Source organism: Scleropages formosus, chromosome 21 (assembly GCF_900964775.1).
Source record: "Scleropages formosus chromosome 21, fSclFor1.1, whole genome shotgun sequence".
NCBI lineage: Eukaryota > Metazoa > Chordata > Actinopteri > Osteoglossiformes > Osteoglossidae > Scleropages > Scleropages formosus.
In genome coordinates this window covers 5,287,930-5,360,018 of record NC_041826.1, presented here as the reverse complement: position 1 = coordinate 5,360,018, position 72,089 = coordinate 5,287,930, and the positions used below count along the sequence as shown (strand labels likewise).

Genomic DNA, 72,089 nt, shown 5'->3' with positions numbered 1-72,089 from the left:
TTCCAGAGCGTCCGTTTTAGTTTGGTACTTTAGAGCCATTGGGAGATTCTACAAAGTACCAGAACATTCTGGAAAGTATAAGATCCGAAAAGGTACTGGAGTATTCGGTGCTTGGAACCCGGTACCAAAATTCGCCAAAATTAGGAAATGTCCAGAGTGTGGAATATTTCCAGAAATGAATACAGAGTTACAAACTTATGCCAAAGTATGTTTAACCTAACAAAACTGAATGGAAAATGCAAAAAAAAACTATATAGAATTTCTGTGACAGTGTGTTACTTACTCATTTATACAGCTGGGCACATACACACACACACACTTTCTGAACCGCTCATCCCATACAGGGTCGCAGGGAACCAGAGCCTAACCTGACAACTTAGGGCATAGGGCCAGAGGGGACACACCCAGGAGGAGGACACCAGTCCATCCCAAGGTAGCCCAAGCGGGACTCAAACCCCAGACCCACCCGAGAGCAGGACCCGCTCCAACCCACTGCGCCACCACATCCCCTATTACAGCTAGGCAATTTTGGGTAAAGACTTTACTCAAGGGTACTACAGCTAGAGATGGGATTCAAACCCGCGCCTTTTGGGTGCAAACACCGCAGCTCCAGCCACTACACTACCAGAAGCTCCGCGACGACTCTCTATGCTGCAGACGAGGCGGACGGCTGACGCCCTTGCAGGTAAAGCGCGGGCGACGCGTAGGCGATGTCGAAACGCCAGGTGCTGGACCCGATCACGTTCAATTTCCTATTCAGATGTGGCCGCCGAGAGAGGAAATTGAAAGGTAATTGAACGTATCCTTCATCGCGGCGCTCGGCAGCTGAAGACTTCGGGGGGAATTGGGGGGAGACGCCGCTGTCAGTGTTTTCCCCTCTTTCTCTCCGCTCATCGTTCCGCTGGTAAAGACCCTTAATGTGGTACACGTGCGAGCGGCCAGGGCCACGGGGACCTAATCGAGAGGGGTCCCCGGCAGGCAACGCTGGCCATCGCTCCGCTTGATTAAAACCGATGGGCTGCGGCGAACGGGACACCGACACCCCCCCCCGCTGCTGACAGTGTCCCCTCACCCCCCCACCCCACCCCAGCACCTCGTTTTGCCCCAATCTTGGGTTCCATTATTCAATTTGGGGCCCCTAAGTGCCAGTAACACACTGGAATTATTCTGCCAGGACTGATCTCAGAGCAGCGCAACTGGGAATCCGGCTAAACTACTAACTGCCGTGTCACCTATTGTGGCCGTTTACAAAAGACTGACGCTTGAGCGTTTCTGAGACTCCAACAAGGAACCATGGCCTTCATGACACTGACCATCAACCATCCCTCCGCATGGTTCATCGATGTTATATTTACTCATTTAGCTGAGATTTTTTCCAAAGCAACTTACAGCATTAACCTACCGACTCATATTTACCCATTTAAACAGCATGGTCAGTTTTTTTTTTTATTTTTTTTTTACTGCAGCAATTTTAAGGTAAGTACTTTGCTCAAGGGGACTACAACTGAAGGGGGATTTGAACCCGTGACCTTTGGATGCAAAGGTAGCAGCACTAACCACTACACTACCAACTTCCCAGTTAACGCACCCTAAAAGCTGCATTCCGGATTATTCCCTTTGTCAGAAAACATGGAAACAAGCATCTAAGTAGCAGAAAGTTTCTGAAGTGGGGGGGAAATAAAAAAGAAGAGAGAATCAGGGTATTTAAGGAGCCCCAAGCTGACCTTTGCACATTTTTGCACGCGAATGACACGGCCGCTGAGCGCGTCCCCCTCGGGGAGGACACGAATAGATTTGCCGGGTGTCATCTGTGCCGCGCGGGAAATGCGTCGGCAGGACGGCGGGGCAGCGGGGGCTGTCGCCGGGACAAGGTCGCGTCAAATTGTCACGGGCGCCGCGTCGCTGTCAACGAGCGGCGACAACCCGAGCGGAGCGCTCCGATCCGGAATAGCTCCGCCGGGCCTTCTGGAACAAAAGAACGGAAGCGGGAGCATCTTCAGAAGATCCGCGGCGAGCACAAAGGGTCGCCCGGGGCCAGGGGAAGGGGCGGGGTGGGCGGACGGACAAGGGGAACGCCGGAGCCGGCCGATGTGGGTCACTCACGCCGCTGTAGCTGAACTAATAAAAGTCATTTAGCTGCCCGCCGCTTCAAGGACGCTTAAAGCCTACTGCTGCTTCCCCGTCTCCAGCAGAACCTGTAAAATCTTTATGACAGCTCTAATTTGCGACGCAGCCCCCTCCCCCCACGTGGCACAGCAGGGGCGGTGCGGGGGTGCGACGCGAGGGGGGCCACGGAAAAGCTGTGCCGATTCCGCGCTCCACGCGGCCCCGGCGGCTCCGCGGCGGCACGTTGGGCAACGACGGACGAGAAAGCGACCGACGCCGACCATCGCCTCGCTCCGAGCGCGGCGGTACATTGGGTGGGGGGGATCCGTTTCATTGTCATCTTAATTGTGCTCTGAACTCAAGTGAGAACAAAGAATGGAAGGTCAAGCAAAGGTTCAATTAAGGGCACATCCCTCACCGTGAAAGCGAGGGGGGGGGGGGCGGCTACGTTCCCCGGGCACCGTCTCAGGGTTCGGGCAAGAAAGGGGTGGATAGGTGGCTGCCCCCCCTCCCCCCAGCACCATTCTCCCCGCATCGCTGCCCCTCGGCTCAGAACAGATGAGTATCGCTGTATTGCACATTCAAGGCCGGGACAGGAGCGCCGATATCCCGGCAAGCGGGTGAGCCGGTGTGATGGGCGGCCGCGGGGATGGGGGTGGCAAATTTCACACCCTCTGCTTCTGGGATTACCAGGCCCTGCGGTAATGTTGACGGACAGGCGAGGGCGGTGGGGCGCGAGGGGGGCTCGCGCCTGGAAGGTCAGCGGGAGATAAGCTGGGGCCGCTGGCGAATTTATCGCGGCGGGCAGGTCCCGGCGGCGCTATCGGCCCGGCCCATCGGCGAGGGGAGCGGCGGCACGAAACGGCGGCTCGCGGTTCCTCGCAACGCCTCGCGGGGCCCGCGTCCCGTCGGCCTCTCCTCTCCAGTGGCGTAAAGCCCCCTAGGGCCCGGCGCGGCCCCCCCCTCCCTCACGCTAGGAGCCCATCCTCGGCGGCCGGAGCGCCAGGTCACCTTATCTACCTGGAGCACGGGGTGCGTCCTCTGGAAATGGACTTCCAGCGCAGGACTTACCTCTCCTCTCGGATTACTGCCGCATTTAATAAGTTCCGAGGAGCGGGTAAGGTGGGGTTGGGGGGACGGGGGGACGGGGGGGACGGGCTCCCGGCGCGCAAATGAAGATGACGAATTTGCATTTAAATATGCGAGCGAGCGCTCCATCCAAAATATTAGAAGGCCCTGACAATTGCGCGCGCGTGCCAATGGAGCGTGGCTCCCGAAAAATGACTTGAGCCTAATACATTAGAGAGGAGCTCCGGGGGGGGGCGGGTGGGGGGAGGGAGGGGGTCCGATCCATCCCGGAGAACACACTCGACCGCTGCTCCACCACAATGGTCCCTCTGTCATTCGGCGCGGGCCGCTTTGTGCGCGCTCTTAATCGTCCCTATTAATATATTTACAATTGGCGGAGGCCATGATTCGGGAGTAATTTATTACCGCGCTGCGCTCCCTCCCTCTCGTTGCTTCCCCGGGCGCGCAGATTACGGGTGCGAACGAAAGGAATTATCATCACCGGTGAAGTGTCGTATCCTGTAAGGAGGCCGCGGACGCGCCGGAGCTCTTTGTGACGCGACGCAGATCTCCGACCGACGCCGGACCGCACGGCACGTCCCGTGAACGTCCACGAGAGAGTAACGGCGAAGGAGGCGCGGTACGGCCGGCGCTGGCGCTCGGGAAACGGCGCCCAAGTACAGCTCAAGAGATTCGAACGCGCAAATCTCCGAACCCATTTGGCTGCGCACCACTCGGAGGGGGGGATTTCTTCTTCGGCGACAGCCACAGTCTGCTAAATGGAGACTCTGTGGGTGGTCCGCGAGACAGCTGCTGTGCAGCCCCTACCCCACCCCACCCCACCCCACCCCACCCCACCCCAAGCAAATGAAAGCAGATCTGTGTGCGGCTGCAGAACTCAATTACTTCAACGAAATTATTATGTATTAGCGGCGTTATTTTTACTCTGGGATACTCCTTATCAGTAAGCGAGTCACACAACAATTGCTGACGAAAGGTCATATGAAAGATAACGGTAATTAATGTGCGTCTCACAGCCGGGAAGGAACCGGAACACCGCTTTAAAAAAAAAAAATTCTATAAAAATAAAATAAAACAAAATGCTTTTCATCAGTAGATCAGGAGTTTACGCTATGTTTATATCCATATCCATCACCTTTGAGTAGTACGCAGGAAGAATTTTTGTAAAAATCAGTGTCACCCTACACACAAATGTGTGCCACATGCACATTTATTACTATTATATTTTCAGTTTCTTTGATTTTGTACAGGGGGGTGCAGCGGCGCAGCAGCACAGCAGCGCAGCGGGTTGGACCGGGTCCTGCTCTCCAGTGGGTCTGGGGTTCGAGTCCCGCTTGGGGTGCCTTGTGGCAGACTGGCATCCCGTCCTGGGTGTGTCCCCTCCCCCTCCAGCCTTACACCCTGTGTTGCTGGGTTAGGCTCCCACGACCCTGTATGGGACAAGTGGTTCAGAAAATGTGTGTGTATACACATCTGGTACAACTTGATTTTTAATAACGGATAAGCTGGAACACTGGCTTAGTGTGCGGGGAGTAAAGCACCCCCGGAGGTAACGTTGTACCTCACCCTGCTGTCAGTAGAGGGACAGCATCCATCCAACAGCGTCCTCTCAGACTGAGCGGGACACCCGTCCGCCACGCCGGTCCCTGCGTGTGGACCCGGGACTCTCCTACACGCTCGCGTTGAGGATGATGCGAAAACATTACGGACAGAACTGACACATCTTGAGGGACGGAGAACAAACCGCGTGCCAGACGGGAACATCTTTCCAGCCCTTTCTGCGCTCCTTTTCAACGGCACTGGTGTGTGGAATCCTCACACCCTGCTCACATGTCACTGCCCTAAACACACTTACACACACTGATTCATTTAGCAGACGCTTTTCTCCAAAGCGACGCGCAACTCAGAGGCAGGAGGAGAGAACTGGATGCGGACACGTGATTCTAGAGTACAGTACACTTGTCACATACCGTACCACCATATGAACCAGTGTACATCACACGAGTAGCTGCGTGTAGGTTTTTCCATAATTAAAGATGTTATTAAAACAAACATTTACACATTAACATACGCTGAAGAGATCGCCGGAAAACTGAGTCCGAAAAAGGTGAGTTTTGAGACCCGTCTTAAGCGTAGGGAAGGATTCAGCAGCTCTGAGTGAGGGGGGAGGTCGCTGCACCACATCGGGGACAGAACTGAAAACCTTTGTGCCTTTGATTTTGGACCTTTTGCGGACGGGACCACCAAGCAGGCAGAGGTGGAGCAGCTCCAGAAGTACGCTGATCAAATCAACAGGTTTGTTTGTGTTTTTATATAATATATACGCACACACACACAGTATATAAAAGAACAGATTAATTCCATCCACCCACATCCTCTGGTGAACAAGCACAAACCACAAAGGGCCTGGAGTTCTGGTACTGTCCAGCCCCGTGGCGTCGGGGTCTCATCCTGTCCCGAGGGCTGAGTTCATCAAGGTCCTCTCTCTGGAGCGCTAACCGTTCTCCTCATCCGCCCCGCAGTCACACGCGCACACACGTAAGCACATGGCGCATGAGCGTTAGCAAAATGAACCGTTACAGCGAGTTAAGATCCATTTCCTCGCGCTCGCAGCTCTCCGCTTAAACGCGCCTTCACATTCTGAGTGGAGTTACAGCAGAGCGTAGCGCGCGATCGCAGGGGGTTTTCGGCACGCCCGCCGTCCACGGGCGTCCCGGGGCGGACGGCAACGTTCAATTGCGTTCGATTCATTAATTTCCACCGTGAAGCGGTGGGATCATTGTTTCTGGGGGCGGCGGTCAAGATAGCAACGGCGGCACCTCCGGATCCACCTTCTCGAAGAGGAGGGCTGGCGCACCCTCTAACACACACACGCCGCTGATGTGGTCTGTTTCCTCAGGTCCCGCTCAGGCTACACACACTCCCGCACACTGATGGGGGCACCTTAGTGACGCGAGGATGCCCCCGAAACGGTTTGAGACCACCTGCCCGCAGCGAGTCCCCGAGTGATACAGCGCCGAGGGCCGTGTAGTATTTAGTTCAAACCTCTTCATCTAATGTGATCCAGTGTTAAACAGACTACGGTATACCACCTACAATCATTAACACATCTATACACCAAAGCAACACACACACAGAGTTAATCTGAAACACATCTTTGGACTGTGTGAGGAAACCAGAGCACCTGGAGGAAACCCACGCAGACACAGGGAGAACATGTAATAAACTCCACGCAGACTGAGCGGGGATCGAACCCACATCCTTTCAGACTTTCCCGTGACACATCAGGGGTACTTGCTGCACTACTGTACTGCCCAAACAGATAGATACTTTATGGATCCCGACGGAAAGCGCAGCAGCGTAGGGCACCGTATTGTACATACAACAAAGCAGTGAGAAAAGTCACTTGAATTAAAAAAAAAAACCACTTTGAAACTAGTGGGAAAACAAAAACTGCGTAAATAGAAACATCGGGGGGGTTGACAGCCAGTGTCCACAACAACCAATGCAAGACATCTAATATCCACGTTGTCTTCGCTGTCATCATTAACCATCCATCCGTCCACTTTCAATAAGTGCTTTGCCGTGATCGCGGCGATCCGGAGCCTATCCCGGAACCACGGGCTACGAGGCTGGGGGTCGGGGGTCACTCTGGACGGGACATCACACACACGTACACTCACACTCAAGGCAATTTAGAGTCACTTATCCATCTAAATTGCATGTCTTTGGGCTGTGGGAGGAAACCAGAGCACCAACACAGACACGGGGGAGCAGGCAAACTCCAGACTTACATTAACCATTTACTATCAATTCAGGGGGAGTACCTCGATCGAAGGTGCCACAACGGGAGGTGGGATTTGAACCCGGGTCCTTTGGATGGCCACCACACTCGCAAGCGGCACAATCTGCACCGAACCTGAGTAAACTAGGCACGACAGCCGGCCTGCGGGGTGTCTTTCACAAAGTGTTGAGACAACGAGGCGCCTCTCCAACGGACCGACAGCAGCTCGGCTCAGCCGTACGCAGCGCGGGGGTGCGATTTGGGTGCGTGTGTGTCCGTCTCATCAGGGCCTCCCTCCGTGTGTGTGTTGAACTATCATCACGGCGCCCCTGCCCCCAGCATCACCCGCCTATCCCCGCCAGAACAGCTGTTCTCCTCCTGACCCTTCCAGACACACACACACACACACACACACACACCTGGCATACACACCACGTGCGGCAGAAGCAGCGCACCACCAGAACACCCCCGGCACCGCGGCGTGACACCGCTCAAGAGGTCCTGGAGCGCAACTGGACCGAACCGGAGCGCGTCACAACTGTTCCCCACGCGGCACTGGGCTCGACGGGACGCGGACCGCGTTCTCGTGCTAGGTGCGTCGAGAGGGACGGCGCGTCCCCGGTGCTGGAACTCGGCTACCTTTGCGCTCCGAGCGTTTCTTGCGCCTCCTCTTGAAGCGCCTGCGGATGAGGCAGTAGTAGGCCCCCCCGGGGCCCGGGGCTCCGTCTGCCAGCAGGGCCATGGCGCCGCTCCTCTGCGTCCCCGCGAGCAACCTGTCTCCTGCTCGCTCTCAGCGGCTGTGTGTAAAGGCTCGCGCTCGCGCCTCCCCCTCTCCTTCCCGCCGTTCGTTCTTTCCTTCGTTTGTTCGTTCGTTCGTTCGTTCGCTCGCACGCGCTGGGGAGAGAGAGAGAGCCGGAGAGAGCCGGAGAGAGCGGGACGCTTAACCCCTCGGTGAGCGAGCGCGCACCCGGTCCTGTTCCTGCTCCCCCGAGCCCTGCGCCGCGTCGCAATATCAACACAGCGACGCGTCACGCTGCCGCCAGCCAATCCTGGACTCCCCTGCTGTCTGACACGCTGTCCACACTGTCCTGACCGAGCGCGCACAGACACACACACGCGTGCACATGTGTCACGCCGCCGCCAGCCAATAGCGGATTTCATTCCCCAACGCCGTAACCAGCTTCTCATCATCACACACCCACACACACACACACTTCACCTGCACGGTGGCTGCAGGCCAGCTGCGTCGTGCGTTCGTGTCCACGTGACCAAAGGGTCACGACCCCAACGTGGGCAAAACCCCTCCGAGAGCGGAAAGGTGAGACTTGAGTGCTGCATGCAGAGGGACACGCACCCGCCCCCGAGCTGGTGTGTAACCCGTGGGCTGAGGACAGCGCGCTCCAACCCCCCCGGCTCTCAAAGCACCAGCATCGTTGTCCATCGTCTCCAAGTGCTCAGCGAGTCTTCTCACATCAGCGTCCACACACTGTTACACGCTGCACGCAGAGCATCAGAAATGCCGACACACATCATCAGCACGTTGCTTTCTCCGCGTCCCCCCATCTCTCGCCTTTCATTACCGAGGTAAATGATGGACGACGATGATCAGCCTCAGATCAGCCTGGAGCTGCCGGCTGAGTGGCGCTATTGTCCCAGCAGGATGGGGTGTGTACGTGGACGATGCTGCACCAGCAAATGCGACCTCATACTGGACAGTTCTCACCTCTGTGTGTGTGTGGGGCTGGGCTCGTGACATGATGCACCAAATTCAGACCGGTCCTGACGGTGCTGATGTCCCACCTAGAGCCCGAGGACGTACGCAGCGAGGTCTGAGGAGCAGCTTCAGCAGAACTTAAACCACCAGGTCTCTGACTCGTCATCAAAGAGAGCAGGCTGGTCCACGTCGGCAACGCCGGGCAACCCGAGCGCCCCGGTCCGGCTTGACCGGACCGTTAGGAAAAGGGGCCCTCGGACTGCAGGGAAACAAAGCGGGTGGCGGGACTGAGCACCGGTGGCGAAAACCCACTGGGAATCCCGGTTGAGCTCAACCAACGTGAGCGTTTATTCACCGAGCTCCGGCCCGCGGGTGGTGCCGGCAGGGGACGCAGCGCGACCCCCAGAGCCAGAGAGAGCATCTCACAGCTCACGCTCCCCACGCGAGGCGAGACGACAGACAAACGACGGCGCAGCGCCAGATAAAGCGAGACGTCACACTGGACGAAAACGATTTCCTCCATCAAGGCGCGACCATCCCGTCGCTCTGCTCGTTTGCACAGCACAAGCGAACGAAGCCCATCTGAGGAGGAGACCACCTTTGCGGCTCAACGCTCCTCTCTCTTCCGGGCCGAGGCAGCATTTATCCACTTAGGCTTGAAGAGCGGCGGCGGGTCGAGCAGAAAATCAGTGTCAGCGCGGGTGGCGCCGTCTCCTTGATCAGAGCCCCGCTTGGAGAGGGATCGAGGGCCGGCGTCACGCCAGGTTTATCTACACGGCAGGCTCGCCGCCGCCGACGACTCGTTTCGTGCGGCGTGACGGCTAACAAGCCGTTCGGCCGGAGCCGGGGACGCGGGTCCAGGAAACAGCGGGTGGCTGCGCTCGTGAGCAGGAGGATCCACCTCTCACCCGGCTCAGTTCCATCAGTACTTACACACTTGGCACACGCAGCTTTTCAGGGTGACGCACCATGTCATTTGACCTCATTCGTGTGCTGAAACATCTATACGTAGAGCAATCAAAACACACCGTTTGAGAGTGCAACCGCCGAACAGCTTGCAGCCTGAAAGTACCATTAATTGATCGACAAAGTAAGAAAATACACATCATCTGAACCGCTTGTCCCATACGGGGTCGCGGGGAGCCGGAGCCTAACCTGGCAACTCAGGGCGTAAGGGACACACCCAGGATGGGACGCCAGTCCATCGCAAGGCACCCCAAGCGGGACTTGAACCCCAGACCCACCAGAGAGCAGGACCTGATCCAACCCACTGCGCCCCCCTCGAAATAAGAACACTTGACTATAATGGGTAAAACATAGTAAATCGGATTATCTAACATTTTAACGTGCCCAGATAAAATGTCATATAAACAGACCAACAGACAGATAGATAGATAGATAGATAGATAGATTCCAAAAGAAGCTGCAACCAATAAAAATGTAGTATCTACTGCCCCCTGCTGACAATACCTGTCACTGCCATGAGAAAAAGCAGCCAACTAACTGTTCGGTGGCCAAACAGGGACATCTGAGGAAGTGTGTTCCTTCACACACTCAATATTTCACAGCTGCCACCACAGGTATTAGCAGAGACATCAGCCGGTTGTTAGCTGATTAACAACCTTGTGAGCAGTTTTGATTCGTACAGCCGATCACCAGCCGTCTTGGACAAATAGGTCAGCTAAACTATTATTACTAGTAGTAATAATAACAATAATAATAATAATAATAATAATAAAAATAATAATGATAATTAGTGCAACAGGGGGTCGCGGCAGGTTTGGCCAGTGTCCGCTGTGTGGCAGGTCTGGGGTTCGAGTCCCGCTTGGGGTGCCTTGTGACGGACTGGTGTCCCATCCTGGGTGTGTCCCCTCCCCCTCTGGCCCTGCGCCCTGTGTTTCTAGGATAGGCTTCGGTTCACCGCGACCCCGCCTGGGAGTTGTTCACCTTGGTTGGTTGGTTGGTAGTGCAACAGGTGACAAATATATAGCTTTATGACTATATTGTAAACTTTCTTTATATACCATAAACAAATAAGAATAAAAATAAAGGAATAATAAAGGAGCTAATAAATAGTGCAATGGGTGACACTCTTAATATATATTTATGAATAAACCTTAAACTTTTCTTAATCTTTATATAGTATATTACCGGTACAGAGTCTTATCTTCACCTTTCGACAAAGGTACTGAGTGCTCTAGGGAGACAAATTTTCCACACTACAGAAAGTAAAGTGAGAATTAGTGACAGCAGTTAGAACTGCTGCCTTTGGGCCCAAAAGTTGCAGGTTCAAATCCCCCCTCCAGCTGTAGTACCTTTTACTTACCCTAAACTGCTCTGGTAAAATTACCCAGCTGTATAAACTGGTAAATAATTAACACTCTAAGGATCAAAAAATTGAATAAATAGCAGTACTTATAGAAAGAACGCTTCTGAAAGTTTCTCAAACTGCATTCAGAACCAAAAGCCCTTCAAACACCAGAAGATTCCGGCAAAAATCTTTTGAAGCTGCCTCCGCCAGTCCCGCCGCAGTCTGGCCAATCACAAGGCACGCCTTACAGGTCATGTGACCTGTGCACCCAATAGCATGAGGCAGCTGCATGTGCTCTTAAAGGCACACTGCCCCTAGTGGAGCTGTACCGGTACTGCCTCCTGAAACACCCAAGTCAAGTGCTTTTCTCTTCAACTGCTTTCAAGGAGCAACATGTGCTGCGAAGAATCTCGAGGATGAAGAAGGGGTGGGAAGAATGTGTGGGACAAGCTGAAAGGCTGCTTTTACACACTTGTAAGGCAACACCGCGTTTGTGCAGAGCCGTCTCGAGTGCCCTTGATGTTGAATAAGTGCACTATAATTGTGTAAGCATACACGTCCCGCGTACAGTAACATCGGTGATGTCGTCGTGCTGAAGGGGCGTTGTGCCAAAAGCATTTTGAACGGACCGATTCTATAAAAGTACACATACGTGCATTAAAGGACATGTTCGAGCCTCTTGTTTACGCTACAGCTGCTCTCCTGTGTAGCGTCGATCAACGTGAGACGTCCCACCGCCGTTCCCCGTCCCAGCGGCCCAATCGGGGGGGCTCAAAAAGGACCACCCTTAGACGGTAAGTCCATCTACAGCCTATTTTGTGACTCACGTACACCCATGTGGAGTAAGCTAATGTGTGTGAAGCAAATGCGCGGCCACACACGCAATGCAGGCAGCGGTGCGTATGGGAGGGGGAGGGACGGGGAGCTCTGACGGTGACCCACAAACCTGCTTTTCTTGCACCGTCCTTCCCGGAGAGCAGTGTGTGGATCCCGCGACCTGGGGGGGGGAAATAAGACACCAGTGAAGCCATCTGGAACGTGCAGTGCGGATGCCCTCTGATGACCGCTGTTCGCCTTCACAGCCCTGGAACACGGTCTGGTTTCCGACGGCAACATCCAGCTCGGGGTCACTCGGACGACGGGCCCACTGGCCCTTTGCTTTTATTTCCTCACGACGGACAGGTTTTCTCGAGCGGTCTACAAGCTCCACCGTCCATCTTCATTCGCCAAAGCAGCAAGGGCCAGTACCACGTTCCAGCGAACCACAGCGCTTGAGGCACGGCAAACTCAAATTACAATAACACTCAATCTGCCAAACACGTGAAACGTACAAATATCCACATCTGCGGGTAACCAACCGTACTTGGTCCTCGGGCCCGAACCCTGAAGGACACGGTCCGGGCTGTGCCACGCAACCAGGGGCTGCTGTCTCCTGTCTTAAGGAAGGAGGCCCTCGCAGCATCTGGTACTGACCACCAGAGGACGCTGCAGAGCACCACCGCACAACCCCAGCACACAATCAGCAGGGACACGAGATTTTCAGCTGTCCCAGGTCCGTCCGCTTGGACGGTCCGAGTCCGACACCAGGACACTCAGCACACATCATTTCATCAATGACCTCATACTACAAGGCGAACAATGATACTTGCCTTTACCCTGTTTGCAGGTATTAACTGTAACTGTAGAACCTAAAACCATCAGCACGCAAAGGATCCGGGTTCAAATCCCCTGTCCTGCTCCTTGATCAAGGTACTTGCCCTGAACGGATCAGCAAATCATAGTAATTGCACTAGTGTACAAACCCAGCAGCGTGAATTGATTTGGAACCAAAACTTAATAATAATAATAATAATAATAATAATAATAATAATAATAATAATAATAAAATCAATACAATTATAAATATAACAATAATTATATAAATGTAATGATACTTTCTGTGGTTCATCAGCTTGTTCAATAAAACATTTTTCCATTTATCTGACACCTTTGTCCAAAACTATTATTGAAAACACAGAAGCGCAAAAGATGAAACTAATTTTGGTCTTAAGACTACAGACGGTTTTCAGCCAAAACACTTCAGCCAATAAAAAAAGTGCAGCTGCAGCCAAAGAGCAGGAATTTCAAAGTGATTCATTCATGGCCCGTTACTAATAACCACTAACCCGCGGCAGGGCCTGGTGGTCCGGAGCCTAACCTGGAAGCAAGAGGCGTGGGGAAATCACACACACACACACACACACACACACACACACACACAACTACAGTTTGGAGTGTGATCCCCACCGTGGTGTGTCCTCAGTAAGCACTCGTACCCCAGCAACACAAGAGGGCACCGTTGCGCCACACTCTGTACAAGACACTTGATCCCAAGTTTTCCTCTCCATCACATCTCTTCCAGTTCTCACAGACACCCCCCCGACCCCCCTACGGACCCCCGGTTCACCAACACACTGATGATATTTACACTCATTTCTGGGCTCATCCATCCCTGAGCTTCTTTCTCTCCACGCGGCTGTGCTGACGAAACGCCTTGTTCAACGGTGCTCCGACTGCAGGAGAGCGACCAGGCCGGGGGTCCGGACATGACCGGGGGGGGTCGACGTGCACCACATGCATGAAACCAGGGAGACGACGTGTGCCATGTGGACAGGCAAACCCAGCACAGGGCTGCAGAGCTGGGAAGGGAACTACGGCAGACGATCTCTCTGCTCGACGGGGAATTTTTTACTGTAAAAAGCTCCGGGGCGATGCAGGGAAGCGCTGGAGCACCTTTCTCACGCCGGGGCTGTGAGCGCGGGGACCGGTGGCCCGCGGCAGCTCCGTTCCTTGTGTCCCTTCTCGTCGGAGGAGCCCATTCTAGCAGCTCCATGCACTCCTACAAATATTGTTGGTAAAGGTGTTATCATCCACGGCATCGCTGGGCCTCTCTCTCGTTCCATGACGTCACGCCCGGACAGGTGGGCGGGCAGGTGGGGCACCGCAGTGCCGACACCTCATCTCACCGACCGTCCCGGATCCGAGAGCCCAGTCATCGGTAACTCTGCAGACGGCAGACGGGCGCCTGTCGCACGAGCACCGACTTGTGTTATGGTGTGCGGAGCCCAGAGAGCCGATGGTGTAAACACAGCATCCTCACCCTTTCAAACACTGCGCTCCGCATTTCATAAACGGGTGAATAAATCAGGCTTTCATAAATAATGGAGAGCATCTGTGAAGAGGCGGCTGGCCTCGCCGACAGAGGACTCGAGAGGGGGGGTTTTCGCAGCACAAGCGGGGAGGAGAGCTGCGGCGCCACATGCGGACTCTAGGGGGCGGTAGTGAGCCGGCCTTACCCACAGTCACCCAGGAAGGGAGGGGGGGCAGGGGTGCAAGATGCCCCATGCTGCCAGAGGATGCCACTTGTGTTGGGGGACAAAGGCGTGGACACACTGAGGGAAGGAGGGAGGGGACACGGTGCACATGGGAGACCTGCGACAAGGGCATGGCTTCTTCTTCCAATTGATGTTCCAGCACCTGTTTCCCCGACACCAGCGCAGCCTGGACAGGGTAACGCCGGGGGCTATACGCTCGGGCCGCAAGGCCCCTTTGTTGCAGCGCGAATGCGGAGATTTAAATATTTATCGCTGGGAAGAGACGAAGGCAAGGAGCGAACACGTGGCACACCAGCGCAGCACAGGTGGTGCCCTCCACGGAGAGGGGCGGGAGGCGGAGAACACACAGAGCGCCCTGCAAAGTGGGATCGGCCCACCTGGCTCTGGGTTCGCAAAGGCCACGTGAGAAACCACAGCTCTGTGTGTTTCTGTGTGTGTGTGTGTGTGTGTGTGTGTGTGTGTGTGTGTGTGTGTGTCGCAGGAGCTCCACAGCAATTCTTACCGATCACCCCGACCCTAACTGCCCTCCTCAGCGCCTCCTCATGATGCACTGGGGCTGTTTCCCTGCCCCCCGCAGCTCAGCTCAACGTCGACTGTCTTACTCTCTGACACACACACACACACACACACACACACACACACACAGGTGTAGAGCACAAAGAAAACCAGTTGTGGAGTGACGCAAATGGGCCTGGTGCCACACACCCCACAGCAAACAGGGCTCACACACAAACACACACGACAGTGAACAGCAGGCAGCATTCCTCACAGTTGCGATGACACCCCTGGTGCTCGTGGGTGGGGGGGGGGGGGGGCTCTGGGGAGCTTCCACGGCCTGAGGGAGAGCACCAGCTGGACCTCGCGGGCCGGCGCCACCAAGTGACATGCGGTGCGGCACGCAAGAGGGTGGACACTGGCGCTGTCCACTGCAGACAGAGACAGACATGGTGGTACCCCAGGGGACCTGGGCTCCAGTTACCATAACAACTGGAGCCAGAGGAGAGTGTGTTCTCCCTGATGGGCTCCCAAATGCTGGCAGTGCATTGAGACCCTCCGCATGCCTCTGCGTGTGTGTGAGCCTCTGTTCCTCTCTACTAAAAAAAAACCTGTCCCCAGCACTTCCTGTCTAATGGCTTTGCGGGTGGGGAAGTGCCGTCTCTCTAGCATGTATGAATGGCCCCTGTGTTCTCCCTGCTGGCGGGGCAGGGCAGAGGAAATAGTGGAGCGCACCTGCTGGCCCATGTTCCACCCCCCTCCCTCCCGTGATTGCCCCCCAGGAAAGCCCTGGGCAACATCCCGAATCGTAGAGAGCGCGGCAGAAAGGACACGCAAAGACAACACGCAGAGCACTGGGGCCACACACACACAACACACGCACAGCAAGAGCGAACAGCAAACAGGATCCAGGGGACGGACCCGAAGACCACGCGGCGCTGTTGCTCGGAGCGGAGCCGCAGACGGGCGCCCAGCGGCCGCGCTGCACCCAGCATGCCTTGTGCTCGGCCCCTCCACGGGCAGGCGCGTTCCAACCCAAACAGAGCCCTTTCCGCTCGGCACCGAAAGCAGGTCCAGCTCCGACTTCCTGAATAATAAAAACGCCAGGGGGAGGGTGGTGGGGTGAGGCCCCAGTGGCGAACAGTGCTGGGATCAGGGAGCTGAATGGCACACAGAGTCTCCACCAACATCAACACTGCGACACTTATCTGCCTTGCTTCGTCTACGAACAGCACGAACAGCACGAACAGCACCCCCCCCACACCCCGTCGAGGGGCGACACTGGCAGGGGCAACGTGTGCGTGGGGCTGCGGAGCGTCCGAGCTTGCTCTCCCCGAGCCATCGAAACACTCTTTATGTGGTCGCCGCTGTCTGGGACAACCCCCCAGCCAGGCCTCCCCACAATGTTGTGTGCAGCTGGTCGCGTATTGGTTAGCGCTGCTGCTGTTGGACCCAGAGGTTGCAGGTTCAAATCCCATCTCCAGTTGTAGTATGCTTGAGCAAGGTACTTAACCCTAAATTGCTGCAGTAAGATTACCCAGCTGTATAACTGTAGGTAGATTAATACTGTAAATCACTTTGGAGCAAAGGTGTGTGTGTCTCTCCTGCTCCTTCATTGCCGTTGTTGGTATTTTTTTACTACATCGGCAGAGCAGGAGCCCACATACGGTGCCGGGGCAGTGACATAAACACACTGGGCCTGTGCTCCTTCTGAACGCGCAGCTTCGTAACAGCAGTCAGAGAGCTGCTACGGCAAGAAGGGAAGAGTCGGCCAAAGACTCCGACACCCGTAGCTCATCCCCATCCCTCGGACCGCGACTCGCTCCTCGTAAAGAGCACACGGCCACCTGGGGACCTCCCGGGAGGCGTGGGGGAGGTGGCGGCAGTGGCGGCGGCAGCAGAACCGGGGACAAGGACGCCCCCCCGTTCCCTCCGCTCCTCAGCATGATTTTCGTGGAGGCCATTGCCGCCCCATTTGTTGGAGCGCAGCGCACACGTCACAGCGGTCGTCACATCTCTAAGCGCTGCGGCTCCCAGGTGGGAAGAAGAGGTGTAGTCCAGGAGGTCAGTCATTAGCAGGAAGAGACACTTAGATGCAGATGTTTGACTCTTAAATGCAGTTTGTTACTTTCCACCATATGAACCAATGTTTATCACACAAGTATGTGCATAAAACTTTATCCAAATATCGACGATTCCTAATAATTTTAATTTTTTGATATAAACATTTACGTTACAGTGGGGGGTGTGGTGGCACAGCGGGTTTGGCCCGTGCCTGCTCTCTGGTGGGTTTGGGGTTCGAGCCCTGCTTGGGGTGCCTTGCGGCGGACTGGCGTCCTGGGTGCGTCCCCTTCCCCTCCAGCCTTGTGCCCTGTGTTGCCGGGATAGGCTGTGGCTCGCCGTGACCCCACTTGGGAAAAAAGCGGCTTCATCCAGTGTGTGTGTGTGCGTGTGCGCGCATTTACGTTACATTACAGGAGTAGCTGTGTAAAGGATTGATCCGGGCAACATCTTAAAGTTATACTGCATGAACATTTATACACCTTACATTAACTTAAGAGATCATGGGAGAAGTGAATCTGGAAGAGGTGAGTTTTAAAGACCCTTTTTAAATGTGGACAGGGATTCAGCAGTTCTGAGTGCAAGGGGGAGGTCATTCCACCACAACGGAGCAAGAACCGAGAACCTCCGTGCTTCACCTTTTGTGTGCGGGACCACCAAGCAGGCAGATGTGGAAGAGCGTAGCGGTCTGGTTGGGGTGTAGCGGTTGTTCAAGTCTTGTAGACATCTGGGAGCAGTTCTATTGATGCATTCGTAGGCCATAAACAGGGTCTTCAAATTAATCCCGGCAGCTACTGGAAGCCAGTGCAGAGAAATGAAGAGGGGAGATACATGGGAACACAATGGGAGGTCAAACACGACTCGTGGAGCAGTGTTCTGTATCAGCTGTAGATGTTTGATGGCAGTAGCGGGAAGGCCATGAGAGAGAGATGCAGTATCCAGACAGGATGTCACCATGGCCTGGACAAGTAGTTGTGCAGAGTCCGTTGTGAGGTAGGGACGGATGCGGATTTTACGCAGGATGAATCCGCAGGTCCGACTTGAGGCTTCGATGCGCTGAGAGAAAGACAGACTCGAGTCGATCATCGCTCCCAGACCCTTAGCCGAGGAGGTAGGTAAAATGAGTGAGTTGTCCAGTTTGATCAAGAGATCACGACAGGAAGACAGGCCAGCTGGGAGGTGTAGGATCTCTGTTTTGGAGAGTTCGAGTTGTAGGTGGTGATCAGACATCCAGGCAGAGATGTCCTATAGCCATGCAGCAATGCGCAAGGAAATGTCTCATACTCCAGGTGGAAAGGAGAGGAAAACTGGGTATCATCAGCGTAGCAGTGGTACTTGAATCCAAGGGATGCAATGACAGGGCCGAGGGAGGAGGTGGAGATTGAGCAGTAGCTCTAACCACTACGCCCCCAGCTGTCCAACAGTAACACAATAAAAGCAGTAAAATTTAATTGTTAGATCAATACTTGGCCAGCAGAAGTAGAGGGTTTGTGAGATGGCTGTGGGATCTAAAGGAGGAAGGGGTGTTCAGGACAGGTATCCTCACCCACCCCCGGGGTCGAAGGCTCTCCGGTCAAAAGAGACTCCAGGAAGTCATAGCGAAGCTGCTGAGAACCCATCCCCCAGGATAAAACAAGGGTACGAGAACCTTGGGGGCCGCTCACAGTTCACAGACCCCCACATGGTGCGAAGTGGGAGGACAAAGGACTCCAGTACAGGGGCAGAACTCATGACATCATTCTTTACCAGTACGACTTACTGAGGTGACACTTCTGTCCAAAGCGACCAACAGGATGAGAGAGAACAGGGAGCCGACAACACCGGCCAATCAGGGAACAGGGATGATACCAGCCAATCGGGGAACAGCATCAGGAGGTCATTTACATTTCTTGAACTTCGATGGACGTTAATATTACACATGTGACACTGCTACGGGAGGGTTCAGGAAACGATGAGCCTTGGGGAGACGGGGGGGGGTGCAGGAATCGGGGGAGTGAAGACGGTCAGTTAAAAATCCCAGAGCAGTAAGCAAACAAAGTGCAGAGAGCAGTGAACTACCTTTGGAAGTGGGGATAAAGTGGAAAAAACCGGGAGAAAGAGGAATATTTCCCAGAGACGGACGACACCTGGACCGTTTCCCCCCGCGGCCCATCCCAACTTCGGAGCACTTGGAAAGTCGTGGTATCTTACCTCGTTTTTACTGGAAAGGACAACAGTCATCGAGTCGGTGGAGGATGGAAAGGTAATCATAACACTCGGTGGGGGGGGGCAGCTCGGAAAAACAAGGGAACGTAGAGCGCAGAGAGACGCTCCGAAATCCTGCTGCGGACACCCTGCGGAGCGCCGATCGCACACAGCCGCCCGCCTCGGCGGCATCCAGCAACCGGTGGAAAAGGGGAACGGGAGCGAGCGTGACCTGCGGAGGTCATCGTGTCAGGTTACAGGTGATTAGCGGTACTAAATTGCAGTTTAATTCCACCGAATGGTTTGTCTTCACTTGGGCTTCACTGTAGGACTTCATCGTTATATAACAATACAAAATTATACTGCAATATGGCTAGGGAAGAGCTATAAAAACAGAGCAGGACTGACCCGTTTGTGCCTCCAGAAACGGCCGCCCTGCCAGGACGATGAGGACAGCAGCTCGACGTTGGAGACGATGGAAACGTTGGAGTGGTTGGGGGGGGGGGGGGGGGGGGGGGCGTGAAGAGCCGCAGCTCCTGCTGTCACATAAATAGACAATGAGCTCATGTTCCTGGGCTTTATTAGTCAGCGGGGGCCTCGAGTCCCGGTCCGCAGGCTTTGGCTCACGGTCCAACTGACCCCCAGGCAGAGGCTGGGAGCAGGTAAACTGTGCACATAGGGAAAAAAAGGACAGGTGGGGGGTGGTGCAGCCTGAGGAACAGTCCCTACCGCAACCGCCATGTCTGACACGCCACGTCTCTCCCAGCATGCACTGCGGCACGTGACTCCAACGTGAAGGGTGGGGCACAGATACGCTCATCTGGACCCGCATCGGAATAAGCTGCAGAGCCGGGCCCTCTGGCTCTCGTCACCGCTCATCCTAATAGCTGCTGAGTGTATAAGAGAAGCCAATTATGTCCCATTACTGAGTTGGCTAGAGACAAACAGGGTTCGAAGAAGCACGAGAGCGTAATGAGGCCCTGTGCACAAGGGGCAAAGCGTTCGCTTTCACCGGAGATCATTACGGCGAAGTGTACGTCCAATTAGCGCGAGCAGGAGACGAGCTCAAGCGGACTTCGAAGAGTTAAATGAGACGTGGCGCAGCGCGGTTCTTGTCCTTTTCACCATTATTTCCGCACCCTTGTGCGGATAAAAGAGCACCCAGAGGGCAAGATCCCGAGTCCAGAAGGACGGCAAACACGTAAACGGCCTGTCGTCAGAAACATCCAGCAGGGAGCTTCAGAAAGGAGAGGACAAAAAATGGCATCGTGAGGACAACTTATTACGAGGAAAATTAAATAATATTCCATAACGCAACCGATCATCCTTAACCGCTTAGTTTGTGGCGGTCTACAGCGTATCCAGGCAACATGGTGTGTGAGGCGGGGTACGCCTTCAACGGGGCAACACGCACTAACACACACAGACACAAAGGGGAAATTCAGAGTCACCACTTTGCCTGACATACATCTTTGGACTGTGAGAGGAAACCAGAGCATCAGAGGGAAACCCACACAGAGAGAGGGAGGACATGCAAAGAGCAAGGTGTGTTCATTCCATCCCCATCCCTCAAAAGGGTCCACAGCCACACACACCACCTTTGGTCACCGCGTGTGCACTACACCCCCATCCAGCCACCCCTCTGCACAGCACACACACCCACAGCAGTCCCCAGGACACAGTGGGAAACATACACACACACAAGGGGCCAAACCCACCCAGGTACACACAACCCGGCACTCGTTCCTGTCCAGGACCCTTAGTCACCCTGGGTAACATTTCAGAGTCGCAGCCTCCGCTTCCACCTCCTCAGTACCATGGTCTCTCACCCTGATTCAGAGGCATTTGAAAGGCCAAGACACGGGCTGCGCCGCTCTTCTCCTCGGGCTCCAGACAAGTCTCAGAATAAACACAGTGAGGGGAGAAGAAGGAGAGGAAGGAAAAAAAAAAACACACACCTCCCACATGTTATTTAATAGAGAGCAGGGAGAAATAATGGTCAAATAATACATTATCTGAACATTATTTATCTGCTATTTACTCTCGGAAATGCTTCCGACACAGTGCTGTTCTAATGAACGTATAAAAATCGAGACTTTTTCACAAGAAGACTCGTAAATAAAAAAAATTAAAAATGTCATCCCGCGGGAGCGGCGTGACGAATGCTTCGAGCGTCTAATTGGTTTTAAAACGTGACGGAGCGCATCGGCGCCGTGGGTGAACGCTTCAGACGGAGGGAGAAGGCGACCGTTTTCTGGGACTCGCTCCGTTTCCGTTCGCCCACACTAACGGAGCTTCGCTTTGCCGCGTAGGGAGGCTGAGGCCGGGGCTGGGGTACCCACGAGAGTCCCGCGCTCGCAGCCTCCGTGACGGATCTGTACTTGGCTTGAAAGGGGTGGAGCCTAAAGTGGGTGGAGCACAGAGTCGGAGCCAGCTGAATTGAGCAGCTCCAATCATAATATTTATATTTAAAGAAAAAAACACACACACACACTTGCTGCGTGCAGAATAGCAGAATAACCAAGCGGGACACACAGGGGTGTCTGTGCAGCGGTAGATGCGCCTGCTCCTGTTTTGACCCACTCTTTCATCCCGGACATGGGCTTTAATCCCAGCTGAGCCCATGGCGACGGCGCACTGTTCCATCCTTACGGGCAGGGCGCCGCCGGTGTCCCTTCGAAACGCGACCCTTTGAAGATGCAAACGCAGCTGGCGCAAGGCTGGCACTTGGTTCCTCCTGGAGCGCTGGGCCTGGGAGGAAGCAGGTCCCCCCCCAGCTCAGAGAAGAGACGTTTCGCTCCTGGTCATCAGGAGACACCGTGGTCCTATGGCACACATAGAGACGACCTGGAACATGGACACCCGCGAGGCACCTTCTCATCCTGGCATCATAACCTCCCCTCTGGGGGGGTCATCCCTTATCGAGGTCATCTGTGCCATCGAATCGCAGCTCTGACCTGTCCTCTCTCCCCTTAATTCCACTGGGACACTGCAGGCGTCCAACGAGGAACCTAAACAAAACGGATTACTGGAATAGAGGCAGGGAAAAAGGAGAAAGATAAGTATTCGGGAACAGAAATCAAGTCCCATATTAAATTTCTATCAAATTTCTGTGCCGATGTTTATATGTTAATCCTTCCCAACCTTCCAAGCGACTCTTACAGGGAGTACCCGACTAATCCAATGTCCAGATTACGGACTCACTCTACAGGATATGCAGAGAAACCTCCGAATGGGAAACCATTCCCAAGACAGCCTTTGCTGTCGGAAGATGAATGTTTCACCTTGAAGCCCACAGTATCGATAGCACGTCTCTGTAGGAGCGTATGTACGGTATACCAAGGTAAATAGGTGTATCACCCCCCCAAATAATACATTAACAATACATCGGCACCTGCCGTGGACTCGCCATGCTGTCCGTCGAGTACGAGCGACTGCCCCTCTGCTGAGGTTCAAGATGATCCAGAGTCATTTCTGGACACCAAACTGGCTCAAGTGTTCAGTTACACACACACACACACACACTTATTCATTTACATTCACACAGTAAGAGAGGAGATCCTGGAACTTCAAGGATGACACCGTGGGTCAGTTTCACACAGCACCGATCTCGCGACGTGGAACGGGCACGCGGGCTGTCGGCACAGCCGTCTGGGCCCCGACTCCCACCGAGCTGTCGGGAGGACGCGGATGTTTTCACACGCAGTACGAGAGGGATTCCAGACCTCGGTGCACACGTGACTCAATCCCCGCAACATCGGCACAGACTCGCGACATTTCCATATTTGCACATAATAAAGATTTTAAGTCTTTGTACATTAAGCCTCTTTGGGGTTGCGGTGGGGGGGGGGATAATCCTCCAGCATCAGCAATCAACCCTACAGGGAGATGTCCACTGGTTGTGGGAAAAATCCCTTCCCGTCGCTTCCTCCCAGGAAAGCCTCAGGGTAGCAAGGGGGAGTTCAGTGATACTCCTACAGTGCTGAAAATGACACCATACGGCTGGATCGTGATCACATTTTATATGGCCCATTTTTTTCCTTAAACTAGGAAGCTCACAAGGTGTAAGAGGGCAGGGGGAGGGGGTGGCAGTTCAGTCCTGACACATGGCTCCTGAAACAGGAGCATTTGAGGCCTTCTTTGACAGGCGGCCGTCACTCACTGCCTTCCCTCACCCTGTTCTCACAAACACGGAGGCGTCACTTGAGAGAAATCAACTCGCCGAACATCCTTAATCCACCAGTCACTACCCCCGGCCACTCGCATACTTCATAAAAGCAGAAGGGACGGAAATCATGGGAACATTTCTGTGTTTAAAAGTGAGGGTAACGTCTGGGTAGACACGCGTCCTGGCTGCGCCCACCTGACGGTTGCGGGTCGGAGCTCCTTCCAGATCCACACGTGAAGACATGCAGTTGGGGTTCACTTAGTGAGCACCCAGACTGAGGACCACGCAACCCTTTCAGAGCCGTAGCAGCACAGCCCTCCGCTAGAGAGGTCCTGTCTTCTTCTCTCCACTCACCCTGCAGCGCTTGTCCTTAGCACGCTCTCCCTGAAGCCATCAAAAGCCAGTCCACTGAGGTTCCCTCAGGTACGTTGGAACGACTCTCAAATAAATCACATCCTCTTGCTGCAGAGGTTTGCGGGCCCTCTGGGGAAGAACAACGTCAGGACCGACTCCATCCTTGCAGCCAAGGACGCCCCCTCTTTCCCTCTGACGAGAGGCCCTTCCGAACGTCTCTCACGGATGGTAACCCTGGGTACCGATCTGCTCCACCTGACGGCAGAGGACGATTTCATACTGGAGCTCAAGCGGTGAAATTTGTCATTACCAGGGCAGAAAAACCATTGGAGGAAACCGCAAAACGTGACCAAGCAGCATAGAGATGTGAATGTACCATGAGGCAGAGGCCAAACTGAAGCATCATGCCTGGAAAAAGAGTGCAAGTGCTGCAGCTCTTCACTGCGCTTTCGTGGCCTTTTTATCCAACACCCTTGGGGCTCAAACAGTCACACATCCCAGAGATCGATTGGGATGGGGGTCCTTTGCTACGCTGGTCTGCGTCGCGATCCCTCCCAACTGCTGGCTGGCCACAGCCATCACCCTGAGACTGGGAACAGGAGCCGTACCACAGCACACATCGGGACCAGCGTCCCCTGATACAGGTTGAGACTGATCCAATCACATGGCCTCATCGTCCCAGCGATGCAGGCGCCCTGCGGGACTCGTTCGTTGACACTGCCATAGAGATAGATGTGGTAGAGGAGGACAAGGGTCACTGCATCTGCGGGTTGGGACGAGCCACATACCGAAATGTGCTCCCACCGCTTGCCAGCTCCATGCTCCCGGCTCCGCTGGAGGTCCACGATAAAAGATCGTTCCGGGAGAGGTTGCGGCGCTAGGGATCATTTACTCGCTCACACCGCATTTCCACGGTTCTCACAGTCCGGGACGGGTACTTTGCCAAAGCTGGAGTGGCTTGAATGCAAGTGCTGCATGTTTCAGCATCGTGCCTGGTGTCGGGGCCCAGTCTGCATAAGTGCTAGATAAGCAGCCCGGACATCCCGGGGGCCCCTTAGGTCTCGCAGCTGTACAAACACCACAGCCCAAAAATACACACAGTGAACAGATAGAGGTAACAGCACAGAAAGAATAACACTTGTGCCTTGCAGATCACTTTGGACATGTGTGTCTTTCAACATTAGATTCCCTCTTCGGGGGCTAGAGGACCCGGACACGGATGAGAGATGCCGAGGGGAGTCGCGACTGCTAGTACCCATCCTTAGTACTGTCCAAAGTCAAAACTATGGCAACGTGCTGCTAGAATGAGCATCCAGTTGTTGTTATGATGACTATCCACTCGAACCCTAAACACTACAGTGTGTTTCCATGCAGCTACCGCGGGCCGCACGGGAAACCCAGCAGGTCCAGATGGCCAGTGGGCATCTTCCAGTCTCCGGGCAATAATTTCCTACACGTCAGAGTGTCCACGGTTACACAGCAGTGGGCCAGTGGAAAAATCAAATTTCAAAACAACTAGCAGCTCGACCGCATGGCGGAGGTGTGAAGGTCAAGAGCTTTAAAAACACAAACCGACAGCGCAGGACATTGCGTTGCACCGAAGTCTGCTGCAGTTACTGCCATCACAGCACCGACAATATCGACACCTGCTAGCCTATTAACTGGCAAATAGTTTGACTGAGCCCATGTCAAAGCACAACAAACGTTGCTTTGCTAACGGGAAATGCAGTAATGCATTATTAAATCCCGAATAATTTATTCCAATGGAAAACTCACGTTTCTGGCTGCCTGTGTGGTTTAGGCAACTATTTCCACCGTAGAATGAGAATGAGGGGTGCAAAGCATTGTGGGTAACCCTGCAGCAAAAATGAGCAGGAAGGACGTCCGTACCTGGTGTGGGGCGGAAGAGCTGTGCGTTAATCCTGTATCACCTGTAGGCCCGGCGGAGTTCACCCCAACGCTGAAAGAGAAAGACACAGGGCGTAAGCTGTGGCGAAGCAGCCCACCGCGGCATCTAATGGTGACCACGGCAACAAGACAGCGGGAAGAGCTTTCAAGGGTCACAACGGAGCGGCGCGGCTCAGCGTGAACGGAGGGCAAGATAAAAAGCCCGAAAACTCTATAAGAGCCGCGAGGAGCAAGACACGGCTGCGCTCGCAAACATAAATCACGGCGGGAGGAATCCATTATAACTGCTCTCCTGTTTCTACGAGGAAATTGATTCATAAACGAATCTTTACTGGCTTGCGAGGCAGACCTGGAAACAGGGCATGGAAAGAAGCTCATCTCTGTGCTGCGCTAATAAAAACGTCCCCGCTCTGCGCAAAAGTAAACACGGTAAAGCGAGCAGACACAACAGGAGCTCCGCCGCCTCCGATCCCCGGCGGACCGACGGTGCTCGGGAGCGTGAGGATAAAAACAGACGCCGGCACGTGGCGACACATCCCACCGCTGAAGGGAGACGGCGAAGGCGCTCTCTCCACGTATCCCCAGCCCTAATTACATCTTTCAAATTAATCAGCTCAACGTGTAATTACACCACCTCTAACATGTAATCTGATGGGGACGGAAAATCGCGTTCGTTTTCGGCGTCGTGCTCTGGGACGGCACCGCGAGCCGATGCCCTCGTTAAACCGAGAGCTTGGGCTGGAAATATAGAAACGAACGTGGCGCCGCGTGACGTGGCCTCCCACGACGGAGTCCGCGGCTCGGACCCCGCGATGCGCCGGGCAGGCGGATCGAAGACGAGTACCTCCGAGAGCCACGTACCGAGCCTCCCAACGCGGCACTTCGCCAAAGAGCACATGGAAGAGAGGCCCGGATGACAAACCTTGAGACAGTGCACCAACTGCATGTGACTTGTGCGCTTTGAAAACGGAGGCCCTCCAGGCAACGCACCCCCCACCCCACCCCAGTGACTAAGGGTGACCTTTGTAAAAACACCCGCGGGCGGGACCTCGCTCGCATTATCCGAGTCACAATGGTAAGCAAATGGCACGATGCCAACGTATTACAGCTTCTGAAGGACACGCTGACCCCGGGTTCATTAAAAGACCGCCCCTCCCCCGTCCCCCCAGCAGCCGGAGTGACTCAGTGTCCGCGGTCCGTGCTCGTCGGAAGCGCCGTTAGGCCGAGCGTAGGAAACTCGGGCATGGCTGTCTGTCTGTTGGCAGTGACCCGCACAGTGGTTCGGAGGGAGACTTGTCAAGATTTGCACGTATGTGGGTGCGCGCGCGCACGCCTTTCTGAAGCAATCAGTCAAGTAGCTCATCCGCATGGCCCCAACTTTCAGGGCCAGATGAAGATTTAGGGTGCAAACCGGTGGATGTCACAGGCCCCAGAAGCCGGTCACTTGCCGCTGGGACTCGGAAAGTCTGCCGAGGCCCCAGGCAATCAGCGGTTGTCGGGCCCTGCTAGTTTCAAGAGGAGAGGTGAGTCAGCGACCACTTCAGTAGGGGAGGAATTGCACTGACAAGACTGCGCTTGTATGTGAGACACAGGGAAGGTGATGACTGATGGATGCTGCAGGCCTGCCAGTCTCCAGATGTCAAGGGGTCAAGAGGTCACTTGTTAGAGGAGCAGTGCCAACAGGCAAGGGTGGAGACAGCCCTCCCCACAAATCCATCCCGACCAGATGTGAGACTAGAGAAAAGGATTCATATATATGTGTGTATATTTAAAATAAAATAAAAAAAACCTCAACATCCGCATTAAAACATGCGCTTCATAGCAATAAAGCAAAGCCTCTAGATATTCCATGAAAGAGATGATTGCGCTAGAATAAAACAGACTGAACACGCCGCCACACTGCAGGGGAACAAGACACCTAGACAAGCCGACCTGATGTTCGGGAGGCTGCGCTGCTCAGTTTGTCGCGGGAACCGTACCACCGAGGGCACACGCTGCTGCTGCGAAAAGAAAACACAATCTGCCGACAACACTGTCGCCACATGGCAAGAGCTACACGACAACGTGCTTGAGTAGTTCCCCTCCAACTGCGACAGAAGGAGCACAGGCCTCCGAAAGCGAAAGGGCTTGTCGGGGAGGTGGTTGGGGATGCTGCGAGCTCCTGTGCGGGGAAAGGTGCGAGAGCTCAGGAGCCCTCAGCCTGGGTCCGTTTACGGTGACCAAACTGGTACCTTGTAACGTAGTGGTTAGAGCGACTGCCTTTAGGCCTGAAGGTTGTGGGTTTGAGTCCCACCTCTGGCTCAAGTACCCTTGAGCAAGGTACTTACCCTAAATTGCTCCAGTAAAATTACCCAGCTGTATAAATGGGGCAATAAGCATCAGCTGAATGAATAAATGCAAGAGAGGGGATTCAGTCCACAGAGGACTGACTTTGTACCCCCCCCTTAAAAAGTGGTGATGGGGATTTAATGGGAGAGGAGGAAAAAAAATGCTACATAAAACTTGAAGCAGTTGTAGTGACATTGGTATGCAGAGTCAGGACAGGATGGAGATGAGGTGCATGTCAAATATAGGACTGGGTGATGCCAAAACGGGCCTGGCCCGCGTGACATACATCAAAGTGGGCTGAATAATTGGGGATGCGGACGGGCTCCCACAGGCTGGCACGAGGGACAGAAGGGCGCCTGGCAGAGAAATCGAACCGCGCTCCTAGGTTCGAACTGGTTAAACCCCGAAGGGCTTCGTGTCGACGCCTCACGCGAGATGCTCAAGAAGTACTCCAGCTCGTCCTCTGCAAATGTTTACTGTAAACGCTCACTCGAGACATTAAAGGATTTTACGAACACTTAAGATGGATTTTAGCTCAGCTAAATAAGAAAAATAACTTTTCCGAAAGACGTCCCCAATTAGGTGTACTTTCTTTCGCTCTGATGACAAGGCGCTTCGCGGACCGCCGCAGCGCCTGTCGCGTCAACAGCTCGGCAATCCTGACGGGGTGCGGAAACTTCCCGCAAATCGTGCAGACACCTCAGCTTCCGTTGCACTCATCTTCTTCCCGTGCCCCAAATGTGTCAAGTAATGGGAACATTACAGGCCTCAGAATGCATAATACCCCCTTAAAGCCACTCTTTAATCAAAGCATAATTCTAAAATAGGTGTCATCATAATGCAGGATGAGTAATTACCTCTCTAATGAAGCTGCACCTACTTTGCTTCATAAAGTCTATCATATGTTTTCTTCACCCGAGTTTTTAGGTACCCATAGGACCTTCTCCATATGCATGTTTTAACTTCCTGTAATTCCTGGCATCAGGGAAAGCTCACAACCGCGGGAGCCACACGAAACGCCACGAGTCCTCTGCCTGCTCGTTTTGGCTCCGCCCACAATCCCCGTTGCTCCTCCCCTGCCAGTTGACCACATTGGGGCACGCTGTAGACTGGGCTGCTTCTCGCGTTTGATCCAAACGCACAAAAAACGAACGACGAACGAGAGCGGAGAAAGTTTATTGTGAGGAACATGGCCACAGCACATTTTCTGTTCGGTCACTAGTTCTGCTAAAAGTGTAGATCCCACAGACATAGCAGGGGCTGTGTTTTCTTGTGTCCATCAAAAATGTCCATAAAAGCCCTACAAATTTCTACCAAATACAAAAAGGTGTTTTTTTTTGTTTTTTTTTATTCCAGTTTGACATTATAAATGGTATAATGAAAATGTAATATTCGAGCTGAATATTCAGTTTCAAACACGATTTAAACACTGGCAGCTTTCAAAAGATAATAAAATGTTCAGTAACCGGCAGAAAAATTGTTTAGCGCCACTCTTCTGACATCCCCAAAAAGAACATGGGCAAGAATGTAAATAAATGAAAATACTGACAAAGGACATCAATGTGCAACACACACATGCCTTTGCTGCTTTTTATTCATGGCAGGAACTACAGAATATTTTTCACAAAGTGAGAATTATTTTATTAATGATAAACAGAAATTAAAGAGCTAAATATAGACGTTTCACCGCGATGCCTTGGAGAAGAGGCACGATGCATTTGGGGAACGCTGCGGTGTTTTGGAGGGAAACAAGCGCTCACCTCTGAGCTAGCCTGAAGCTATGGAAGCTCCGCCCATCTTTGACCACACCTCTTGGGGGTGTGGCTTAAATGGGGAAAGGGTGGGGCCTCACAGGAGAATTCACTCTATAGGTTTGGCACTTCCATTCGAAAAGGGGCCCTGGGCTTTGGCATTAACGAAGTACTGGCAGGTTCTCTCATGCGGAAGGTTGTAACACGAAGATTTACTTCGTCTGGAGGCGACCGGTGCCAGCATAAAAAAGAAAAAACAGCACGTCACCTTTATTACTTTGCAGCACTACGTTGTGGCTTTGTCGAGAAAGTAATTCATGCGTGAAGAGTGAGGATGCAGCAAAGCAGGGTTCGGTATGACACACACACACTGGAAGGGAGACAAAAGAGGACTTGGGAAGGTAAAAATGGGACGAATACCCTAGATGCACATTCTCTCTGGGCACAGACAGCTGCTCCTGCTGCACGGTACACAAGATGGCTGACGTCTTCGCCAGACAGTTTACTCCTGAGGTATCCGAGGTAATCGCTGGGTAAACACTGGATATACGCTGGGTAAAAGTCACCGTGGCACTGAACAGCAAACATCTCTCCCAACATCACACCGCCGAAGGGCTTTCGTTGTAAAAGGGAACAACTTGGAGAACTACGTTTGCTCCGACTGAAGCGGTACTATGAGATTCCGTTCCAACATCATAAGCTGCAACTCCCTTATACTGTATTACATAAACTATAAAAATGTATAAACAATTAATATGCATGAATGCTACACTGTATAGTAGTTTTCTTCACGTTTTTTCATTCATGTTTTGACACAGTGAGTAAACGCTGTTGTCTCTCAGCATCTGGATGGTGCGATAGGAGGTGGGTTTTGATCCCCACTCAATCTGCGTGGCGTTCGCGTGTTCATGCGGGTTTCCTCCCGCTGTCCGAAGGCTTGATCCGGTCATTCTAAATTGCCGGCAGCGTTTGTGTTCGAGTGTTGCTCTTGCGTACAGAGGAGTGACTCACTGAAGGCACCGTAGCGTACGTAACGCTAAGTGACCTTGCATGAAAAGGTGTCGGCTAAATACTACAAAGTACTAATTGTAAATCACCTTGAAGAAAAGCATCAGCAAAACAAATGTAATTTCACACATTATTCATGGTAAAATATACAATAATAGAGTACAGTATTATATTTCCGCACGGCCCTTATTTTCACTTTTTATTTTCCTTTTCTGCACCACCAGGATCCTTGCGTACTATCCACTGTGAAGAACTTGAATGGGATCACAAAGGAAACATTCTGTAAATAAAACATTTTTGTAAGTAAAACACAACGGCTGACAGACACACCGAGTCAATAATAAATATAGGGGCCTTGGGGCAGAGCTGCCAGCTGATGTCATTCTGGAGCAGATGGAGTGGTCGTCCCTAGACGTTGACAAAACGTTGCGATTCAAATAACGGAATAAGGTCGATGGCACAGCCGTCGTAAGTTACAGGTTTTTTTTAAGGCAAGGTCTGCAACAGAAATGTTTACAGAATACAAAAGGATGTTCTTCAGAGGCCAAACTGCCCTGATGAATAGTGTGCAGCCCTGTGGGAGCCACAGGTTAGAAGCCTCTGTGTGAAACAGGCCTCGAGTTTCAAGCTGAGGTGTATGAATCCAAGGGAGGTAGTACAGTGGTTAGAACTGTTGCCTTTAGGCCCAAAGATGATAGGTTCAAGTCTCATCTCTGGCTGTAGTACCCTTTGTGCAAGGTACATACCTTAATTTGCTCCAGTGAAATTACCCACCTGTATAAATGGGTAAATAATTGTAGACAGGTTCACATTCAAAGTCATTTTGCAAAAAAGCATCAGTGAAATGAATAAATGTCAGCAGCCCAGGTACATCATTGCATCTGCAATCAATGTCAAACTGCGTGGAGCCTAGAAGAGCTACACCAGCCACTGATGGAGGGGATCATGGAGCTGGCCAGTCACTGAAGGAGGACTTGGGAGGTGCCTGGGAATCACAGTTGGTCATGGCACAATAGTGTCCTTAAAGCAGCACTGCCATGGAGATTAGAAGCTGGATGCATCCAAAGGTAGAACCTAAGAGCCCTTGTGGGTTTCATGCTCCTCCTCTAAGAGGTAGTAACACTGCTGGAGAGCTAATGAGTTGAACATCATGCTATTCACCTGACTACATAAAGAAGGTAGAGGGATGGGAGGGGGATCAAGAGGCAGTTCACAACACACCTGGTGGACGCCTGGTACCCTACATGTGCAACCCAGTTAGACATTCTTCTCTGATCTAATCACCCCTCGAGCACTGAACGGGGGAATTAAAGAGGTCGTGATGAAAATCAGCCAGGTCTGCAGGTCACCTAAAATGATTCCCCACACCTCAGTCTTCATTTCATAACAACCGTATTTCCCCAACATCGCCGATGACCCGCACATCACAATTCATGTGTCAAGCCGCGGCCAAATTCCCCCATTTGGAGCACATTCTTGGTGCATCCCACATTAGGAGAAGTGCTCTAAGAGAGAGTGCATTGTGCTCGCCTGATACATGCAAAAAATGAAGGGCTCCTGCTGCGCCAGCCATCCAAAAATAGAGCACGATGGGGACGTGCTGTGCTCCTCTGCAAACCCGGGGGAGCACATCAAATGAGCCAGTGTCTTTGAACCCTCTGCTGGTGCACTTGTGCCATTTACTGTATAACATGGCAGTTAGCTGCCAGTCAGCTGCTAGTAAAGGCTTCATTGCTGAAGTACAGTCATAGATAATGAAAGGCAATATAATACCGAAACATGACTTTTTAATGAAGCGGCATGGGGTGTTCCCTTACAGCACTGGGTGGGCTCCATGTCCTACTCCATAAGCCATGTTGTTTATGACGACACATGTTAATGAACTAGAGGTTCTTTTTCTCAAAGGGCTTACGACGAGGCCTGCTTGACCAAAGAACCGGATGCGACTTCCACTCCGTGACCAATTACAGGCTGAGCATCCAAAGCAGAGATCCCAGGGTCCCAAGGAGCCAAAGGGCTGGTTGGGCAATGTGGTTCAGAGCAATGTTTTACAGGCATCACATCTAGTCTGCAACACAAAGACCCACTCTGGGAACAAGTGGCAAAACCAAAGGATAGAATCAGACAAAGGAAGCAGCAGCCGAACCCATGATCTTGCTCCATTGGAGCCTGTTTACAGAGAGCACATGTGAATAATTAGGGCCCAATAGTACGGTTCCATGGCCCATCCCCACCTACAGCATCGCAAAGGGATGCGTAAACAAGGAACCGCGAAGCACAGCCAAAGCCGTACCAGCTGGAAAAGCTTTGTCTGTGAGCAGAATGCAACTGTCCAAGCGCATTAGTGTGGACCATCTGGGAGGAGTGCACTAGACCTTCTCTGCAGCACATCAGAGCAAACGGACACCCAGCGCAGTGGCTCCCTCCAATCTGGAAGCACAACAGCCACACGGGCAATCCGCAAAACCGGCCGCGGCCAAGGAGGAGCGCAAGACAGGAGACCGAACACGACAACCGCTGCACTGGACCAAGGTTGCCGGCCCGCCAACGACTGCTTATTTACGTAATGGTGGAGAGACGTCCGCTCAGATGAACTGCAAAATCCGTCCAAGCCGAACTAAATGAGAACAACTGTGCGTCATCACAATCGGGGCGCTGCGTCGATTATATCCATCGAGCAGGATGCCTGAGCCCCGAGACATTACTCCTGTCCACCGTGTCAGCAAGACTGTTGAACAGCTCAGACTGATGTAAGGTGCAGATGCTACAAGGAGGAAATGTCAACAGGTGACTGTAAGACAACAAGAGCAGAAGAGATGATGCTAGAATGCCAAAGCCATTTACAGCGCTTGGGAATCTTTCGATTCCAACCTAAAGAATCAAATTGAGCATTAATTAACCCCTCTCTAATGTTATTTAGCTCCACTTGCCATCTGTTGGAAGTTGCTCCTTTAGGTTGGGTGAGAAGGAACAGAACCAGGTAGGAGGGTAGAGGAGAACCTGTATATGGAAAACACACACAAAAAAACTGAGATCAAGCCTTTGCAGACCATCATCCTGTCACATCCCTCGAACCATCACAAGATGTTACCCCTCAACCGGTGCATCGCCACAGGGAAGAATGCCTACGCAGGTTCAGCACAAAGTCCAAACGACGCTCTACACCTTTCGCTCATTTAGTTGACCTCTCCAAATCAAATCCACAGTTGTTCCCCCTCACAAGGTAACTTAGTTTCAGCAAAGCTATGAGAAACGCAAACAAGGCCTGGACAGATCTGCCATTAAAGCTTCCAGACAGACATCAAACAAATAGAGAGAACGTGTCCATCACAATTTCCAGTCTCCTAAGGACATTCAGATACTCTTGCACCTTTGTACATGCAAACACGCAAAACAAGCGCACACGGCCACTCGTCGCAACAAGCAACCTGCCATCCCACGTCCTCGCTCTCACTGGCTACTTGGAGCCGCTCGTCAGATCCATACTCTCAGTCACACGCGCTCGATAACCTCAATACTCGTCAGGAACATGAGACGCTACCGAAGACTTGTGTCGCAAAGGCATACAAAGGCTCAGAAGTGACAGCTACTGGAAAAACGTGGCTCTCTTCGGGGCACGAAAGAGCTCTGGAGATCCCAAAGTCAAGGGCCAGCGATGTAGGTCCTCCTCAATGTCACAATTATGACCTGTAGCTTAAAGCACACAAGGGATCAGGTTAGTGGTGTGGAGACAGCAAGGCGTTCACTCCTATGGCAGCTGTCAGTGAAAGATTCCAGCACAGAGAGACGCTCATTCTCAGCACTGGGTCCAAGTGATTAAGAGCTGGGAAAAGATCAGCTGAGAAGAAAGTGAGATGTTCACACTAGATAGCTCTGACCAATAAGAGTTTACTACTGCCACCCACCATGGACCTGTGCAACCCCTCATCACCCAACAACACAGTGAGCTCCACATTCATCTGCAAAAGATCTGAGGTTAATAAATCATTAGAAGCAGTAATTTGTTTGCAGCATGCTTGTTTGATAAGCACAGTGAACGTGTTGGAACGCGGGTATTAATTCCCAAGAGTACAAAACCCCAGTTACAGAGGCGATGACAACAGGAGTGAAGACACAAATGCGCTTTTTTACTGTACTAAAGCATGGGCTGTGAAAATTAATCTTAAATACACTGCAAATGATCCCGTTATTTGTGTCAACACACAGCACGATATCTCGCTTGAACATAAAGGAGAGCGCTCGTTTCCAGGGGAACATAACACAGCCGTGGTCGCCCGGGGCCCCGGCTTCAGGAACACCACCATTGCACGTCTTTGACATCTGCGAACACGAGCGGAGACGAACACGGGGCAGCAGCCGAAGTCTTCTGCCGCCCCCCGTCGAGCTGGAGGACTTCGTACAGGACTCTGCAGAGGGCCGGTAATACGATGGGACAGCAGACAAATGCACAGCGCAGGGACACTGCTCTCGAACTGCAGGAGCACATGTGTGCAGGCCAAGAAACGTCTTTATGCATGCATGTGTGTGTCAGCAGACACGTACGTACGACAGAACCGTGTGTCCTGTCACTGCAAATCTTTCACTCCAAAAGGAGAAGCTTCCTGGGCCTACGACAAAGCCCGGTGCCCTCGGGCAGGAGACCCCCAACTGGGTGACCCCTACAAAGGGTAACCGTGAAAGCGTCGATCAGCAAGTACCACTAAGAGGAACGAAAACGGATGCTTTCCAAAACTGTCAGACAACCTGGAACTGAGCAGCACAAACTCACGGTGATAAACTCACAGTACTTGTACCTTGAGCTAGACCCAGAACCGAAACCAGAGACCTGCAACTGCAGCTCGGCACACTGGGCTCAACTTTTAGGGGCAGCACAGGATTTCGGCTGGACCGACCTCCTCCGTCAAAAAGGGCGGCATGGTGGCACAGCGAGTAGCGCTGCTGTCTCACAGCACCTGGGTGGTACGAGAGGACATGAGTTTGACCCCCGCCCAGCCTGTGTGGAGTTTGCATGTTCTTCTTGTGTTTGCATGAATTTCTCCCAGTCCAAAAGACATGCTGTTCAGGTGGACTGGTGACTCTAAAGACACCCATAGTGTGTGAGTGTGTTCCACTGATGTATGGATGAATGACCCATTGTAAGTAGTGTATCTAGCAGTGTAAATCACCCTGGTGAATAAGGTGTGTGGGCTCATAACACTACATAGAGTTCATTGGAAGTTGCTTTGGAGAAAAGTGTCTGCAGATGAACTAAACATACTGTAAAAAGACATCAACGCTGCCCCAACACAATCCATTATGTGTAGCTACTGAATGTGGACAAGTGCAGCAGGAGCCCCTCGGATGGATACCTGCTGAACCGCAGGCCATCGCATCACAGGAGTGCATTCTATTTTCACCAGCAGGAAGGGTACGTCTCCTACAATTATTTGCAAAACCCCCTCCAAAACCTCCTTGTCTGTTGGGGAAGAGCGATATCAGCATGGTAAAGCAACAAAAGAATGAGCCTCATCTGTCAATGGAGTGTGAGAGGGAGAGCCAGCCAGTCCAACGGGAGGCGCGTCGGCACACCGGCTGCCGTCTGCAAATAGCAATCTATTCCGTCTGCCCGTATGCGTCTCGCGAAGCTGGAAACGCGTTCACCGTGTGAAAAAAAACCCACTGAAACAGCACACATCGTGCATTCTGTCCAAGCCGCCAGCATCTTCTATTAATCTATTGCTCTAACGGTTTTATTTCACTTGTGTAACACTAAGTAGAGAATGTTATGACAGCACTGAAAAAGATTCCTTTGACAGTTTGTCAAGTGAGCTGTAGAAAACAAACACTGGCATTTTAATCACTGCCAAAGAGCAGCACATGAATGGTGGAGAGATGCTCTTTACCTGTAACCGAGACAGCGCCGAGAGCAAGAAGCAGCCTCGGTGGTGGTGGTTAGTGGGGGCACCTTGAAACCCCAAGGTGTCCAGTCCAAAGCCCAGTCCTGCTCTAGTACCCTCCCACCAGGACACTTGCCCTCAGTCAATACAGGCAGAATACCCTGCTGTTAAAACGGGTAAATCATTGTAAAGTTGATTAACATTCTACGTCTCCTTGGACAACGGTTACAGCTGAATGAATGAAAAATAAACGGAGTAGGAAAGGTGACGAGGAGAGACCAACCTCTCAGCGTTTATACTGTCATCCCCAGGCGGACGATACCCAGGGCCGTGGATGGGCTTGAGTCAACGACAAGCTGTGGAAAGGGGTACCGCACCTCCAGTTCAGCACACTTAACTGATCGTCATGTACAAGCAGAATATTTCTTGATCATATCATTACTCACTGACTTAGATCTGCTCCACTGGAAGCTTTCCAGAGCAAACTTGCAAGAGAACGGAAACGCATTTTTCAACAAGATGCCGTGCAAAACAGTTTGTGACGAGCAACCTGTTAGTCAAAATAAAATTAAATTCAATTTCAATTCCATTGACCTCTACTGTCATTATACAAGCATAATGAAATCATTTCTGCAACTTTCTGTACCCTGCAAAGTGTGATGCAACAACTGGAGAATAGAAAGTACACCAAAACACAAAAAATAAGAGGAGGAGAAAATACATAATAGTATGATAAAGAGAAGCAGCAATTAAGTGGGGGTTACCTCCAATGATCACTGGGTGCAAATACCCTGCAGAAGTTAAGCTAGACTGGGTGAGTGAAAGAACAGAAAGGAACATTGTGTAAATTTCCAATTTCTTTCAAAAAGACGGACAAAAGCACTTTTGCTTCCCAGGACAATATACAAATGAAATGAACTTAATGCACATACTGTAAATACATAATACACCTGCATTGCCTGAAGTCAAAAACTCATTGATCTGAAGATGTAGTTCAAGCCATGAATTTAATGAGCAACCAGTGCTGCATTTAAAAAAAAAAAAAAAAGAAAACAGAATGCATGGCTATGATTTCTCATGATAAGGGTTTCTATTCTTAAGTACATTTGTTCAAACCCAAGGCATCTACAAAGAAAAGCCTTCTGTACTGCAAGAAGCCCACACACGTAGGACATAGCGCACTGGTTACAGTCGTTGCCTTTGGACCCGGAGAACGCAGGTTCGAATCCCACAGTTGCAGAGCCCTTGACCAAGGTACTTCGCTTGAACTGCTCCAGTTAAACTACTCAGCTGAATAAATTATTAAATCTTTCCAAGTAGCTTAGCGCTGTAAATCGCTTTGGAGGAAGGCATGGAATAATTATAAGAAAAAGATTCCAGTGAAAAAACAATGACAGCTCTCAACTCCTGCAAACACGCAACCCTGAAAGTGCGGGTCAAGTGCTCGACATTCAGGCCTAACCGGACACAGAGGAAAAAGAGAATTTAATTCGGTGACAAACAGTTCTAAGCTGCATTTTAACTGTACAGCAACAGTAGTGAACCTTTGAAGCAGTTGGAGATCCACTTCTTGCCCCCACCCAAAAAAAGGGTTTAAATTCTAGGGAGCAGTTAGGCTGGGGAGCGCGGGGGCAACAAGCTCGTGTAAACGGCCCCGCGTTCACCTCCCCTGGGAGATCATCATTGCCAATCTTCCGCTTTATTGATCCCAGGGCCAGAGCCATAAAGGCTCAAGGAACAGCAGGAGATAAAATGGGCTCAATATGGACATCCTGTATGCTGGAGGGATGCACATTTCCCATACAGTGTACCGTCTCACTTTAATCCGCTCTATGCCTTATCCAAAGATATGACGTCAATATTAAATAAGAATACTGGGGATAGTTGGTAGGACAGTGTTAGAGCCGCTATCTCTAACCCAAAGGCCGCAGGTTCGAATCCTACCTCCAGCTGTAGTACCCTTCAGCACAGTTCTTACTCTAAACTGCTCCAGTAAAATTAGAGCTGTAAAAATGGGGAAATAATTATAGGTACCTTAGCATTGTTAATTGCTTTGCAGAGAAGTGTCAGCTAAATGAATAAATGTAAATTAAAAAGGAGGGAACACTGTGTCCCTTTGAAATTTTCAATATGTTTACATCTTTTTCATACTGAAGGTGTTCAGATGTTTCTTACTTCTATGTTTGAAGGGAACCAGAGAATGGAAGCCAAGAGAAAATGAGACCACTGTTGTTCTTTCATTTCTTTGGTACACAACACAAGCAACCATCTAGTGTGAAAGTGTAACAGCCACTTTCACAAGAGTGAAATGGACTTCATTACCAGAGCAATCGCGCTCAGCTCCTGGAATATTTGGTAAACAATGAGGAATGGTTAGGGCCGACCCCGTACAACATGAATTCCGCCGGTTTAAATCGTTACCCTCAGAAGCGAAGTCGGCAGAACGCAGGTTCATGGAGGCGGATCTCCCTGCACCGGCCGATCAGGCCTGAGAGGACGCTGCACAGCGATTTCTAAGGCTTCAATCTCAACTCAACCGTAGTCAGAACCATTTTTACAAAACTAGAGAAAGTTCCCCGTCCTGGGTGTGTCCCCTCCCCCTCCGGCCTTACGTCCTGTGTTGCCGGGTAGGCTCCGGTTCCCCGCAACCCCGTATGGGACGAGCGGTTCAGAAAATGTGTGTGTGTAGAGAAAGTTCTGGACGGTGGTGAGTCTACTTAGCAGTGGCCGTCATCTCCCAAAAAGCAAGGTGTAACATCATCAATGTGACGATAAACTGTAGAACAACATCCAGGAGGCTGTAGGTCTCTACGTGTCTCAGCTAAACTCGGTGTTCATGAATCTACGTGAAGACAGACACAGCAAAAGTGTCTCAAACACCCAAATGAGTAATAATGATGATGTTATAAAAACATTTTTTATTTGCTCCAGGAAAAATTAAAGACAACAGCCTAGAGGAAGTCATGACTTAAACCTGACATGTGGCAGAGACCTGAAAGGAGTTCATGGTCAACACTGACAAATACTGCTGTGCGAACACACACCTCCATGGAGGAGCGGCAAAAATTTGACTCCTGGACGCACGCGGCAACAGTACTTCCCTCAGATGGTGCGAGACCCTGGTCAAGAGCCACAGAAAGCATTTTGATGCTGTTATTAGAGTGAAAAGGGGCACGCCCAGTTACCGACTGCGCTCGAGATTTCTTTTTTAGCACAGGAGTGTTCGGTGATGGGTTTAAAATTTAAAAACGCACAATAATGCAGAAAAGACACACACTTTTGCAAGACGCTACACCTGATACGCGAGATTGCGGCAGCTGTTCCCTTACAATGAGAACCCAAGTACCGCGGGACAAAGCAAGGGGCAGTGCAGGTGCACGCAGCTCCACCCTCATAGGGCGGCTCTTCACAGCAAGGTTCGACAAATTGCAGCTCCTGCCAGAGCGCACATCCGACAAGGTTACCCCAGAGCCGTTCACCGTGGCGACTTACACCGCTACGTACGCTACTTACAATGGGTCACTCGTCCATAAATCGGCGGAACGCACTCTGTCACGCACACACCAACTTCACGAAGAACACTCAGGTGCGCGAGTGTGCGTCGAGGCAAGGCAGCCTATCCCTTTCTCACAAGCGTGAGAGGTTCCGGCTGGATCGCGGACAAACGCACGAAACATGGCGGCAGCGCTAACCCGAATTGTAGGCCCTTCTTCAAAAGGGCCCAATGTAAGAGCTTAGACGCCTTTTCCGTAGGTCCATTGTATAAGAGGCAGCACTAAAAATAGAGGCTTCGAGCAAGTACGTCAGGGGAAAATCCTAGGACGGTTTCTGTGACACCACCTTTACATAAAAGACGTATGAAGGGGGTGGGGGAAGCGCGAGAGCTTAATAAATGTAGTCGGTCACCGCGGCGGAGAGAAAGGAGAGGACGGCAGGCGTGCTCATTTGGCACGCTGACGTCGAACCCAGGCCGAACGGTCCCTCCGTTCCATCCGGTGTTTTCCTGTAGGGATGTCAGCACAACAGTCCGCAAGTACTTGGAAAAAACCGGGACACTGCTCCACTGCGGGGGGGGGGGGCGAATGCAGAGTGCAGCTTGAGTAATGAATTGGAGACATGGTGTCCACAGCCTCGGCCATGAAGGACAGGGAGCAGGGAGAAAGCGGAAGGACACCACCTCCAGCACGCAGGCCTGGTGCGGACAGCCCCTGCTCGTGGGACAGCGAAGAGAAGGAAAGCGGAGCTCATCGGCGCAGTCGACATGTTCGCCCTGTCACCCTGGTAACAGCTCCATATACCGGTGCAAAGAAATACTCTTTAAAACCCAACAAACTTGTTGCGAATTTCATCATCTGACAGAATCGATCAAAAATTCCCCATCCAACTGGGACAAATGAAGGAAAATACATATGAGCCCTACTGCTGCAGTCTACGGGACAGCGCCTGGTGTCACAATATTAACATAATTACCATTATCTGCTTTACACGTTTCCGTACATGTAAATTAATCAGTCATTAATATTCTCAACACATTATTAGAGTGTAGCACAATGTTTTAACATGAACTGCAGTAATATTAAAATGTCTAAATACTGCACTATAATTTCACTTTTTACTTTGTCTTACTGTCCAACCCATTTTATGTATAAGTAAAAGGCGATAAATTTCATTCAAATACAGTGGAACTGAGTGGCAGACAGAACGCTATAGAAAGTGGTGAAAAGAATGCAGAGCACAGAGAGTATGGAGGGGAAAGAATAGAGAAAGTAGAGTACAGAGCAGACCTAGTAGAGCAAGCAGAGTAGAGAGCACAACGAATAGAGAGTAGATGTAGAGAGATGGAGTAATCCAAGTACAGAGTGTAGATATAGAGAGTACAGACTAGAGCTAGCAAAGTGAGTAGATTAAGGCGGTACAGCACAGAGCAGACTGAAGAGAGCGTAGATGTGGAGTACACAAGTAGAGAACGGACGTAGAGAGTAGATGAAGTAATCTGAGTAATGAGTGTAGATATAGAGAGCACAGAGTAGACCTAACACAGTGAGTAGATGAAGGCAGGAGAGCACAGAGTAGAGAGTAGCGATTGAGATCGGAGTAAAAACTAAGAGGAGAGTAGATGGACAGAGCAGCCCATTGACATGGCTCCAACCATGGTTCACAGCTGGGTCAACTGCCTTGTGCTCACAAGGACCGTTCCTGGAGGCAGAGCGAGTCCTGCGGAAAAGTTAAAAGGTTTCATAACGGCGCACGCGTGCATCCATGCGTCTACACGAGGCTGCAAAACACGCGTCATGGTTTTGGACATCCTACGACTTGTCATCTTGGCTGCCCTTCAAAACTTCAAGAAGTGCCACAGAATCTCGCTGGCAACGTTTACTTTCCCACTTCCTTCGTTTCCACCTCTCAAAAGCGCTCAACGTTACGTTAAATTGAAATGCTACGATCGTATCGATCGAAAGGGGACATTAAATATTGATTGCCCGCCATCTCAAATCTGTTTTGAAATGATACTGATCACCCTGCCAGTCAATCGCAAAACGGCGCATTGAATCAATGACGTTCTCATTACTCGGCGGTCTCGTCATTTTCCCCAGTGTGCTCTACAAACACAGAAATCCTAATGTAAATTATATTCCTATAAATAAAGTGGCAACACATCATCACATCTAACAAACACCGTTGACACAAGGGCAGTGAGACGGACCCGTCTCTGACAAGCGAGACCTCCGGCATATACATATTTCAACTGTGTTTCACGAAGAGGTGCGTTACATCTTGGCTGAGGTCTACCTGACTTCTCCCCAAGCCAACCTACCTGTGCTTGCTTGTCAATAACGGGTTCGGTCTCACTCGACTCCTCTCCAAAACCAGCATCAGACTACGGTAGATTTTTTAAAATTCCATTTCTCTTGACCCGTACTTCTGTCTTATGCAGACCGCACTTGTACCAAAGCAAAATTCCTAAGAGCTGAAAAAACGGCAACAAAGGGCGATATTCTCGGAAAAAGGAATGCTCTCGGAGGGAGCCTAATGTGCTGGACTTTCCCCAGACCTCAGCGATACCCTTTGTTCTCCATTCCGTCTCCTTTCCCTTGATCTCAACGGGCTGCCTTAGTTTCCTTACGGCTGAAATCAATCACTCTCCTCTTCATCCATCCCTTCATTCACGCCGGCATTCAAAAAAAAATGTGTTCTCCACTTGCGTCTCAAAGGGACGTTCCTTTATTCGCAAGCAGCATCGGCAAGGCGACACACGCGTTGGGATTACGCTGGAAGATTTTACACGACAGATAAAAGTGAAGGCCAGTCCTTAGAGAAAAAGATATCCTGAGAAAAAATATGCAAATCCACGACCTTTAATCCGTTATCGAAGCATGAACGTTTTTTTTCCCCGAATTTGAGCCGGCAAACTTTGGGGTTTTCTCCCTCTCGTTGTTCACGCCAGCAATCGGCTCAAACTGCACCTACACTGGGAGAAAAAAGGAGAGGAACCCTCATTTACCACAGTTGGCAAAAAGAGTAAAAATATTTTGACAAGGCACGAGGTGGTATAGCGTATATACACACACACGCACGCACACACGTCTGAAATTGCTTGATCCGAGTGGGGTCAAGGTGAACTGGAGCCTAACCCAGCAACACAGGGCGTTGGGCTGGAGGGAGAAGGGGCACACCCAGGACAGGACGCCAGTCCATCTCAAGGCACCCCAAGCAGGACTCGAACCCCAGACCCAGAGAGTGGAACCCGGCCAAACCTGCTGTGCCATCATGCCCCCCCGGTATAGGGTAGACATTTACATTTATTCACTTAGCAGACGCTTTTGTCCAAAGCGACACACATCTCAGCAAAAGTACAATTTATGCATTACATTGAGAGAAGGAGACATAACTGCAGACATGAAGGTCTCAAGCAAACCTAGTTCGTTCCCTACCACTTGCTGCACCGAGGTTCATCGTTAGATCAACTGGGGGGGGGAGACAAGACTGCAAAACGATCTTCTGAAACGCAAAAAAAAAAAAAAAAAAAAAAAAAAAGCTCTTGTTGCCAACCGCACCCACACTCCAAGTACAGGTCCATAGTGCAGCTGCTGTCCTCTCTGTCCATTCGAATAGTTTTCCCACACCTGATCCTCATCTCTTTACCAGCTGGTGGTTGTGGCTGCATTCCTGTGTGCCACATAAATTTAATAAAGAGTACACTGGATGTTTGTGTCATGAACCTTCGATTTACAGATATTGGAAGATGTTTCTCAGTTACGCTTTTATTGCTTATATAGATGAAGCCAACAAAGTGGTCGGATCACTAATGTTTCACATTTTCGTTCAACGCATAGGTTTACACCGCACTGGAGGTTGTTGGGATGGCACATTAATCATTTTAAAGATGAATTTATGAACTTGAAAAGATTAAAATTAAGGAAATAAAAATATTGTTACAGACTGGTGCTTTGTACCACTAGTACATATGGCTGATAACTGAACAAATCAAAAATCTTAGTGAATTTGTAGTTCGTTATACCTTTATCCGAGGGTTTTACAAAACCTAACCCTATGATTAAACCAACGGAGATGTGCATTATTAAGCATTTACTGTAAAGTAGTGATGGATTTACAGACAAACCGAGTGACCAACTTCTGGTCCCAAATGCATCCATACATTGAGAAGCCCGTGTTAATTCCCCAGCAGGGAACTTCCTTTCCTCTAATCCCATCCTTCAGACGTGGACGTTCCAGCACAGCAACTCATGTGAAGTGTCTACCACAAGGGTCCAACAGCTGCTGCTCTCAGTGGCTTTGAACGGGCAGCTTTTCGTTCCCGAGTACAACAGTTGGAGCGCTAATGGGAAAAGGTGACGAGGGCGCCGCGATTTCCTTGCGACGCACGGCAGGACGCCCCCCCCCCCGATCCCATGCGAAAGGGAGCAGGAGCGCACAGACGCACAGAACACGCTCACAATGGGCTCACAATACCATGCTGCACCCTGGGATTACAGGCAGCTGTTCAAATTACTGCCTGAGAGTGATTAACAGCAGCTTAAGCAGATTTGCGTGTGCGTGTGACCGATCAAAACACTGCGTTATTATGGCGAGGGCGCCCTCTCCCCCCGTAGTTCAGGGCGCCCTGGCCGCACTTTCAGCCAAGCAGGGCAAGCCCCTTCGCTAAGGCCCGAGGCCGATCGAACCCCCGCAATCGGGCCCTCCGGCGCGCGCCGCGCGTCACAGGGCTCCGAAGGCCCGTCGAGGGCCAAGTTCTGCTCCGGGCCCAATCGAAGGCGCGAACAAACATCCAAACGAAAGCAACCTGCGGCAGAAGCACACACATAATTAAATCAATTAGCGTTAATGAGTCCGCGTGCGCTCTCACCTCCCAGTCCACAGCTGTTGTTTCCCCGTTGGACTACGTCACAGTCGCCTCCCATCACCGCGTCCGCCCGTCGCAGGACACGAAATATCAGCGAAATATCTCCAGTGCGTTTGCCCAGGTGGAGGACGGCCTCGTGCCACGCACGCACATGCTGTTCACTTTTGGGGTAATCCAATTCCACAAAGATATACCCCGGTTCTTACGACAACGTGTCAAAAGTACCGGGTTTCGGAAACGCGATCCAGATATTTCTCAAGCAAAGCCACTCGATCCCGCAGTTACATCACAGGGTTATATCCTCACGCGACAAGGGCCACGAATTCGTGGGTTTTCACCAGTTATCTTCTTGTCACGAGTCCCCTGGCGGTGTCAGTGCACAGCAGTTTAGGAGCAGAGGACACAGGACACACCGAGCATCCTCACCGCACTGCCAAAGAGCGACACAAAGAAGCGTGACAAAGGACCGGCGTCATGCGTGACGACCGCTTATTACAATTTTGTTCCAGGGATAAAGTGGTGGAACGCACGCACACGGGTCAGACGATACACAGCTGAGCACGAGCACAACCGCTAAGCTGCCGCAGCACAACCCGGCTCCGCTTGGCACCTTTACAGCGTTTACCCTCTAGCACCGGACCTTTGCGCAAAACACGGCAAAGAGTTCGAGGAGAACTTTGGTGCCCTGGAAGGAAGAGCCTCGCCCAGGGACACGACCCCTTATCGCAACCACACCATCCCTGCCGGTCCTTCAGCAACCCAAACTACTCCCGCATGGCGCAAACTTCATCGTGGCGTCTCTGCCCGAAATGAGGATGTTGTGTTTTTAATCACTCGTTTTACGACGGGGATTTAGGAGAACACTCCCAAAGGGCTGCGGGCTTACGCGCCCCGCGCACTCGCACAGGCACGAGAGACACGCAGACGGATGACCGCAGACGGACACGTGCCGCTTTGAACCCGGGCGTGAAACAAAGGAGGTTCCGACGGGTTCGAGAAAGCGTGATCGGATTACACGGAAGCGCTGCCGACATCCAGCGTGACCCTTGACCTCGGAACCCCCGACAAGCGCACGCATCGCACGCTGGACAGCCGAGACCAGCCGGGCGGGACGTTGCACCAAGCAATACCAGACGGCCAAGATCCCCACGACGGCGAAAGCCACTGGCCACAAGAACGTCCAATTCCCTGGTCAGGATGCTTCTCATTCCTGCATTTTACCCAGACGACGCTGAAAACGACCCAACAAGAGAAAACGGTGCATCATCGCAACGATGTGAACATCACTTTTCTCCTCGCAAGGTAACGCGGCGCTCCCTGGCGCACCCTGCGTTCACTTTCATGTTCCGAGAGAAACGACTGGCAAAATGCAGACAAACAGCAAATTACCACGTTATAAAGGGTTTACTGGAAGAATGCAGGAAGCTGGCTTGGGTATACTCGGGCTCGCAGCTCATCTGGAAATTCTGTTCTGCGCTCCTCTGCGGTAATGCCGTCGGATCTTTTACTGCTATGTAAAGTGTCTATAAATAGTAAACAAGGGTGGCAAAAGCGAAAAGGAGGCACAACAAATGAACGCGGAAGGCAATCGTACACACGTCATGTTCAATAAAAACGGCTTGATTAGCCTGCAATGTTTGTGGTTTAAGCTAAATTAAAAGAAAATGTCCCATATTTCTGAACTCTGCTGAACTGTGGGCACACTGGGGGTGAGGGACTGCTGTGGTCCAGGGTCGACACCGTCGGTTTCGGAAAGCGATCTACTTTTGGTCAACGCTGACGTCTGGAAAAGCAAGCAAGACACTCAGGTGGAACGGTGGCACAGTGACTAGAGCTGCTGTGTCACAGTACCTGGGTGATGCAAGAGGACATGGGTTCGATCCCCACTCAGTCTGTGTGGAGTTTGCATGTTCTCCCGTGTCCGCGTGGGTTTCCTCCGAGTGCTCTGGTTTCCGCCCAAAGACATGCTGTTCAGGTTAACCCATAGGGTGTGAGTGACAGAGAGGGTGTGTGTGTTCCACTGATGTATGGATGAGTGACCCAGTGTAAGTAGTGTACCTAGCAGTGTAAGTCACCTTGGTGAATAAGGTGTGTGAGCTGATAACACTACATAGTGTTCATTGTAAGTCGCTTTGGAGAAAAGCATCTGCTAAATGTAAGAAAAGTTGAAGACGTTACACAAAGTCATTTCAGCTTAAGCATCTCGGGAAAAGGAGTTGGTTCTTTGATGGTGTGTAGATCTTTTTCAAAGTGAAGCCACAGTGCGCGTGCATCGACCCGGATGCTCCGACACGTGTGCGGTCAGAAGAGGTCGGGCAATACTAGGTGGGAAGGGTTCGAACGGCCAAAAACAAACATTGAGCCAAAAAAAAAAAAAAAAAAAAAAAAAAAAAAAAAGTGTGTGCTGCCAAGCCTTCTACGGAATTTTGTAGAGCCTCGTACTAAATTGAGAAAGGCAGAGGGGAAAACAGAATCAGTGAAACCAGAGAGGTCAGCGAGTTTTGGTCTCAGGACTGCTAACAGCACTGGGTGGCCTTAAAGAAAGCAGCTCAGCTTCACCTGCTCCAGGGTGAAACCCAGTTAGAGAACCAGCAGCACAATCCTGCATAAAACCAACCATCGAAACTCGATAAACTCTGCAACATGAGCCGTTTCACGAGCTTCGTTCTACGCTCAGCACTTACCACGTTCTCCGGCGCGGGGTCTCCCGGGAGCTGCTCCACTGACACTGCAAACCAGCGGAATAAACCAGCGCTCGATATCAATCGTTTTTTGCGTCCCATCAAATTCTGCCCAATTTCTGAAGACATCAGAAAGACAAAAATAAATAAAATTCTATGCTTAAGAACAGGGATGTGACAAAGTTCAAATTCAAACTTTGTCCAACTTCGAACGGTTTTGGCACGACCAAATTTTATCAACGCTTCTTCGACGGAGGCGAGTCTGATGGTGGGGGGGGAAAAAAAATATAGTGAAAGCACCACAGCTCATAATAAGCTTTATTTTAGATGTATATGTGTTGCTGTCCACAAGTCTTGGCGCACTTGAGAACGATAATCAATGATTCTACAGTACTGCAGTACTGCACTAGACGCACCGCTATACACCGTTACATGCAAATCACTACTCAAGTTTGCACGTTTACTCTCCTATCGATTACGCAGTGAAATGTGTTATTGCCGCTTTGCAAGACCATGTATATCATTGTGGTCTTTTGTGTAGATTAAGACCATTTGGATAAGTCCACATATATGCAGCTTGTTTGAACTAGAAATACTCGTACGGGGGGGGCGCGGTGGCGCAGCGGGATTGGCTGGATCCTGCTCTCTGGTGGGTCTGGGGTTCGAGTCCCACTTCGGGTGCCTTGCAATGGACTGGTGTCCCATCCTGGGTGTGTCCCCTCCCCCTCCACCCTTGTGCCCCGTGTGGCCGGGTTAGGCTCTGGTTCACTGTAATCCCGCTCGGCTCAAGGGGCGTCAGACAACGTGTGTGTAACCGTACAGATATAAATGAACATTTATATTTTTACTAATATTTGAGCACAAATCAATGTTTTTTTTTTTTTTTTTAATTGCTGAAAAGGAGAATTAGTCCTGCGTGTAAAGCTGTACACGGAGCTGAGGTGACGCCCCGACAGCCGAAGTAAGCGGCGCATTCTCGTTTTTATTCATAACCACCGAAACGAATCCAGTGCAGCAGCAGCGGACTCGCTTCCTGCCAGAGCGCTTTCCTCCGCGTGCAATCCGGCGGGGGGGGGGGAGCAAAGCGCGTCCCTGCGCTGGAAGCAGAAGGCGCAGCAGTGGCCTACATGTGCTGACGCACGGAGTCGCTGCCTCCTCCTGCCGCGGGCAAGAGCGCCACCCAGGATCGCAGCCAGACGCACGCGACGCGTGCAGCCAACCTGCCGCCTCCGTCTTTTCCCATGAACCTCGGCGGCAGACATGCCTCATTCAGGACCGTACCTGCTCCTGGGACAACAAAGCGCACGCTCTCCCCTGCTGCGCTCGGGTGTATGTGTGCGTACGCGCCTGTGTGAGTAACGACGCTCCCGGCTGACTGTAAGCGAGGGTGTCTCCGTGTCGATCCGTAATGGATTTGGCATGAATAGAGAGCGCGGTGAGATGCGCGCAGGCCTTCAGTGACGCTTTCCACGAGCACTTTTCTTCGCACTTAAAAAAACTACAAGTCATTTGATCACAACTGAAAGCATTTCCTGACACTTAGTAGTTTTTAATGAAACATTTACTCATTTATTTTCCCCCCCTCCTTTCCCCTTAACACAGATAACATTAACGACTCCTCCAACAAAAGGCTCGGCTAATTCTGCTTTGGGGGGGGCTCTTCATTCCTACCCACTTTGGAAGCTGGTACCCAATGAAATGGCACCGTGGCTCTGGTCACACCGGTGAGGAAAAACAGGCATCCAAGGAAAATGGAGGCTCCTAAAGGCCATGCTGAAGAAGTTCTGGAACGGTCTACAGTACGTATGCCGCCAAGAGGCAAGGCAGGCACACTTTTCACAGCCCCATCTCATTCCTGAACGCGGTTGTGCCGTTCCTGCAAAACAAGGGTGAAACAGGGTGGCCCTTGTGCGATAAAGTCCCCGCTGATGGAGATTACAGTTCTCACAGTTACTAAAGTCTGAAAAAGGACCTCAAAGCAGCATTTCCTTTTAAACGCAAAGGGGCAACAGTAACTGGTGAAAGTACATGGCACTGGGGGTGGGGGGGCAGGCTACGCACCCCAACGGATTGGGTGGAACTTGTGGGACGTTTCTGCAGGAGGTGACAAAGCGGTTAGAGCCATTAGATGCTTTCGGACAAAAAGGAGCCAGGTTCAAACCCTCCCTCCAGCTGCAGCACCCTTGATCAGGGTACTCGCCCTGAGATGATACAGTAAAAAAGTACTCTGCCATATAAATGGGTAACTCACTTGACGTAGTTCAACAACTCTATTGTGAATGTCAACTAAATGTACGAATGTCAACGTAAATACCACACAGGGATGGAGAGGAGGGCTTCACGCTTCTCTGGAGCAGCCGAACAACGTGCCAGAGCTTGGGCGCGCGACCGCCATAATGCTCGATGGGCAGCAGGAGCAACGTCTCTGCATGGAGGGCGGAGGCAGCACAGCCAGGGTGACCCAGGAACCGCGAGCCGTTGATCCGCACTCCCTGGAATCGCTGCCGGCCCAGCATGCCGAAACGCCATTTGTAGCCATTCCGACCATCCCCCCAGACAAAGGAGGTCGCCGACATCAAGAGGCCCGTGAAGGACGGACAAGAGGCGATGCTCGCAGCCGGCGGGCGCCAGACAGGACACGGCGGAACACGGGGCCGAGGAGAAGAGCGGGCGGCGGAGGGATGGGAAGGGGGATCTCTGCTCCGGGGCTGCGCGCCGACCGGAGGGAAGCCGACAGCCCAGCAACGCTGATGAAGATTTTCAATTAGGGAAAATGCTTTGCTGTGCTAAGTCAGCGGATGGGTCAGCACCAGCCTCTCCACTTGGCACTGCACAGACCTCACTAGTGGGCCTCAAACCAGCAGCGAGGGTGGGGGAGGGGGAGCGTACGTAAAATACGCCATTTAGGGATGGAGCCGGCCACGCTGCAGTCTCCCGCCGTTCAAACGCCTCTCCGGAGCGTCCGAGCAGAGGCACAGACCAGCGCTGGATCGACACACGTACGAAATGCCGAGATCCAACTTCATCTCAGTAGCCTCCCCCGAATCGAGACCGCAGGTGCCTCGTGGCCATTAGAGCGACCGCCGTGGAGGAGCTCGCAACGGTTGTGCTCCAATACTTACATGAGTAACTCATGGCTCTAAACGAAATGTGTCGTTAAAAAACCAATCCATTAGAACAGCAAACAAGAAGAGCAAATAAATGAATAAGCCAAGGTGGCCAGCGCTCGACTAGCGGGGGCTTCGCCCCGAGACGAGCGTTTATGACGCAGCCCCGGTGGCTGCGAGGGGTTCGGCTCCAGCAGGGCGCCCCCCCCTCCCCGCAGGCTGTAGCGGCGGGGAGGAGCGTTCAGCAGGCGTGCGGCGGGGGCCTAGAGAAGGGTTCGTTGCACATACCCCTGCCAGCACGCTGCGACGGGACGGCCAAGTAAACAGCGGGGACGAGTTAAGCCCCCCACTCCCGCTGCACAGAGAAGGACTGGGGATGTGCCTCTGCGGCGCTCAAAGTCCCGCATCTGGAAGAAAAGATGCTTATGCTTCACTCTCGACTCCTCTGTAATCACACTCATCGCTAAGACGTTGCCGAGGCACCTCCTCTCCGTTGGTCGGGGGGGGGGACCTTCCCAGAGGCCTGCCTCCAAAAGCACAGAACCATACACATATTTCTGCTTTTCATAAATTAAAACTATTATATTACAATAAAAAAAAAAAAATTCTCGACCAGAAACACTATGTGAACACAAAGCTTTAAAAAGCAAACTGCTACGAGGAAAATTCCACACGGCACAAACACAATGGCCTGCGCTTGAGAACGAGAGGAGACGCCGCCCACTGACACACCCAGACCGAACACACGCTGGAAACACGCAGCAGGGCCCGAATCGCTGAGGACCTGCACCCGGCACACGGCTTGGGCATCGCCGGTTTTCACTTCCAGCGCTGTCTAGTCTCTGCTGTACGTCTCCTCACTTCTACCACTATGACCCACACCACTGCCAGGCAAGGCGGGGACACACGGTCACAGTTAGGGGCGCGGAGAGGCCAGCAGACTTGGGACCTCATGCTCGTGTCCTCAGAAGACAAGAAGAGACCGTTTCCTTCAGCCTCTCTCGTGGGCCCACGTTCAAAGACACCGTCAGCGACGGCGTTCCAGGAACATGCACCTAGGTCACATTTCAAAAACACGTCTGGCTCTGCCTGCGTTCAGGTTGCGTAGCAGCGTTTGGATAATTAAAGCGGTCCTCTTCGTCCGCCAAGGTCACGGAAATGACTTTGACAGCGATACGCTTCCAAGTCTCCTCCCTGAGGTTCTAAAGCCGCTGGAGACGGATGATCCGTCAATGTCACCCTCCAAATTCGTAGCCAGACACTCGCACACCGCCGTCCCGAGTATTTCGCATGCGAGTTAATCATTCAGAAACAAGGGCCACGAGTTCAGGACCCTCAGAACATCCCGGGATGGTGAGAGCGGCGAGTATGACGCTGACGCAGCAAGCTGGGATGCTGAGAAGGTCAGGAAGCTCAGCGATGCAGCTGCCATAGAGGAGCACAAATGGGTTACATAAAAACAATCTTCCCAGGAACCTGGCGAGCAAATAAATAATGCAGTAACAAAACACGGGCGGCAGCGTTCCAGGCTACGGAGAAAAGGGCGCATCTGTCCGAGGAGCATTTCAAGGTACAAGTGTGATCCCGCCCAGGGACAAGAGCTCAACACCAAGCACACGGACCCCAGAAACACTGACCAAGCGACGCTGCAGAACAGGCAGCAGGGTGCAATCGAACACGGCGGAAAGGACGCGCGCAACCTCCGCCAATGACCGAACACGCACTCGAAAGAGCATTTCTGTGACACGAAACAGCCTTTTTAACAGGAGGTCCTCGTCTACATTCTTCTGGAAAACACGTCGCGAGAAGATCTTGTTTTTCTTTTCCATCCAGGTTAGAAATAAAATAATTCACAGGAGTATTCCTTTTACTCCATCTCCCTTCGCTGGACTCATCTTACTGCAGCGCACCTTCACGGGACACGTGAGGCTGTTTGACGCACCTGCTACGAGAACGTCGTTGGGTACCAGATGACTGGAATGACGCTCGTGTCGCTACTCTAAAGACCTTTCCTAAATAGTCCGACTTGTGCCCGATCCACACCAGAAATCGCGCCGGCTGCCGCGCTCCCAAGACGAACGTCCGTCTCACTCAAGCGTCCAACGCTCTCCCGCGAGAAAAGTTCGTATGCAGTCTGCAGGACAACGTCAAAGTCATCTACAGGAGCCGGAGCTGCACTTCTTTGGAACTTCTCACCGCTGCTGAATATTGTAACCCTTTGCCTTTGAGTTATATGATGTGCCTGTATGTATTTGCATTTTTCCAAACACTGACTGTCTCTCCATGTTTCTCTGACCCACTTTTTCTCCGTTGCGCTGTTCAACAAATTCTAAAAAAATAAAAGGTGGCTGGGCCGCGACAGGACCAAAGCGACAGTGTGGAACTGGTTGGTAAAGATGAGAAGGGCGTGCGAATCCCAGCCAAACCGTTGACATCTAACACAACGGCATCCAACCACCAAGCACGACGTCCTGTTATTTTAAGCTCAATTTTTACTCTGTTCGCTCACTTCCTTGGACACACCTCGCTCCAGCAAAACCGTAAAGGACCTTGGGTCCTGAAGGTCGGCGAAGACGTGTCCGTCGCCCTCCTGATGCCGCCGTTCCACCGCACCTTAACAGGTTAGGAGTCAGGTACGACGAAGCCGGCTCATTAAAAAGTAATCGCGAGTGTTAAGTGCCTTTTATCGCAGGAGACCTGTATTGTGCGTGAATAAAGGGTGTCTGGGAAACTCAAGCTGGCCTCTGGTCGGGGCCCATTAGCACGGGCAGAACAGCAGATAAACCGCGCCCTTCTCCTCCTTCCTCTTAGTGCCGCCAGCAAGAACGAAGAGGTTTCCATGCCTGCCATTAAATGCTGCAAATATACACTGGTCTTGTCTCGTCATCCACAACGTCCCTGCAACACGCCACGGAATTAAGCCGTTCCCCATCTCTGTCGCGTCGGCTGCCGTGCTCCAAAGACGAATGTCCGTGCGGTCCTTCCTTGCGGTTTGGAGGCCGGAGCGAAAATAGCAGCTTTCCCACAATCACCGCAAGTTCCGTCACGTTAGAGAGCCCAACGCACGCTCGAGTGTGACGCGGCATGTTCCAGAAATACGAACGACTTGGAAGAAACCAAAAGAACGTAGGAGAGCGAGGATAACACATAATGGAGCAAGTGTTTTTTTTTTTTTTTTTAATGAATAATAAAAAGCCAGTTCACATTATTTTGCAAGTTTTATTTTAGGAAACTGCTGTCGTCGCTACCGGGTTTGGGTGAAAAATCCGAAGCGACCCTCTCTGAGGTCGCAGCCATTTTTCAGGACAAATCTTTCAGCACGGGAAGGTGGACAGCGAGGACCCGCACGGCCGGACCCAAGAGCCGCACATCGAGCCGGAAGAGTCCCGGCGGACGAGGCATTTCGCCACCGCAAGGTCACCGTCACAAGACGGGCAGAGCTGATCCGGCAGCGCCTTTGGTGCCTTTGCCTTCTGCTTCTGCTCTCGGCCTCGATCGCCCCCGGCAGCTCCGACGGCTCCCACGGCACAGCGACAGGGAGCAGAACCGCCTTCATTAAGAGCAGCCCATTAGCCGAGCGAACGAGGCACCGCCACCAGGCACCTGTGTCATCAAGTCACCTCAAAAGCCTGACAAATACATCTCATTATGTGTTTTTGCGCAAGCGGAACAAGTAAAGGATTACGGTAAAGCCAAAATGGTACATTCCGGCTCGAAAATGCAAGATGCCGTTATCCTGGAGAGACCGCCGTTTATTCGGAGGTCAGCATTCCTATAAAAGTTTGACTAGCTGTAGGCGAAAAAGTTCTGCTCCTTCGGGAAACAAGTGGAGGAGCAGTGCGGTAAGTAGCGCCGCTGTGTCACAACACCAGAGCTGTGCGATCTGACGCGGCTCCAGATCGGGCTCAGCCTGCGTGCGGTCGGCATGTTCCCCCCCGCGTTTGTGTGGGTTTTCTCCGGATGCCCTCATCTCACGCCCCCGCAACCCAAAGGCCCGCATTTCAGCCGAACTGGTGACTCCAAAACGGGACACTGGCGAAGCCTCGTGCGGACGGCACTAAATGAGTCACTTGAAAAGCTAAAGCAAAGACGGGGGAGCACGCAGGAGATTACCAAAATATATTTCTCTTAACGTGACAGATGATGGAGGCATCCTGCCGACACAGAACGTCGGCAAAAAGGTATCCCGCCGAAACGCGTCCGCCAACTTACAATAAACAACTACTCAGACAAGAGTGTGTGGTCCCTCCCATCATTGCTTTAGACTCCTGGGTACCAGGAGGTTCTGAACGCCCAAGCCCTTAACTGGATTCTTCTGTTGTTCCAATATATTACTCAGGAAGGTCCCAACCGCCAGCAGCGACCAGAACTTCAAAAACCAAAGACTTTCATCTGAAGGACTTTATTTTTTAACACACTCAAGCAACCCTTATAACGAGAACGCTAGTTTGGAAAAACAACTGTTCTTTTCCTCCAAAAACAGTACCATCCTGGTAGTCAACCCTTGGGAAGCCATGCATTTGCAAGCTGATGGTGACAAAGAGATGAACAAAACAGTGACCCAATGAGGTGACCAAAGAAAGAGCTCATCTCAACACTACCAGCGCATCGTTCATCACTGCAACAAGCATTTAAAAAAAAAAAACTGAACTCAACCTGAACGTGCCGGTCCTCACATTAATTCCCAACAACTCACGACATATGTACAGGCCCCACAATGCACTGTAATAATAATGGAATAAATGTACCGTAAAGCTGTGAGCAACTTGGTAGTTGAGAGACTGGAAGAATCAAACCTTGAGGTGGAAAAAGAAGCTTCAAACATTTGCATTTATTTATTTAATAGACACGTTTCTCTAAAGCGACTTCAATCGAACTCTATATAGTTTTATCAGCGCACACACCTTATTCACCGTGGTGACTTACACTGCTAGATACACTACTTACACTGGGTCACTCATCCATAGAAGCAAAAAATGTAAGCTAAATCACTGCACTGATTGAAATCATTCATTCTTTGTCCCGCAAGTGAACAAAGAGAGGAAAAATAAGATACCTGCTTATCAATATACGGATGGAAAACTGCCCCAAACTAAAAACAGACATATGGTCACTATGTACGACCAGTATACATCTATTTATCTCACACTGTTACTCACACTCGGCGGTTATTCATTCTCATTTACTTCACCAAGACAGAAGAGAGGAAAAAAACCCCAAACCTATAATTTACAATAAAATGTAATACAACAACAGGCGATGAATTATTATTTAGGAGCTACTAGAGCGATTAAAAAAAACTGAATATGTTTTCAATTCAATCTTCATCTGTGCAAGTCTTTTCTTACGAGAGAGTGAGCCTTCAGAGAGGACATTTGTGTCTTGCGAGAACAGTAGATTAGTTACCGGGAACGGAGGTGGTCATGAAATGGACAATGGTCCTCACAGCGAGTGTGTTAAAAAGAATGGCAACTCCCTAAATGAAGCTTTAGAGCTTTTTCTGGGGCGCTCGCAGAACATCGAGAGTCACCGGATACCCATCTCTCAACAATTATTTTTATAAAGCACGTCTTAAGCGTTGCCTTTTTTTGTGCAGCACATTTCCGAGCGAATACCGCGGCAAAGCCAAAGGACGAGGTTTTCCAGGAAATATCCTGGAACCTTCAAATGGACCACACTCCACAAAAAGTGTGTGTAAGGCAAAGATCCATTTAAAAAAAGGGTGAGGGGGGTTACCCTATACATAAAAATACCTAAATAAGAACCATTGTAAACTTTGCCTCTGCTCATCCTCATCAATGAGTTCAAGCAGAAATCTCTCGTTTCCCTTCTCAATACCACCCTGCACCTCCATGCATTTCTCATGCAACATCATCTTATGCAATAATATACTGCAATATTGCTATTAACCTTTACTTAGCTCACGCTTTTACCCTGGGCAACCGAAAATGTCACAAAATCAACTTTACAGTGGCGTGCCATTTATAGAGCACGGTACTCTTACCGGACAAATTCAGGGTCGTTCCATTCAAGTGCCTTCATCAAGGGTGGTACGACACAGCAGGATCTCAACCGAGAGAGAGCCTTCAGACCGCAAGGAGACGGCGCACAACGCCGCGCTCGCTACCCGCTGCGCCAGCACGCCGAAGCAAGCACACGGACGATCCGCACGCGAGAAGCAAACTAAGAAACGACGCGTTTTTAAATAGGGGCGACTAGAGACCGCTCGCTTTCCTGGCATTCTCGTTCTGCGTAATCTAGGCCTCACAGTTTCCTTCCTTTGCACATTCATCCTTCTGCGGAACGGTTCAGAAAGCGAGAACAGCAGCTGTTTCTACTGTATTTATACACTGTTTATACACTGTGCGTTCAGATGTGTTTTTAGTGACCCCACATGCAGTGTGTTTATTTATCGACCTTTCCCCCTCTTCCATTAACATCACTAGGGTTTTAGACATACTTTGTGTCAAAAGCAGCTATATACTCGTGTGTGTGTGTGTGTGTGTGTGTATAACATTAATATGCAGAACGGAGCCAGATCAAATTCAAACATGAATTCTTTTTGATTCAGCAAAAGAGAATATTTTAACTTAAATAAGAAAAGAGACTCCAGTGCACTCGCCATATTCTGCCTATCATACTGTTCAGGGATCATTTCTCGTCCGCCACACATTTCAGACGCTTCACAAAAATGACAGCACGTGGAATTGCTCCAGAGCGCGCAGCTTCGGGGAATAAATCCAACCTGTTTTAAAGCAGGGATCAAATTAAAATGTTTCCGTTGAATGCACAAAGTGCACGCGGGCCTCGCGAACCGTGCCGCACCTGCTCCGCTTTCCAGCTGAACGTCCCAACGCCACTTTTTCATCCCTCTGCTGTGAAACGAAACAAGATGCACACCTGACCGTGGTATTTCTTTCCCCCGTCCCATGTAAAAATGGAAGCCGGAGCGATTGCCGACCAGGCGGCCAAGGCAAGCGCGACAGCTCTCGGGCCCGTTTTAGCTCCTCCTTCGCATAAAACAGGAGACGCGACGGCGCCCGGCCTCCGTGAGGATCCATCCGAGACGCGAGAAGCGAAGCGAGAGCGGACACGCTGCAGCCGACGGTCGCGCAATCAATCATATTTTAGCGCACCGTCACCTTCAGAAGTCCACCTGGAAAGGAATAATGAGACATTCTCAGTGGATCGAAAGAGAACGCATTCCATCGGGCCGATACTGGATCGGCTTCATCTGGGGATGAGAAAGGAGAATGCTGGGAGAACCTTAGCGGGTTTTGTAAACAGTCCAGTAAAAAAATGGCTCTGACCTCAGTTAACCTTCACTGGTCGTGGGTTAGGTGTAGCTGACCTTTGTGATTGAGGCAGTCCTTGCAATACGGGGGAGATCGGGGTAAGGGGAACAGTACCGGGGCAAGTTGTCTCCGAGCAACCAACATCAACGCGACAACAGCCGTAAACGCCACGCAGCCATGGATCCGTGAGCCACGCGAGCGCCGATTCGGCTCCCGCCGATGCCGGAGGCGGCGTCAAATTCCCGAGAGCTCAGCAGCCTTGTCTCGGACACAGATCGAGCATCACAAAGCACCGCTCTGACGTCCACGGGAAGGCGCGAGCGTTACATAACGCAGCAAGGAGATGGCTGGAAGCAGCCTGCTTACCGCAAGAGGCGCGCGCTGTGCAAACGGAACCAGAGAGCGGCGGTAAACCAAACCTGTCGGCTCGCCGAAAGATCCGCCACGAGATAAAGGCTTTATCGATACCCAGAAGAGGATCCTGAGCGTCCTCCATCCGCTCTGCAGCGGGGTCTGTTCAGAAACAGTACTGCTTCAGAATCTCCCTTCCAGGTCAGCCAACGTGGTCGCCGACGGCGTGTCCCGACAGGGGCTGACAAGTACGACGGAGCACGGCGACGTGCCGCCGCCGCCCGACTGCAGCCTGTTGATAGAATGCGACACACAGCAAATCTCCACTACCCCAAACAAGCATCGCCATGACCTTGGGGACAACGGGAAGCAGGAAGACCCCCTTTGCTCCTCCCCATCATCCACCTGGGCAGATAAACTCATTAGCAGAAACTGCAAATGGAGTGGAATTGTGGGCCGTTAATTGCCATGTTCCTTTGTAATTGCCATGTAAAAGCAGAACTTGTGGACTGGCATGGAAGGAGAGGTAATGGGGGCCAGCAGGACATGCTTTGATACCCCATTAATGTAGTATGCAAGATAAAACATGCGAATAAACTGCCAAATCTCACAATGTCGCCAGGGTTTTTAATCAAAGACAACCGCACGTTCCCACCGAGGGACGTAAAGGACGCAATTTACGGCTTGTGACGGTGGTCAAATTGAAGCAGAAACTCGAGGAAGAGAACACCGTAGCCTGCGAATCACAGAGGGCTCAGAACCAGCAGGGCTCCTCTTCCCATTATTGTTATTTTCTTAAATCTGCTCAGAAGGAAGAAACATTACTGAGGATTAGAGCCCTGATCTCGAATTACAGATTCCGCACCATTGTCAAAGCCACCGTTGTCTAATAATTCCCTGGTGCCTTCATCCTCAAAACCGCGTGAGAACAGCAAAGGGGAGACCTGTGTGGCCAGCGAAGTGACAAAGCAACACAAATACTTCATGATCTGGGACTGTGATATGGGGGGGGGGGGGGGGGGCGGGGGCTGCAGCGGACTGCAGTACTTTTCCAGGTGAAGCAATGGCCCCCAGCAGGTTTCTGACCGGCACAACCACCCAGATGTTCAAGTCATCTCGGTCAAAGAGCAACCAACTGACTGAGCAAATGAGAAGAATAAGTGTGTGTGCGAGTGTGTGTGTGAGAGAGAGAGAGAGAGAGTGTGAGCTGTGAGAGAGAGAGAGAGAGACCGACCCTGTGTCCATCAGCGACAGCTTAGCCAAGGGAATGTGAATATGCAAATCCATACCTTCTACTCTCAGTGGCCAAGCTGCCCAAATTCTTGCTTTTCCAGAGTTCACAGCCACCTTCCCATTCACAGAAATACCTGATTTTAGGCCACTTTAAACAGCTTAGGCAAAAAAAAAAAAAAAAAGGATGAAGAACACAGTTAAACTAGGACCCGCTTTATGTACACACAAAACCTGGGTTGAAAAGCTGCAGCTGCAGCCAGTACCACAGCCGTGGCCCTGATTTTACTATATCAGAGTGGGAGCAGGATTTGAACCTGGGCCTTCAAGTGAAAGGTGGTGGCTCTAACTACTGCACTAGCTGCTCCCTCACTTGTTTATTCTACTAAAACATATATGGAAATTGAATGTGCTCCATTTATTCCATCGTTGAACCCTTATTTCTTACTGAAGCTGTCCAACAGAAGTTGTCTCTGAACCTGGTTTGAACAGACTGTGCAAAGAGCTCCTGTAGGCCCTAAGCATCTTGAGGACTTCTGTAGGACCAAGAGCAGCTTGTAAAATGTGAAAGTAACATTTTCCCACCCGGTAAACGTCCTTTTTAATATGCCTTTCCACCTACCACACAGAGCTCAGCAGCCACACCTTCAAGAGGATTTGAGAAGATGTGAGCCTGGTCATCAAGCACATTATTTCAGATATGAATGGATGTCAGACGTGTGACCTGTCCCAGCCTCGCTTCTGTCATGGGTCTATCACGAAGAGCGGATGACTCAAGCATTTCTTCAATGGCATCCGAGCTGGACGATTCCAACCGAAGCCTTCGTGCAGCGTGAAAAACCTAACAGTGGGAGATGTTTCATTAGCCTGACTCAGACAACAAACACCACAGCGGGTGTCAGTAAGAGGAGCAGATGCCGCGCCCGACTGCGGAGGAGTTCCACAGGGGAGGAAGGTGTCGAGGAAGAGAGGAAGGGCTACATCGTGCTCTCACCCTTTGAGGCCGTGCCTGGCCATTCAGAAGGCACATGGTGGGCAAAGTCCCAAAAACAGAGTTACCTCGAGGACGGGTTTGCGTGCGCCGTTCGGAGGCAGGGTGAAACATCGCAGCGCCAGCCGCAGGCTAGCAACACACATTGTGGTCCCTGGGTCAAGGACGGGGATGATGCACATTGCAGACAACATGTGAAGGTCGTGTGTAGCCAGTACACAACTAGCTCTTTCTCTCTGGTGAGGTACAACTGCTGCAGGGGTAGGAACACGTGAAGGAGACACATTGGGAAAGCATCTGCTCCTCAGTGAGAAGTACAAGCACCTGCAAACACATACAGAGCTGTTGATCAGTTGAGGTATGAGAAGAAGAACTCAAGTTTGTACCTGATCTGGTATCTGACATTAAAAATTATGTAGACATAGAAGTGAAATGATGAGAGTGTGATGGAAACACGGAAAGTCCGGGTATAACGGTGACCCAACAGCGGGAGTAAGTGAGCTTCTTCCACAGTGACTGGAGAGAAACACCTTGCTAGGCACCGGGATATTTTTTAATCATCATCATGGTCATTTATTCTCCTGAATTAGTCAGAAGTGCCTCCAAAGCCCAGGGGGAACCAGGTACAAAGCAAATATGACAGAGAAACAACACAAGTCCCAACTTGAGTAGGACCCCAAAATACCACAAAGTTTCAAAGGGTCCCATGTATCTCAGATCAGAATCACACTTTGATGATAATTTGTAGACTCAAACTCACTGTGATTTGACCACGCCATTACTGTATCCCACAGTACACAACAAGCGTTTCACGTTTAAAGACATCCGCACGCTTTAGAAAGTCTTCATCGGTACTTCACTTGTTCATGGACATCCGCTAACGTCAATTACTTGTTTTCCTATTTTGCCAGAAGTCTATTATAGTATGTTACAGGTGACAAAATCAGTGACAAAATCCTCCGCCTCACTGATCGATGCAAATAGTATCTCAACATGTTGATGTAATGAGTGCAACGAATGCAACCTAACATCAGGCACGAAAACCCCCCAAGCTTTCTGCTCGGGGAGGCAGCGATGAGCCCTCTGGGACGAGACGTGGACATTTAAGGCATGTCAGATGGTGTCTCATAAGCCAGCCATCCATGCATAACGATACACCCCCTCTAAACCCCATGGGCCTCTGCAGCGAGGCTGCTACCCAATTAGCCGCCGTTACCCCTCCATCCCCCATCGGAGATACCCGGAAAGGCCAATAGTTCCAGTCCAATAAACATACTCTTAAGAGGTATTCACAACATTTAATCTGAAGCAGCGACTAAGAGGCACAATGTAAGCCAGCGTTTTATGAAAACATATTAGGGAAAAAAATCTGGCCTATGCACGGCATTGAATTACAGCAGCACTACAGACGATGAAAATAAACACACGCGAAAAGCACTTTATTTCAGTAACCCAAGAGATTAGTTACCAACTCTTCGGATGCATGTTTCTGGTTCGTCTGCTTATTGTTTTATTAGTCTGGGTCATTTGAGTTTTCCTTCCGGCTTCGTGCGCACGTCTGCGGAGTCCGTCGAGTCGGAGTGACTCACCGTGGGTCACCGCGGAGAGCGAGACACCTTCCAGCATGAGACGGGTGGACTTCCACAAGAGGGGCCTAAATAGAAATCATCCTGCGGCTACACCCCCCCCCCCCCGCGGGGGGAAAAAGAAATACATTTCTCCTGCTCTTCAGAGCTCGACTTTATCTCCAAACCAGCAAGTCTGGATTCAATTTCAATTAAAGAGGCGTCCAGGCAATTCAGATGGTGGATTTTCCATCACTTCCCAGTGGCATAAAGGACAAAAAAAAAACAAACACAGCAAACACAGGAGGGCATCAACACTGAACACCTGGAGAGGTGTTATTTAACTCCAGCAACAAACGACTTTGTTTACCGTACTTGAGCTTCAAAATCATTTAGAAGACCCCTGCAAGACCTTACCACATAATTTAACTGTTGGAGGACATAGATGAGTTATTTCTTCATGAATTTTAATGAACGGTTTTAAAACGTTATCTAAAATAGAGCAGCTCTGTTCTGGTGCTCAGCGCCATGACTTTATCTCTTTCGGTTATTGTTCTCCGGTGACCGACGATAACAAAACCTTGGCATCACATTACCAGCGAGTCCCTTTACAGAACCAGACTGACCACTTCGGGGGGTCTCTTTCCACACCGTATCACAATCCCAGGATGAAGAGAGTTGTCGCACTGAAACGCTCAAACCAAATAACCGTCCGCGGAATAAGACGAGAACGCAACACAAATCAACAAAGCAGTTTCGAAAGAAGCAGAGATCGATGCTACAATGATGAAAAACGACATCCCGAGAGGGCCAGCCGATTTTAACAAACCAGCAGCTCTCGGTCGACGTGCGGCACGACTTTCTCTCGCGGCTGAATTTAGAACTGACCGGAACGGACCTCCAGAGGCATCGCTACGTGCAAACAAGCATTAAAGAAAACGTTGGACGAGAACACCAAAGCCATCAGCGTTCTCGTCCGGTACCTGGGCTGCGCGGGCACGGGTTCGAATCCAGCTAAGCCCGCGTGGAGTTTGTTTATTTGCCCCGTGTTCGAGCGGGTTTCCTCTGGGCGCTCTGGTTTCTGCCCACAGCCCAAAGAGATGCGTTCAGGTTGGGTGGCGAGTCGACCACCCCCACCGCCCTGCGTGGACTCCCGCATCGCAACCCCGCGTCAATGTATCTTGCGTGACATCTGCAGCCCTACAGGCACCAGAAGTGATTTCTGGACTCCGAAGTAGCCTACCGCCAGGGACAGGGAGGAGGACGGCAACCGTTCAACCACCCAGAGGGACCTCGGATACGAGCAGTCCACTTCCTGCCATAGTCCCCGCTCTAGTGTGCGTAAGGCCTATTTATGGACTTGATGGCCGGATTTACAAATGCCATCCTTCGCCTATCATATACGCCGAACCCTCATGTTATGAATTTAAGGCACAAACATTTGATATTTTTACCGTTCAATTGCCTTTCCTTCACCGATCCATTTTTTAAACCCGCGTTTGCAACGTGAAACCGCCCGTGTCTCGACATCTGCGTTAGTTGGCAGCGAAAAACACGGATGCAGAGCAGAAAGAGGAGTGAGGGGCTGCCTTCATTCAACTCGCTGTCACAGTGTTCGCAGCCTGCGCTTGGGGTTCAGCAACGAGGGGATGGACGTTGCACGTGTTCTTGTGATGAATCGCAAACGTTCCAAGCGATAAGGAAATTGAAATTTTAATGTTATTTACAAAAAATTAGTCCCACGGATAACTTTATCTGATATCTTTGGAGGACCTAACCAAGCAAATAATTTGAGGGAACATTTGTATTTAAGCTTTTATTGATTGTGGATCGGTGGTAAAAGTGACAAGGTGAATTGAAGTTATGGATGTCTAACCCCAACAGCGTTCATAAAGGGAGGAACTGGTATAAACACACACACGCACACGCACAGGCCGGAGCCGCTTGTCCCGAGCGGGACTGCAGCGAGCCGGAACCTAAGCCGGCAACACAGGACGCAAGGCCGGAAGGGGACGCCAATCCATCACGAGACACCCCAAGAGGGACTTGAACCCCAGACCCACCAGAGAGCAAGCACAGGCCAAACCTGCCGTGCCACCGCATCCCCCCACCAGTATAAACATTTTATTTTATAAAAAAAAAAAAAAAAGTCAGGTCCTCTGCACACCACTGTAAAGCAGGCACAGGGTGGTAAGTTTGGCTCAGCTTTGATTTGACAGGATTTCGCCTCTGCAGGCAAATCCCAAATCTGTCACGGACTTTCCGCAAACCCCACGTGGCAAGAATGAAAGGCGCCAGCTTAAGGGACAGCGGTTCGACTTGAATTCCCACCGTTTCACACCCCCACAGGTAAGGGTGACGGGCTGGTCCAAGCCAAGCCCCGGAGCAGCACACCCACTCGGTCCCGTTGACTTACTACAGCACTCCACGGGTAGCGATGAGCACAAAAGAGATGCGGCAGTGAGGAGCAAACACAAACAGGCGTTCGTCAGCACTGCCTGCAGTTTTGAATCAGCATTCAGAATAAACAAGCGGATGAATCACAGCGAGGGGAACTGCCCACTTTTGTATTATTCACCGTCGCCCTCAGACGCATACTAAGCGAACGCAGGGTTAGGGATCACGCGCCGACACACACGGAGACTGACCTGGTGCCGTCACCTACTCGCACATCTGTGTCCGCATCTGAAGCGACCAGCACGTTCGACCGTCCAACCAGAAGCAGGACCGGCACACACCGACGCGCGCCCTTCCTCCTGTTGCTGGAACGCGCTCGCTGCGCTGTCCTCCGAGGCGTGAGCCGCTTTGGAGAAACGTGTCTGCCAAACGAACGGATGCAAATGTGTCCGCACGTGACATCCAGCAACGTGTCCAGCTGAGCTGTCCAACCTGATCCACCGCTGTCACGTACTCACAGATGTGCGTCCAACCGTGCAGCTTGACCTGGTGCTGTCAGATAATCACACATCTGCATCAACATCATCAACAACAACAGAATAAACCCATAAACAAAACAGTCCAACTTGACTAATGACTGGATGCACATCGGTGTCCGCTTCGACGACAAGCAGTGACCAGCTGCCCAACCTGACAACACGGAGCTCATTCGATCCAAATCAGTGTCCCCCACTCAGTCACTGAGCGTGACAACACGCGGCCATGTACTCCAACCAAGATCACGTGTGTGTGTGTGTGTGTGTGTGTGTCCACACTGGTGATGAAGAAGCGAAGCACAGAAGAGGCGACGGCACCAAGATGATCTCGTTCCTCTCCTGCCGTCTCCCTGCTTCCTGCGCCAACCCACCGTGGTCGTTTTCGTGCGCTTCACTTGACAGCGCTGCAGTGAGTCGGTCGCGCGGCTCTGCGAAGCCACAGGCTGTCGACGCGATCGCGCGCCCCGCGCGCGCCACGCGAGTCGACTGCCGCCGCCGGTCCGCCTTTGCCGCGCGCGCAGCCGCGAGCACCACAGCGCTGCCCGTCCGGGCGGGCGGCACACACACGCGCGCCTGCCAGCCACGCAGCTACTAGCCTCGCGACGGAGCAGCCCGCAAGGTGACAGACAGCTTCACGGTCGGACAGCAGAGCTACGCGAGGGTTCCAATATCAGCACAAACACGACGAGTCGAGCGTGGCGCGTAATAATCGCCGCGCGGACGAGCGGGAGGGCACGCGGGTGCTCACCGAGTGCGCCGCCGCCGTTCGGGGAAACCGCTCAGGAGCTCCTCTTCACACCGGCGCCTCGTCCGCCATCCACCGTCCAGGCAGAACGCCGCCGCTCTGCGGTACAACCCGGGTGCGAGAGGCTGTGTTACTACCAGCGTGAGAGGCAGCGCAGCGATGACGCAGAGCGCGAACAGTCGGCGGACTGACCGGGACACTCTCTCACAGCTCTCACCGTCGTGCACGGTTCTCCCAGCGACCCCCACACACACATACACATACACACAACTGCACAAACGGAGCGTTTTGATAGGACGGGACAGGGCTTGCGCGGTGCGTTACTTCAGGTCACGGTCGGGAGCGCGCACCGAAGGCGGCTATCATTCTAAGTATTGGATTGAACGGACACAAGTAGGCGGTAACCAAAGCGCGGACACCGATTGGATGAGCACACATTGACAGGTGAATCGCGCCGAGCGATTGGCTGCTGGTGCAAACTATGGGCGCGTCATTTTACATGGCTAGCGATGTTTTGAAAGCTGAACGGTCGTTTCTGCCTGTGATTTGTATTGCAGGAAAGGCGTACTTCTAAATTCTAAGTCATCCCGCTTTCCCTATTTCATCCCTGAATGTAAACAGTTGAACGCATGCCATGGCATTAATTCTGAATACTACTAGTTTGCACATTTCCTCTCGTTTCATTAAGCGTTGAATATAACATGAATAACGTTGAATAATAAAAAAAACAGCAGGTAGGCAGGGTTTTTTCTTATTAATTAATCGTTTCCTTCATTAATCACGCAGGAAATAACGTACACACAGACACAGTAAGTCATAACAAAAGCACAAGATTAAACGATTCATCAATGCCATATTCATTACAATCTATGAATTTGCCAGACATTATTATCACTTACACATTAAGGCAAAGCCAGGTTTGTATGACTGGAAAAACGTGCCTTTTTGACATGGAGAGTCCAAAATAGGAGGAAAGTGTGAACTCTGAAGTACTCAGGTACTGATCCCAGTCCGAGGCCCATGATGATGCTGATATGACTCCTTCCTGGAACTGAATTGGTTGGAGCGCCTGCTGTTGGGGTAAATGTTCTGATCAGTGTTTCAGAATTTAGTTTGGATCTTCCTGGGTAAAAAAAAAAAACAAAAAAAACACACCACTCTCCCATTGTGTAACAACATGATCCATATCAAAGAAATGTTTTTCTAAAATGAATTTCTAACAGAGGGGGTGCGGTGGCGCAGTGGGTTGGACCGCAGTCCTACTCTCCGGTGGGTCTGGGGTTCGAGTCCCGCTTGGGGTGCCTTGTGACGGACTGGCGTCCCGTCCTGGGTGCGTCCCCTTCCCCCTCCGGCCTTACGCCCTGTGTTGCCGGGTAGGCTCCGGTTCCCCGTGACCCCGTAAGGGACAAGCGGTTCTGAGAATGTGTGTGTGTGTGTGTGTGTGTGTGTGAATTTCTAACAATATCATGCTTATTATGGAGGTTGAAACCTTGATGTGCAGAACTTACTCAACATTATGCAGTACTTTAAGTTACCATCTTATGACAAATGTTCTTAAAGAGTCCATGAAATTCACCTGGACCGCTTCAAGAAGCCCACAGAGGCTTTCAAAAAAGTTAAGGTGTTCATAACGCAGAGTTTTGTTCTGGTTGTATACGACCCTGAACTGCCGACAATGATGTCAGCAGATGCCCCAGGTTATGGAAGAAGGACAATTTTGAGAGTTCAATCCGGAAAATAAAAGCTGGACGGTGGACTTTGCTTCATGGACATGGATTGGTATGAGATTTATATGAAATACTGATCATCAGGCTCTGATCACTTCTACAAATCAAAGTCATAGGACATACTAGTCTTAAAATGGTGCTAGACTACTAGACTATCGCACTTGAACAGCGATGTTTCGTATTGGTCGACTGTTGAAAACGAATCTTTTTTTCAGAGCTGTAGCGCAACTCTTCACTCCGTCATAGGGTCGTTATCATTTCAGCTAATGGTAGGGAAAGAAATGAAAAGCAAAACGACTCTCTTACAAACAACACAGCTGAGCCAAGTGAGAAGAAGACCAAAAAACAAGTCAAGATTATTCAACAAAGATGAAGGCATATGTATATTCAAAACATGTTGTTAAGATTCCAGAATTATGGAGAGCAACCCTGTTCATGTGAGAATTCTTATTTATGTGAATAAAGTGAAAATTAACTAACCGTCTTCAAATCCAATAAAATGCACGGCTACACACTGACCAAGGGAATAAAAAACTGCTTTTAATTTCTATACGTCCACCTCGCGAGCAGAGTTAATCCCAGCAGGGATGAACAGAACCTGTCGGTCAAGGCTGATCAGTTGAGGAGATGCTGTCTTAGCTATAGTGGTGTTTCTGCCATTACGAAGTGACCAGAAGGGTACGAGACCATCGGAAAATAGGGATGGGCTAAGTAAGGAAAATAGGGCAGGGCAATGCATGTGGGGAAAGGAGGTGTTCAATTTAACTTCTGGCCTCTGCTATGCTTCATAAGCAACATGATCCTTCTTTAATTTTACCGCTGAAACAGACTGTGAAAAAAGGACGGAATACAACGTATGTCTTTTTGCCTAGAGGGATATTTTTCAACTTGTGCTACCTGGAACAATGGGTTTAGAGCTCCAGCTGGGTAATCTGTTCAACAGTGCTCTCAAACCAATTTGGAAAGGGGAAAGCGTACAGTTCGTGTGTCTTGAGGAAAAGAGACACTTATTGATTGGCCAGGGGTGATGCACTTGAGACGATGAAAGTGTGACCGATTACACACTAGCTTTTGAAATACACATTGTTTAATACTTTCCTGGAAGGCAAAGCGCACTTTGAGAGCGGATCGATGCTGGTGCTTTTTTTTTGCTTGGACTGACAGCTCGTGTTCGGGGTCTCTTTTCTGTCACATCGAAAGCAGCCGCAAAAGTTGTAGTATAGGAGGTACCGTAGCTGACTTCACCTTTGTTTCATTCAAAATCATCTAAGACCCCCATAGTTCTCAGAGAGAACAAAGTGCTCTTTCTCTGCATTTAAACGCAATCTTTGTCGTGGTCAGTCTTTCTCCATCCTAGGGAGAAGGAAGAATGACCTGTCTGTGCCACTGAACCGCAGTAGGTTGTGTAATACTCAATACACGTTGCCCTGTTTTTTGTACTGAACCTCTTTCTGCTGCCACTCCAACAAAGTCCATATATGTATGTTTTGTCCTTTTGACACTAATGATAACCTCAGAAGCAAAACCTGCTTCAGCATCACTAGTCCTGGTGTCAAAATGTATTCAAACGTGCAGCTCGAACCCATGCTCGACGCAAAAATTTACAGAACGGATGCTAACCGCAGTCATGTTACGAGGGTCAGAACTTTTGTGCCGCTGATTTTTTCGGAGAGACGGCTCTTTTTATTGAATGTCCGATAACTGGGTCACAGAGTCCGGCGTCTCTCTCCACCACGCTTCCATATTACTATGTATAGACGTTAGTTAAGAAATATCTGTGATATCTCTCTTTATGGAATATTTTGCTCTTCAACAGTTATCATCCAATGAAATGCTGCCTCATTTCTAAGCCGAGCACAAAAAAAAAAAGGTTTAAACAGCAGTTGTCATGGCGATACTCCAACTATCCTAAACTGGAGTTGCCTCTAATGTGAATTCCATATCTACTGCTTTGCCCCTTCGGAAACAGATGACAGAGGCTGAACTTTTAAGTCTGTGCTCTGCAAAAAAAAAAAAAAAAAAAGCAAAAAACAAGAATTAACATCACTGATTTCATTTAATTACTTGTTAAAAATGACCGTGAATGAACCACTTTGTGCCTCCATGTTCAGAGCAGACCTGCACATTTAGTATGCCTGCCTGTGCTTTCCTAAATGCATTCTTTCTTACTAGCTGCAGCCTCATTCATTATGTATGGCTCCCCTAGGCATTCCTCAAAACACAGCATCCAGCAAAAAATCAGTTCTATTCAATATTTGGGGAAAAAAGAAGCTTTTGATGCCTTATCGTATTATCGTTGTTAAGTACGCAGTAACAAAACATAAATATCTCCCTTGCTCTCTCTCTCTCTCTCTCTCTCTCTCTCTCTCTCTCTCTCTCTCCCCTCTTGTTGTTTCTTAGCCTGGGAAATGCGGACGAGGTGACAGTGTCAACTAAAGCATTTAGAAGTTTTCTGAGACATCGCCACACTCATCTATCATCGATGGCACCTGACATGAGGAGCAGGCCGCTCCCTGGTCCCTGGGGTACAGGACAACCGCAGCCCAACGAAGCCTGTAATGTCAAAGTCATTACATTGCCATTTGGTCACGCGCTGTAAAGGTCTTGCAGCTATCACAGGAACGTAATGTAAAATTCTACAGTGCCGCCTTGACCACCATCCTCAAAATGCCTCACCTTTGTTCTTTAGCATCTTCCGCTCTTTTCTTAGCCAAGCTGAATGAATAATAAATCTGGAAATGCCATATAGGCAGAAAAAAATTGCTGGGCTTCAGATGGGTCTCTTCATTCATTTTGCTGGAGATTCTCTTCTCGTTTCCTCCTGTGGTTTGCAGCCAAGGGATCTTTTACATTTGTCTTATTAGCCAACAGTTTTCTCCAAAGAAATGTACAATGTTAAATTACTTACAGTGATTTCCCCATTTATACAGCTAGGCAATTTACCAAAGCAATTTAAGGTATGTACCTTGATGAAGGGTACTACAGCAAGAGGTGGGATTCGAACCCGGTTGCTTCGAGTGGACTGTGGTAGTCCTAGCCACTACTACCTTTACCCTCATCCTTTGAGAAGGTACCAGTGAGCCCAGACTGAGCAGTACGGAAAGCTATAGAAGGCAGACAGTGGATAAAGGGACCCACAGTGCAAGACATGAAGCAACAAGTCAAGCTCTCAAGGAAGTGATGAAGGAGACCCATGTTTATAGGCTGTTTGAAGGATGCCATGTGATGCGGTTTGCCCTGCAGTCTTAATCGTTTGGTGCGTCATTGAGCTCGCAGTCAGCTCACGCTGTCAGTCCCTCGGTGGTTGTTCTTGATCATAAGGGATCGGAGCGGTGATGGAAGGCTTGACTTCCGATCCGAGCACAGAAGGGTGGAGGAATGATGAGTGGAGAGGTGGAGGAGGAGGAGGAGGAAGAGAGAAGGGGGGAGGAAGAGGGATGTCTCTGCCAGGTAGTCAGAAGCTTTAATTGGATAAAAGAGAAAGATTAAAGAGCCAGGCGCCTGGCTGCATGGGGAGCGGATTGTACCGGCAACAGCTGCAGGAGGGCAGGTTTGTGAGCCCAGCACATGATGAGCACGGGTGTCTCCCAGGACCAGGAGCAGTGTGTGCTTCCGCCGGTAAACAAGCAGCAGTAGGCGGAGCCGAGCGGAGCGGCCGTCTGCCCAGCGCTGTGATCTATAATGGATGTTGCCAGGAGGCCGATGGCTCCTCCACAGCCTGGTGAAACTGCCGGTTGGCACACCGCGATGATGGAGTTAGGTTCGCCTCACGGTGACCCCCGTTACCCCCCTCAAAGGAGAATCAGTCTGTAAAAGCATGAGCACATCTTCAAACACTTAATGGCATTCAGCGTAGTCGTTGAATCTTAAAGATGCTAAGCCGCAGACCCTAATGACAGGATGTCAGTCCTATGTACGGCTAAACTGGGAGAAACCACTGAAATGATTATAAGGAAGCCACCTAAACCACGGCAGAACGTTCAGAGAACCTGCCTATAAATAAAACCACAACATGCAATAAAATCTCCTTGACCGAACCTAAGAGCAACAGCCAAAACCGTGCTTGGGATCCAGGCATTTATGGGAAGTGACCGTACAGCTGGACGCTACACACATCCCTTTTACTGGTTTTCTTTTCCATCATTGCGTGATTATTTCATTTCAGCTTCAAGGAGACTCTAGGAATTTTTTTTTAAAGTAATAAGTCCCTTCTAGTCCTCTGGCCTTTAAGGCAGTTGAGCCGCTGCTTTGTTGAATTCGAGTGCGAACGCAGAGACTGAATTTGGGCCTGCAGTGAGATTCTTCCGGAAACATTCCCTTTGTCAATATTGCGTTGTTTTCTGCCGCAGCATTGCTAATCCAAGTTTTATTCGAAAGATTTTACTCGTGGGTTTTGCACCGTGTCACAGCTCCTCACTGTGTGCAGAGCCGGCTTTTCCTGAGAGGCTGCGCCAGAGGGAGAGAGATTGCATCTGTGAGCACATGTATTGATGAATGGGTGCGCAGGTGTTCCCATAACATATTCATCTGCCGCATCTGTGCGGTTCACTCAGGTACCTGGTGCATTGGAGTGTGTCTGTGAGTGTGTGTG

At 51.0% G+C, this 72,089-nt stretch overlaps 1 long non-coding RNA gene across 1 annotated transcript; it reads right to left on the bottom strand.

Annotated features, from left to right (window-relative positions):
- Nucleotides 1–11,908: 11,908 nt before the first annotated feature.
- LOC114909282 (uncharacterized) lies at nucleotides 11,909–65,819 on the bottom strand. Its single transcript, XR_003797204.1, has 3 exons — nucleotides 65,775–65,819; nucleotides 25,531–25,600; nucleotides 11,909–12,001 (listed from the first exon to the last, which is right to left on the bottom strand). It is a non-coding gene; the product is annotated as an uncharacterized LOC114909282 (long non-coding RNA).
- Nucleotides 65,820–72,089: the final 6,270 nt, after the last annotated feature.